This window comes from Periplaneta americana, chromosome 1, assembly GCF_040183065.1.
Source record: "Periplaneta americana isolate PAMFEO1 chromosome 1, P.americana_PAMFEO1_priV1, whole genome shotgun sequence".
NCBI lineage: Eukaryota > Metazoa > Arthropoda > Insecta > Blattodea > Blattidae > Periplaneta > Periplaneta americana.
This window is the reverse complement of record NC_091117.1, coordinates 162,189,163-162,261,251: the sequence shown is the minus strand read 5'-3', so window position 1 is coordinate 162,261,251 and position 72,089 is coordinate 162,189,163.

Genomic DNA, 72,089 nt, shown 5'->3' with positions numbered 1-72,089 from the left:
TTATTATTATTATTATTATTATTATTATTATTATTATTATTATAGATATTCTATATAAAATCAATACGACGATAAACGATAGATGGATAGACGGGCGGACGAACGGACGGTCAAGTAGAAAGATAGCTAAAGAGATGAACAAAATTTAATAAACAAAAGAGAAAATTAATAATGCATAACAGTACAACTACATCTAAAGTAAAACGACACAGTGTGATGACTAGAGACAGGATTTCCATGCAAATGCATGTTTTATATACTGTAAGCCTGCTAGAGTTCTCAAACTTTGTAACTACCGTTTCATGACTTAGTGATTCGAAAATTGTATACTTTTTCCGTGCACATTTGCATGTTTTGGACTTTTTAGTTTTAAATTCATGCATAATGCATGTTTTTTAAATTTTAAGTTTAATAATGCATATTTTGAGATTTATGTTGCATATTACGTCCATTTTTATAGCTTCATTGCATATTTTATATTAAATCGCATGATACTGCATTTTATAAATGTTACTCGTAGAGTTTGGTATTTCTAAACTTACAATATTTGAGTCTATGTACTGAAAAATGTAAGTGAAATGCTAACAGTTTGCAGGGTTTCTACCTGAGAACTTTGAACCTTACCAGCTAATCCTCTCATTGTATTGTCACATTGGAATTCCACACTCCTGTTCTATACCAGTCTTACCCTGAGGCTAAAATTATTATTAGAAGGATGCCTCTTCTGCTCCCTTCCATACTTTGTAGTTTGGCGACAATAGCACTAACATGCTTCCCCTAACATGCCTTTAATTTGGAAAGGTAGGTAGGTAGAAGGTCTGTAGTAGGCTACATGTACAGGTGTTTTGTGAATTAGCTACTGTATTTGTGTTCTGTGAAGTGTTGTAATGCCCCCGATTAAATGTTCGAGAAGAGATCTTGTGGCACAGTGGATCAAGGAAAAAAAAATAACTTAGAAATTTGGAAAGATTGTTAGTAGTACATTGTGGCATTCGAAAATAAAATGTAAGTTTCAGTTTTGATAGTACATATTTTCAATGTTTTTTTTTTTTTTTTTTTTTTTTTCCTTAATTGTGCATATTTGGCCATTTGATAGTGCATGGATGCATGCATATTTCACAGTTTGATAGTGCATGAAAATCCTGTCTCTAATATAACATACACATATCGACTTATATTGTATGTGCTAAGCAGACAAGAAGTCTAAAGTGTAAAGTGCATTTCACACCCCGTGTTTAACTCTTTAACTCCAAGTGCACTTAATCCCGACAAAATAAACGCAAGGTAATCGTTACAACACGGAAATCTGTGGACATTTTATAATCCCTGGAAATGTTTTCATTCCGGTAAGTAAAACAATATGTAAAGTTCGTACTGTTACAAGCTTTAATGAGCTCAGTCTGGTCCCCGGAACAAACTTGCAAACTGTGTCCCATTGTCCAATATTAGAATACCGGGGCCATTAGAAATGTTATGATATTTGAAGCTGCATACACATTCAAGCTTAGGAGCTATCCTACGTTTTCTCCCTGAAAGGGGAAGTTGGTCCTGTTCCTAGAAACTTTCGTCATTACTGAAACGTAAGGTAAAATATTATATTGAACAAAGCGGAGAGTCTTAAGCACTGTATTGCACATATAGAAAAAAATGTTAGGATAACAGTATGCTGCAAAAAAAAAAAAAAAAGTAATAGGTTTGCTGCAATCTGAAAAACGTATATCGATTTTTTAAGTGGCTGAGCGAAGGTGAAAAGGCAACTAAATGCAACAGCTGAGGTGTCTATGGCTCCATTACATAATCTCCTAACCACTAGAGTCCACTAATCTAATATTTTCTATGAGCAATTGTTTACATCACTAGCTTATTCATTCTTCAGTTACCAATAAGGAAACTAAAAGCCGTTTCACAAATAGCACATCTTCCTGCTTCAGTCTAGGAAGCGAGCACATTGCTAAAGCCTTGGTTTTTCTGAACCGACGCATGCGACGTGCGAGGTGCGAGGCCCGTCTCGCACAAATCCGGACTACACGAGAGATAGTGAGGTCTCGCAGTTATAGAAACCACTCACTATCTCTCTTGTAGATGAAATGGTGTGCGTGCCCTAAAGTCTCCCCACAACGAGAACATTGATGGCTATGTAATTTGTGTCTTGTATTAAAATTGTAAATGTATCTTGGTGTTTAACATATTATCAGGTAATGAATATAGGCCTACTCACAAAGTAAGATCAATATTTCTAAATTTTGGAAACTATTTTTGTACGATGCCTTTTCGTGCACACCTGTTATTACTCTTAGAGCGTTCTTTCATAATAAATCTGAGCTTTAGAACGAATAACTACGTGTAACAGAGTGCTGCATTGGAGTTAAATGGCGCGCTTGAACTCGGTCGAGTGTCGCACCCTCGAGTGAGATACGATCGGTCATGTTACGCTCGTAATAAATAGAAGCACAGTACAAGGCCATCTCACCGACATGTCTTATCTTACGATGAAAGAGTAATGGAACGGAGAAAAATTCCCTCCGGCGCCGGGATTTGAACCCGGGTTTTCAGCTCTACGTGCTGATGCTTTATCCACTAAGCCACACCGGATACAACCCCGACGTCGGATAGAATCGTCTCAGATTAAGCTCCAACTCTTGGGTTCCCTCTAGTGGCCGCCCTCTGCACTAAGTCATAGATGTCTATGAACGTAGGACCGAAGTCCACACATGTGCTGAGGTGCACTCGTTATGAGTGACTAGTTGGCCGGGATCCGACGGAATAAGCGCCGGTTCTACGTTCATAGACATCTATAACGTAGTGCAGAGGGCGGCCACTAGAGGGAACCCAAGAGTTGGAGCTTAATCTGAGACGATTCTATCCGACGTCGGGGTTGTATCCGGTGTGGCTTAGTGGATAAAGCATCAGCACGTAGAGCTGAAAACCCGGGTTCAAATCCCGGCGCCGGAGGGAATTTTTCTCCGTTCCATTACTCTTTCATCGTATGATGACGCAGAATATCTGCATGGAAATATCATATGTACTTCGGTACTTAAAATAATATATATGATATGCGTAAATCACTTCGTGGTTTAAGACGGCGCTTATTCCGTCGGATCCCGGCCAACTAGTCACTCATAACGAGTGCACCTCAGCACATGTGTGGACTTCGGTCCTACGTTCATAGACATCTATGACGTAGTGCAGAGGGAACCCAAGAGTTGGAGCTTAATCTGAGACGATTCTATCCGACGTCGGGGTTGTATCCGGTGTGGCTTAGTGGATAAAGCATCAGCACGTAGAGCTGAAAACCCGGGTTCAAGTCCCGGCGCCGGAGGGAATTTTTCTCCATTCCATTACTCTTTCATCGTATGATGACGCAGAATATCTGCATGGAAATATCATACGTACTTCGGTACTTAAAATAATAGACTATATGTCTTATCTTGTATGGAAGGCGACAGATAAGATACACATATGGTTTGCTCACACGGTAAAAATAAGGCTTTATTTTCTGCGTTTATGACAAACGTTTAATGGAACAGTCATTGGAACGTACCAAAACAGGAACATGAAGTTATGAATAAAATAGTATGAAAAACTTCGATATGCAGTTATTATTGCTAATTAATAATTATTCAATATTTGATTTACCATATATATATATATATATAATATGATAGGTTCATACATAGTGTTCCGCCTATATACTGGGACAATGTAGAAACGTTTTACAAAATATTATTGATACAGCAGTAGATTAATAACAATATTAGTACAGAGATAACGTCACAGAAAATATAATAAAACGAACAATCATGCTGGACAACTGTTACAGACGCAAAGATTTATACACTAATTATTAGAGATGATGATTATTATTATTATTATTATTATTACTAGAAAACTTGATACAGTTCTTGCATTATCGTGATTGTGTTCTCCGTTTATAATAATTACATTTACATCCAATAACATCTATCAGATGTGGCAAAAACAAAATCACTCCTCTGTGTGGGAAAAAAAAAATACCTACAACATTTATATTACATTTTAAAGCAAGTTTTGTAGTTGTACTATGGAGAGGTTAGTTAAACACTGCAAAGTTTTGAAATGATAAACATCTATGATGTTACTACACAGTTCATCACTGTAACAAGAACGAATGTCTAACGCTCGGCTTATACCATTCGAGGATTTATCGCTCGTGACAATTTTACCCATCATGCATGTGCGGTACCTATCGGATTATGCTATGAACTACTTGGCGCTCGAGCGAAAACGTCCGATGCAGACCTCTGACATGTAAAATATGTATTTTACTTCAAGAAAAATAAAAATTATCATTAGCCTATTTTTCCTACCTAAACATAGGCTTAGTGCATACTTGTGTAGGCCTATACAAGCAAATGCACTAAGATTATTTGTCAAAATATATTTGTGAGAGCGTGTAATTTTCATTTGTTCCAGGATGTTCTATATCACATAAATTTATATGCAAGTTCGGATCCTATTGATAAGAGCGTTTGCGTCTGGGTGTGTACGTAGGAGGGTAAAGAAGCTGTTGTAGCTAATTAGTGAAGATGTGTAGCAACGGAGTAGTTTTGTGTAAATTTAATTCTTTTGTTATCACTTAAGCGTCGCTATCCCTGACTTCGCTAAGGAGGAAACAATGGCTCCTTTTCTGCGGTTGTTGAATTTTTTAATGAAGTATTTCCTCTTTCAACCCGGAATATTGCCTCGTGGCATTATTCCGAAATACATAAATCGAAAGTTCTCTATTGTTATTGGCATGATTAGACGTTATTGTTCTCTGCGTTGTATTGTGTACAACGTCTGAATTGTATTGCATGAATAAATATTTACTGCGGAAAATTCAGAAGCGAAAACTCTGTTGTGTTGGCGGAGGTAAGTAAATTTATAACTCTGTTCAGACTGGAAGTTCCGATACAACTAGCTGGCCAAACGCCCGATGATCACTTTTGAAAATACGTATTCTGTATTTAAATTGGTACTTTTGCGTTGGATTTTTTTTTGTTTCAACTTCTGGTGAAATGAAAAATTCTCCACTTTTCATTACATTGCATTCTTAAATCACCGAACACGAGTAACCGTTTCGCATTTGTAGTCTTCATTAAGTTGTGATTTTTCATTTGTTTCTTCCTCTATGTTTTCTATCTTGTTTAATTTCATTTGATATTTCAGTTGTTCTTACTTCCTGCCTTCCTTTCATTTTCTTTCTTTCTTTCTTTCTTTCTTTCTTTCTTTCTTTCTTCCTTTCTCTTATTTTCATGCTTTATTGGAAATGATTCTTTGAACTTTTGTGACTCCATTTTTGCTAGTAATGCATAAAATATTCAGTGTAATTATTTTGTGTTGAACTTGTTAGTTTTAGATGCTACTGTGAAATAGAGAAGAATAATGCGATTTCATTTCCTGATTTTGCGTCGCTGTTTCTATCCCGTATTCTCTTCTGTTTATTCTTTACGTTTTTTAATTTATCAATTATTGGAGTGTCATCTAAATACTGTAACTAAGCAATGCGTCAAATATAAACTCATTATATTGCTACATAATTATTAGTAGACTTGTATTTCCAATAACCGAATAAATTGAATAGATCTTGTTGCGATAGTTACTTCACTATGCAAATTTTAATATAAAAAAACAGAGAATTCAATATTGAAACACACTTAGCATTCAATGATTTCGTTAAAGCATTTGACAAAGTAAACAGAAACATTCTTATCAAAATTCTATGCCACGATAATGTACCAAATCAAATTATCTCCAGTATCTACAACTTATATAACCAGAATGAAATTACCATACAAACTGAACATGAAACAACTAACTGGGTTTCAATAAATCAAGGTGTTGGACAAGGATGTAGACTCTCACCGCTTTTATTCATCATATATATGAATCACATCCTCAAAATTTGGAGGCAAGGCCATCATGCCGGAATGCAAATCAACCGGAACACTTGTCTCGACACTCTGCTGTTTGCTGACGATCAAGTTATCATTGCAACATCAGAAATGAACTGCAACGAGCCGTCCACAACTTACAAATAACTGCTTCAAAATTTAATATGGAAATATCAACCGAAAAAACCAAAAACATGGCCTTTGTAAGGAAAAGATCCAGTTCCATCCAAAATCATTATAAATGACACATTAATAGAACGTGTGAATTCACTCAACTATTTAGGTTATAATCTATCATACATCACCGATGATGATATAGACAACAAAATCTCAAAATTTCTAAAAATTTGCGGAACCATCAACAGTGTATTCACACCTTCCCAAGTACAAAGACATACAAGGCTGAAAATCTACAAAACTCTCGCACGACCAGTTTTGGTTTATGGCAGTGAAGCATGGACACTAAGAAAATGCGACGAAAGATGGCTAACAACTGCCGAAACGAGATTTATGCGAAAACTGCTGGATACTCTCTTCTCGGCCATCATCAAAACATAGACATTCTGAAGGAATTAAAAATTGATTCTATGTCCATTATCTGCAGCAATACAGGCTTCAGTGGCAGACACATGTCAAGAGGATGGATCGTTCTAGATGGCTCAGGCAGATTTTGTCGCATGTCCCAAGAGATCGAAGAAATTTAGGAAGACCTGGGAAACGCTGGCAAGAGACCGTAACAGATCCACTGGGGTCTAATATTTGAAGGCTGATGATGATGATGATGATGATGATGATGATGATGTTAATGATGATGATTTACTTATTTTATATTATGTAGGTACATTATAAAATACGTAATAACTTATTTAAGTCATATAACAAAGAGGGGGGATGGCCATTAAGACATCTATATACCCAATGCTATTTTATAAACTCCGAATGCACTATAGACTAATGCTCCGAAACTAAGTCGCTCTGCATTCTTCGATATTGTCCGTGGTGATTGTAAATGATAGGGAAAACTGAAATGTCCCCGAAAACCTACGCCAGCACCATCTTTATTCATGAAAAATTCCACTTGTACTCGCCTCAGTTTCAACCCGGGTTGCCAGCGTGGAAATGTGATGCTGTAGCCGTTCGAGTAACACTACGCCTTCAGTGCTGTGACAACATTAATGTAAAATTTTCGTGTCATTATTGAAGTTGAAACACGCTGAACTTCATTTAACTGCATTTCGTCCCTTCTATCTTCAGCAGCCTCAAGTTTTAATGCTTTCCTCATGATTTTCGTAATAAGTTAGAGATTTTAACCATAGTGAAGGAAGTGTAAGTATTCTGTCGCCTTGAATAGAAAGTGGGTGTCAAGCGATTTGAGGAACTTCGTTTGCATCAAGTGCCTGCATACAGACGTATACAGTTTCACAGATACCGGAGCTGTAGTGTCTACCGTCTCTCGTACACAATACGGGCTTTGTAATACGTTCCACAGAAAAGGGACAGAAGGTTCTCAATTACAATAGGCCTACATTTTGATTCGTCCGTTTGTTGCTCGTGATAAATACGGTGCGTTACTGAAAACGCAGGGCGAAGAAAGAAAACACGAAATCGTGAGACAGGAGAAAAAAGAAATACTGAAGCATCACGAAAATTAAATGATAGAGGGTTTGATTAAAGACATAAAGAGTGAAGAGATGGATAAAAAATAAGGTAACATTATGAATTAGTGACAAAAGGAAATAAAAATTAGGCTTGAACTTGAGAACAGGAAAGAAGAGAAATATTTAAATTTGTGTATATAAAATCATCTAATTAAACAATACCAGATGAAAATTTCTACTAATAAAACTAAAATTATGGCATTTAAAGGAAAAAGCCCAGTAAGATAAAAAATAGTGGTAGATGACATAAATATTGAACAAGTATCACAATTTAAATATTTGGGATGTACTGTCTCTCACCAATAAGAAATAGATTTAAATGAAAAAAATCAACAAGTTTAACTACATTACAGGAACATTAAGAAGAACACTCAAGCATAAAGCACGCAAAGATTCAATAACAAAATTATATAAATCAATGGCAATACCTACACTTACATACGGATCTGAAACATGGATAATAAATAAAAACATATTTCAAGAATACAAACAGGAGAAATGGCATTTCTTAGATCCATAACTGGATATACAAAACTAGATAAAAATGTAACACGGACATTCGACAAGAATTACAAACAGAAGAACTGAAAAGACTGGCGGCAACATGTAGGTAGAATGATAGAATGAAGACAGCAGATTTCCTAAGATGGCCTTGAAATATCAACCTAGAGGGAAAAGAGGCACGGGGAGACCTAGAAAAAGATGGTCTGAACAAATAGGAGCCGGAACGGATTGAAAGTCCAAACCATGAAGTAAAAGAAGAAAAAGTATATAAAAGGCAAACTTCAATTTGGATGGGTGGTGCAATTACGTCACGAATACGGATCCCGTGACTACAATAGTCAACAAAACCACATGATAGCTTCCCCCCCCCCTACAAAACCAATATTGGTTGAATAGCAATATTATACTTCTCTTCTCTGCCGTCAATGTTTACATCTCCTGTCAGACACTATGAAACTGAGTATAGCTACATGTGCTCTGAGGCATTCTAAGTACGACGAATCCACAAAGAAATCGTGAAGAAATGCATTCCTCCGTGGGTGATCAGCATTCAGTGTGATCAACATTATGCAACTTAACGTTTTCATGATTTGGAAAATCATATGACCTAAAATGGTTGACCATTATTAAATATTGATATTTGTAATAATATAATATGTTGTGATGTTAATACAAGTATATTTCATGTGCATTACGTTTACTTCTTCATTTTAGAGATTTAGTTGCATATTTTCTTACGTTTGTGACTATGACAATACAAAGATACAAGAACGCAACATAGTGCTGTGCGCGACAACTTAGGTCGGATGACTACTGCGTTCGACTCCCGCTCACACTTATCAGGATTTCTGACACCACCATTACACTTATAATGAAAAAGAAGCGATTTTACTGAAAGAACTGGGTCTCCGAGGATATTATAGGAAAACTACATGGTTACTGAACTTAGGTTCTAGAATCTAAACTGAATTAGTTGTAAATTGAACTATACTTCATTTATTAAATATATGCAAAATGTAGCTATACATAACGAGTTACTTACATGGTATATCTCTTGTCTCCTGCCTTACGATCCTGCCTTTGGCTTATTTCTTGCTTAGACTCTATCACTGACTGCCGCCAATCTCCTCACCATCACTTTTTATGTTCTCTTGCCGGTTTCCCGGCCGGGGTACCACCGACGCTAACCAACAGGTGAAATGGGCTTTAAACCCCTTTTTGATTATACATGTTGGAAGATATCGTCTTAATCAAACATCTGTTACAATTAATTCGATTCAGTGGTCGCTTTAATGAGACTACGCATAAGAAAAGACTTCGAACAATGCGTGATTTAATTTAACCAATTAAAATGCATGCTTTATTCCATTGGACCAATATGATTAGTCCAGCAGTGATTCGTGGCGTAAGAATACTTTTATCGTAGGCAGTGATTTACCGCACGCGCGATGTAACTTCTGTCAAGTAAGCAGTTCGCTGCCTATGCACGTATTTCACAAGCTGGAATTGCATTACATTTTCGCTTAAGGCCATGTATTCTGCTGACACTGTTCCTGGACTGTTTCAAATTTAACACCCCACAGGAAATCATGCTACAGGGCATTCTTAAGCCCTGGGGAATAACAATAGTAATGCCGAAAGATATGGTAGAAGATTCGTGTCCAGTTAAGTCTGTTAATGAAGAAATATCATTGATCCTAAAGATGAAGACAACTATCAAAATAACACGGCATATGAACATGTAGGTGTGTGTTTATTGACTTTACTGGCTTTGAGCCAGAGGCCGTTTTAGGATCTTATACGCGCAGGATGCCCTCTCCAGCCATTGTACATAAATAACAATAAATTTATATTTACATACTGTATATGACACTATTTCTGACATAAGTGCCAGTAGGTGTGTGAGTGCAGTGACTGGTTTTTATTTATTTATTTATTTTTATTATTATTATTTTTTTTTGTTTTGGTGTAGGCCTAATTTGTTAATTTGCGATGCTTAAGGAATGGTGAACGGGACAAGAGTTCGGGGTAAAAAGATATCAGTTGGTAGACAGCATTAAGGTATTATAGGTACTGTTACATTTTTAGATGCAGAACATGATAGTAAGTTCAATATATTATGGGTCTATGAAAATACCCTAGAAATCGACAAGGAATATACCAGAGACAAATTAAATGAGGTAGGCTATAATTGAAATTTAATGTAGACATGCAGTATTACCAGTCTGTGTTTCGCTGTTACTGATAATGTGACATGAAAGAGTGATTTGACCTGAAATATATTTCACATTTTGAAAATCTGTATACACGTGAGTTGGAATTGGTAAACAGATCTACCTGACAGTCTTCAATGATTGCGGGATCAGAGAGAGATGCGATGAGAGTCTCGAATGAGTTTCGACATACCATGTTTTGAAGTTAATGAAAACTGTGCAGCTATGAGTCCTTAATTGAAATTGCGTAAAATCCTAAAAGAGAAAAGAATGAAGTTTTGACTATATCAGATGTTGGTGATATTAATAGAAGTTACCGTAACCCTGTGTATGACAAATATTAAGAAGATTGTAATCTCTGTGTTAATAATTGTAACATTCTTATACAATTCTAAAAATAATTTCTACTCTTACTAGTCCCCTTAGAACTCGCCGCTCTTAAAATAACACACTTTTTTGCTTGATGTAGGCCTATGAAACTCGGTTTTATCTTTCAACTCGATTTTAACGTTCACATGGCCCTATTTCAGCTGCCATGTTCTTACCAGAGACACCAAGATTCGACCTCTTGCAGAAACCATTTGTTTTGTTGTAAAGAAGTGGCCTAACATAGGCTAAGCTTTTCTGGAAACATTGGCAATTTGTTGGTTTTTCTTTCACAATTTCTCCAATCATCCCATTCATTCAATCTAGTGTTCTAAACTGAATTGCAATTGTTTACGTATCGTTCCTTTTACAGAAATAATTTCTATTTCAAAATTACCTTTTAATAATTCCAAATAATAGATATAATTTCATCTTCCAAAAATAGATTCTCTTGCTATAATTATTAATACACAAATTCATAATCTTCATAAAATTAGACCAAAAGAAACTGTAGATTCAGTACAGAGAGCATGAAATGGTGATACGGATATAATCGCATAATTACAAACTGAAAATGACACTGAATCTAAGGTATTCAGAGAAGTCTCACATTACTTTTACTTTGCTACCGCAAATTTCAGAAGTTTTAACTCATATTGAAATTGAGCTCTTTGTTAAGAAACCTTCAGCTAGTTGAATGAAGGGCTAGTCAATTTCACTTAATATTTTAATCGGTTCTTCAGTCAATGATTGTTTGTTAGTTTACTTATTTCTCTTATTAATCATAATTTAACATTACAAGGTTTGTACGAGTCATATAATATTAAGTCTCTTGCTAATCTGTAATAACCTACAACTTAGGTTTTCTTGATTTTTTTAATTACTGAAGTTTCAGTAGTCTGTGACAAGCTAGGTAGGCCTGTTACTCTATATGACTTCATCTCAGTTTTCTTCCTAATCTTGCACTTAAATCATCTTATGAATTTTTCCCAGGAACATGCCACATATGACAGAAATTCGGATTTATGCTGTATGCATTATTATATTGTATAGTTGTAGAATTGCTTATCGGGTGAGACCTAGAGCATTCCCAAGCACTTCAGTGAAATAAGACTTTTTAAGTATACTCGTGATGGAATGATTTGCTTGCCGATTGTTCTGACCGGCTAAACCGATTCCGTCATCCTCCACACTAATTCTTTTCCAGCCATGAAACTCGTTAACCATATCCCTGGTGAGCTTATTTTCCGTATCTCACAGGTCTACAAAGTGTTCTAAAATAATACTGTAGGATAGTGACTGTACTGATAATTGAAGTATTAGAAACAACTTTCCGCGGTCCATACTGACAGAGATAGCGTGGGTAGAATCTGTCGATCAAATGAGGCACATTGTCAAAAGCAGTTAAACCAATGAAAGATGTGTAATAATTATTTTTATGTGACAAAGTACGATACACACAATAATACAGCATGGACAACATTAACAGCTGTTCAAAATGTTCATCATCCATCTCAAATTATGTTCCAGCTCAATGCACATCATACTGGGCTGCACCGTGTACCTGATCTCTGATGATAACAACGGTTGCTTGCAGGCGAGGGACGAATCTTCTTCATCCTCCTGGACCACTGCATACAGCAGTTCTTTGAGATTACCCCATAGGAAGGAGTCCAGTGAATTTATGTCTCGTGATCTCATGGCCAAGATACAAGTCTTCGCGAGCTATGTAGCGTCTTCTATAGTATCTTCATTAGAGTACGAAAAAGAAATTGAAAATCTCCGAGGAAAGCATTCCCAACCTGGTTTTTTTCCCATCACAAATACAACTTCGCCATCGCCAGATTTGAACTCGTGAGCCAGAGCTCTACGAACTGACCTACCAAGACAACACATGTGTTAGGCCTGTAAGTTATTTTGCGTTATATTATGTCACATCGCATACATTAGATAGCTGAAATTTGTTCTGTGATCTTCCACATTTCTTGTACGTTACTCCTGCCATGTTATTATTTCTTTCTGCCTTATAGTTCTGTCCTTACCTGATTAGCCTTCCTGTATTAGTTAACAGGACGTTGTTGAACAAGAAAGGAAAGGAACGAAACACTGAAGAACAAAGAATGATTGAAGATAAAGGAAGAAGAAAGATAAGTAAGGAAGGCAGTGTGGAAAGGGAAGCTTTCACTTGATTTAAATCTACTGTTCGTCCAAAATTATCATAATTTCGTCTCAGATAAACTTAAATAATATAACTACTTTGAATAAAATAATAAACAAACATTTTAATGAAATACAGAAATGTAGCTCGTTAATTTTGCTATATATTTCTTTCTCACAACAGAGATACAAAAGGAGCAGAATTGGACAATTGCCCAACTAGGAGCTCGGAGCCATAGTTTTGTTGTTTGTGTGTTATTGTGCTATTTAACTCATTAAGCAATATTTCATACTTTTTACATTACTGCGGGTTATATGAGGGCAATGTAAAACAACTGCAATAATGCCCGTTTAAAACACGGGGTACCATATTCACAGTGAAATTAATAAAATAAGCTGATTCAGTTCATTGAAGATAGCAGTGCCAACCAAGATTTCATACATCCATGGGTACTAATCAAGGTATATATTGTCGAACCTTGTTTCAGTTTTCTTTTATTGGAGAGAGAAGAAGTTTTAGCTTTGTTATTCGCTCCATCTAATAAATACAAGGTGGGCCAGTCAAACGGAAAAATTTCAAGGCGCAGAAAAAGAATGGAAAGTTACTATTATATCAATTTAATGAGTAGAAATGGCAAATACATGAATAACCATTAGGTATGCAACAAGAAAAAAAATAATTTCTTAAAAATTACGTCAACCAAGTGACCTCCATTGAAACGCAGACATTCTTCGAGTCTGAGCACTAACTGTTGCATAACCCCTCTCAGCATATTCAATTCAATTCAATTCAATTCAATTCAATTCAATTCAATTCAATTTATTAAGCCATTAAACATACAGTGATAGGCATCCATCTCAAATTAAAATTGACAGGTATCGCAGCGACCTCTTCTCGTATACGTTGTTTTAGGGCTGGAATTGTTCTGGGTGGATTGCCTCCAAACACCTTCATTTTGAGGTGTCCCCATAGGACGAAATCATATACAGTACCTTGTATATGCGCGTGGATACGTTTAAAGACTTTTTTCTTATATCACATGTCATAATCGAGGAGAGTATCACCTTAAGTTCGATCCCTTAGGTATAAAATCAGAACCATATAACTGAACCCTATTGTCTTTTAATGATAGCATTTTCGACCGTTTATTTCCTCAGTTCCTTTCATCAAAAAGTTTGTGCAATTTTGCATGCACTTCACGTCATAAAAGGAGATTTAATATACGGATAAAGTAATTGCATGCAATCACTTGTCAATGATAATGTGCTTTAATATAATCTTTATGCACATTTCATCTAATTTAACTATGATTTTTGCTGTAACCAAGCAAAACGAACAGAACTTCAACTCTTAAATCTTTGAGTCTTGAATGATGCTACTCTGATGATAACTGTACTGTATGTGGCAGTAGTTAGAAATCAATTGCGTTCAAAGACTTGTCAGTGCGAAATTTACTTTAATGTTATTTTTATTCACATGTTATTTATTCAGTTACGTCTTTTTGCTGTAGTCAAGCAATTGCAGAACTTCAAGTCTTGAGTGATGCAGCGTTGATGATCAATCTATAAGTGCAGTATGAGACCATAGTTAGAAAACTTGAAGGGTATTCATTCTCAATACATGGTTGATGATTCCAAATTACTCGTAGTCTTCATTTGAAAGCCCGAAGCCTAATCTTGTGTCCATTGAATATCTGTTGCTCTCTGCTTGGTTTGAACCCGCGAATTTCTGATTCATTCCTTCATAGGTTTCTCCAAAGGGCAGGTGTTTCACTGTCTCCGCGTATGCTCCATATACACTAAGTACTGTTTATGAAAATTGCAAAGCCCGGAGAGAATGATCCGAACGATTCCAAACTCGGGAAAGTGTAGAATAATTACCACCGATAATTGATTACGTTTCCAGAGAGATTTCTTACACATAGGCCCAACAGTGACGTCTCTTGTGTCACCAGCAAGTTCAGTGTTATGCCTTGCTCAGTCAGAGCAGAGCTTCCAAACGAAGTTGAAACGTGAAAGCTAGTGCAAGTATAGCTCGTCGACGTGGAAGGGCGCAATTTCAGCACGTGAGTGAGTTCGAACGGGGCAGAATAGTTGGTCTCCGGAAAGCAGGTTTGTAGTAGCTTTCTTTAGGTAACACACTAGACGAATACACAAAAATTTTAAATGTTATGTTAAATATTTAATGATGCTCGCAACCGCAGAGGTTATATCAGCGTCGCCGGATGTGCCGGAATTTTGTCCCGCAGGAGTTGTTTTACATGCCAGTAAATCTACTGACATGAGCCTGTCGGATTTAAGCACACTTAAATGCCATCGACCTGGCCCGGGATCGAACCCGCAACTTCGGGCATAGAAGTCCAGCGCTATACCAACTCGCCAAACAGGTCGACTCGAATACACATGGTGTGACTCCTTTGACTTGGGTTCAACACGACGCTGGCTTCCACAAAAGATGGCGAGTTAAGCGTGATAAATACCTGTGATAATATACATATAAGGAAAATGCGTGTAATTTGCATCGCATCTTTCATAAGTTGTAAACTTGTGGACTTTCGCTGATCCGTAAACCTCCACTACTAGCAGCACACTTAAACAACGGCAAGTCTATGTGACGCGCTGCCGAGATGCAGAAAACAGACGCGTCCACCGCCCCCCTTATGGACGTACGATGGATTCTTCATTATACGGCGTCTGATTTATGAAACGAGATTGACGTAGAAACAATGTGAGGGAGATGGGAATCAGATTACTCTGCGACCGGGCAATGAAACACAGATCCATCTCTTTCATTGCTTGTTGCCCACCATTACGTGAAAGGGGCCGAATTTTAAAGTGTCAAAGATAATGCCATGTTCCCCTTCACAATGATAAAATCTAACGGATGGGGAATAGCAGTCCATTCCGTGTTTGTGAAACGATCTGTGGATATTTCAATACAAATTGGCCGTGAAATTTAATTTAAAGAGAAAGCCAGTTAAAGAGTAACAAGGTAGATAAAACATTAGGAATGTATTTCAGTCAGTTCTCAATTGAGAATAATAATAATAATAATAATAATAATAATAATAATAATAATAATAATAATAATATTTGTTTTCAATTGTTGACGCCTACGTCCCATTTTGTTGTCACTTTCATAAAGATCAGACCTGCAATTGATCCCGACTCCGTTAGATCAGATCTTTAGCTAGAAATGTTATCACTTGAATCAAAGCGATAAATTATTGATGATGATGATGATGATGATGATAATAATAATAATAATAATAATAATAATACAAACATATATATGCATAAGTGTTCTGCCCAGGGGCAGGTCTTTCACTGCAAACTCAGTTTTCTCCAATTTTCCTATTTTCTGTCTTCCTCTTATTTATTTATTTATTTATTTATTTATTTATTTATTTATTTATTTATTTATTTATTATTTTTCTAATAATTGTAACATAAAATATAATATATACAGAAAAGCTTTAGCTCGCCCCTGAAAGAATAGAACTCGTGCACAGGGGTGGATTCCTGAATTGATATTAATAATTATACAATACAATTTGTCTTATGTCTACTGTGCAATTATAGTATATAAATTTAAATTTACAATTTTTCAATTTTTATAAAATCCATACATAACTTTTTAAATTTAATACTAGACCTATTAGAATTCACAAGATTAGGATATTTAAATATAAATTTGTTATATATTCTTGGGCCTAAATTACTACTATGATTAAATAGGCTACTGTAACAGTGTTACATTTTGATTCAAACAATCTTAAAGAATTCATACCTTTTGTTTCATAACTATGAGAATAGAATTCAAAATTATTTTGATGTTTATGTCTTAGTCTCCGCATATGATCCACATACCTTAATGTCGTCTATCATCTGATATCTTCTTCTGTCCCGAACTCTTAAGGGTACAGTACATCATAGATTTCAAAAACGCATATGCCTAGGTGAAGAGAGGAGTTTTATATAATATTCTTATTGAATTTGGTATGCCCAAGAAATTAGTTCGTTTAATTAAATTGTGTCTCAGTTAAACGTACAGCAGAGTCCGTATAGGCCAGTTTCTGTCAGATGCTTTTTCAGTTCACTGCGGGCTAAAGCAAGGATCTGCACTATCACCTTTACTTTTTAACTTTGCTCTAGAATATGTCTTCAGGAAAGTCCAGGATAACAGAGAGGGTTTAGAATTGAACGGGTTACATCAGCTCCTTGTTTATACGGATGACCTGACTATGTTAGGAGAAAAGCCACAAAATATTATGGAAAACACGGGTATATGATTATGTCTCGTGATGACAATATTGTACGAAATGGATGTATAAAAATTGGAAGTTTATCCTTTGAAGAAGTCGAAAAATTCAAATATCTTGGAGCAGCAGTAACAAATATAAATGATACTCGGGAGAAAATTAAACACAGAATAAATATGGGAAATGCGTCTTATTATTCAGTTGAGAAGCTTTTATGTTCCAGTTTGCTCTCAAAAAATCTGAAAGTTAGAATTTATAAAACAATTATATTACCGGTTCTTGTGTATGGTTGTGAAACTTGGACACTCACTTTGAGAGAGGAACAGAGGTTAAGGGTGTTTGAGAATAAGGTGCTTAGGAAAATATTTGGGGCTAAGGGGGATGAGGTTACAGGTGAATGGAGAAAGCTACACAACGCAGAACTGCATGCATTTTATTATTCACCTGGCATAATTAGGAACATTAAATACAGACGTTTGAGATGGGCAGGACATGTAGCATTTATGGGGGAATCCAGAAATGTATATAAAGTGTAAGTTGGGAGACCGGAGAGAATAAGCCCTTTGGAGACGCCGAGACGTAGATGGGAGGATAAGATAATAATTTGAGGGAGGCGGAATATGATGGTAGGGACTCGGTTAATATTGCTGAGGATAGGGACCGATGGCGAGCTTATATGAGAGTGGCAATGAACCTCCGATTCCTTAAAAGCCATAAGTAAGTAATAATAATAATGCGTAACATTACATCGGAGGAAATGGAGTACACACTTCAATGTTCTTAATATCATTGTGCTTAATTGAAAGGGAAATGTAGCAGATGCTTCTGTTCTACGTCCTTGAAACGTGTATTCTCTCGTAATACGAATGCTAATTCAAGAGCAGTTGTTTAAATGAGTGAATATGACACTTTAATGAACAAGCATTTAATATGACGGCACAGCGTGTGCTTGTCATGTTGTACTGTAAATGAAACGAGACAGTACAAGAATAATAATTATTAAAAACTCAACAATAGCAATTAGTGATCGCTACGTTGCCATCGTCGGCAAAATTAATTTTAATTATTAGCCAATTATGCAAATTTACAAATACGTCACAGACAGCGGCAAAAAGACAACTAAGAAGAACTGTGTAATTCAGAATAATGTGTTTTGTATGACGTTTTATTTAGACAGGTAATTTGTGAGATACGGCCAAATAATCTGAGACATTGAGCCCCGGCGTTCTTTCTTTCTTCCTATTCTTCTATATAGGCCTAACCTTCTCCTCTCATAAAGGTTTACAATCTAATGCAGTGTAGAGGAGGGTATATAGCTATGGATAAAAATTTGACAGGCACACATTGCGAGCCTCTGTGGTGAAGTGGTCAGCACGGGTTACGGTCACCGCTAACAAGCAAACATTCTGATGGTACAGATAAAAAAGAAATTTTTTCCTTCCACCATGTTAATGTCAAAAGTAGTGCTTATACAAATTTTGGTCACTCGACCGTAATTGTGGGGACCGTAAAAAAAAGTTCGCCAGGGGCCGTTAACAGAAAGAAAACACAATTTCATTGAAAAAAAAATTATTGGAACAGGCAAAGCAATTGTTTAGCTATTTTTCAACATATCGCTCGCCGAAATTGAGAAATTTGTCATATTATGGGATCGACAGAGAGGTGCAGACGGCTGTCGCACTTTGGTGATAACGAGATATATTTGGCTAAATTAGGCCGAGGATTCGCCAAGTGATTATCTGACGTTCACCTTATAACATAGGAAGACCTCAGGAAAAAAAAAGAACCAGGTATAGTCCGGGTCAGTTTACTTCATACCCTAAGGGTGAAACCTAACCCCCCCCCCCCATTACTACATATGCTAGTGGATTGTGGTGATTTTCTAGTTTGCAGGTTGAATTTTCTTTTGCCAATTTCGTTTCGAATTTCGATACCGACAAATACTACAAATAGTAGTGATTTTATAACTGGTGTGTTGGTAGCTGAGGCAAATATCGACAATATCTGTCGGTACTGGAGTTCCATGAAATTAAAATTGTACTAGATTTCTTAGCAGGTTACTGGAAGCTAGTGAAATTTGAACATACTAATAATTAATTAATATCAGTATTAATATTAATACATAATAGTTATTTTATGTGTTGCGTTGTGGTTATAATTCAAGACTATAGTCAGGTAAGTTTTCGGAGTTAGTAGGCCTACTATTAACTTCATGTGGTCAAACAAAATACATTATTAGGTTAGTTCTCGTGAGTCAGTTGTTTAGTCAAACCAAAGAATTTCGTATTACCAGTCAAAATACTTGATAGTTGACCCCTTTCCCGTATAGTTTGCTTATGAAAATATGATACAAATTATTGAATTATTTAGAATAACCTTCCAACATAAAGTACGGTAAGTAAATAAGTCATTTAGTACGTAGGATCGTGTGATATCTGGTAACAGTTGGCAGCACTGACAAGACGGCAATATTTGCTGTTTAGGAACTGTTCTTATGTGACCCTTACTATAATAATCCTAAGCGATAATCTAACCTACGTCCGAATGCAGCTCCGAATCAGCAGACAAACGCGCTGTCGCCTCAGCTAGGCTAATGGATACTAATAATAAATTATCATTGTTAAGTAAAAATGTTGGTTCTGATAGATTATTCTGTCTCCAAGGAGAACATCTGTTTAAATTGTTTGTTACAAGACTAATAAAATTGTCTCCTTAGTTTCAAGGTTTGGTATGTACACCCGTTTCATGCTAATGATTACCAACTTAAGTTAGTTGACTTCTTCGTCATGTGGTAGTATGTTCTATGGTTAGCGCGTTACACAACAGAACACAAACACTACACAGGGGACTCAAAACCAGTCCCTGTAGGAGGGAGAAAACCTCCATTTCCTTCACTTGCAAACCGGAAATTAATCCAGTAATCCGCTAGTTTTGTAGCTTGTAACGCACCACTTGAGCCGCAGTGGAGGACTTCCAGTTTATTATTATTATTATTATTATTATTATTATTATTATTATTATTACTATTACTATTATTATACATACGTTATGTCCTCAGCGGTCTTGTTACCATGTTGGCCTTTCGATCCAAGGTTCGCGTGTTCTAATCTGGTCAAACGGGATGGAATCTTCATCGAGAATTCCTCCGGGATTGAGATAAATCCATGTCTGGATCTGCGGCAAGTAAAAGATCCCAATGCCTGATAGAGAGTTCCAGACAAAAATTTGTTAGCCATTCTCGCCCACATTCAATTTCGATGCTCGATAACTCTGTAGTGGAAAGAGTCGTTAAATGAAACATCACTACCGATACGTCATAAATAGGTTTGGATTGGTTGATATAACCCAATTTTTTCCCTTACACTGATATTTTAACACAGTTTCTCGTTGTAATTGATCATATAGAAAAAAATGAACTGATCTGGTTTGGACACCTTATAAGGATTGAATAACAGCATTGACCTAAAAGATTGTTCCAGTAGATTCCAGGTGGCAGAGGGTTATGGTGCAGACCAAGGAGAATATCGTTTGAGGGCATGAGAAGGGCCAGTCTGTCAGGGATTTTCATGAAGATACTATACATAGAAAGAGATGGTGATTCATTCATTCATTCATAATGTTTTGTCCATGGACATGTCTTTCACTGCAAACCTAGCAATCTCCAGTCTTTCTTATTTTCTGCCTTACTCTTAGTCTCCGCATATGATCATATATCTTAATGTCTTCTATCATCTGATATGTTCTTCTGCTCCGAACTCTTCTCCCGTTCACCATTCCTTCCAGTGCATACTTCAGAAGGCAGTTTCTTCTCAATCGGTGACTCAGCCAATTCCTTTTCCTCTTCCTGATCAGTTTTCTCCATATCCACATTTCAAATGCTTCTTGTCCCTTCATGGTAATGTCATGTTTCTACCCCATAGAATGATACAATCCACACAAAGCACTTCACTAGTCTCTTCCTTAGTTCTTTCTCCAGAGGTCCGCAGAAGATGCTCATTTTTATGTTAAAAGTTTCCTTTGCCATTGCTATTCTCCTTTTGACTTCTTGGCAGCAATTAATATTAATATTAGAGGAGATAAATTCGCTCCGGCGCCGGGGATCGAACCCGGGTCCTTGATTTTACATACCAAGCGCTCTCTAACCATTGAGCTTCGCCGAAGTCCTATCCACAGCACCGGATAGGACCCTCTCCTCCATTGTTTTTCCCTTTGTGGCCTGACTCCAAGGTGGGCATGTATGTTGACATTTTATATTAAGCCAACTGCCATTATACAAGGAGCGCACTCAGTTGAGTGACTTGGTGGCCGGGATTTCACAGTAATATGCACAATTATCTGTACTGAAATATGCACTGTTGCTAGAAGAATCTACGGAAAGATTATTATTTTTTGGTCTTACAGAATATATCCGTTATGGTAGCAGTTAATATTAGAGGAGAAAAATTGTTACCAAAAAATAATAATTGTTCCTTAGATTCTTGACAGCAGCTCATGTCACTGCTTGTAGTACACCCCAAGTATTTGAAGCTGCCCACTTTCTATACTGCCTCATTTAGAATTAGAAAGTTTACCTTCTTTACTTTTCTTCCTATGACTATAGTCTTCGTCGTGTTGGCATTTATCTTCATTGCATAATGTTCACAGCTGTCATCATTATCATTATCATTATTATTATTATTATTATTATTATTATTATTATTATTATTATTATTATTACAACCGTTGTCGGGGAGGAGAACGAACAAATATTTCGTCCTATAGGAAGGGATTCCATACAACACGATAGGTCGTGTGAACAGGTGCATGACTAAATCCGTTGGTGATGCAGGGCGACCAATTCATTGCCGCCTCGAGCGTCCATCTGTTCGCAGCAAACACAAACATCGTGCTTCCACTCTACCACTTGCACACAAAGTTACCACAATGACGTCACACGGCGTAGACCATAGTAACCTGCTACTGTTAACATGTGTAACTGTGCTAAACTTGGACCAAATATTCGGTGAGCAAGACGTCTCTATCCCGGCAGTCAGGAAGGCTGTTTTGACGAGCTTGCAGATTATTACATGGAAGCTACTTTGGTTCATATTTGACCTGTAATCATAACTTTCTCAGCTGTTGGTTGTGACTCTACAAAGTGAGTGGTCAGCATAATTCCTCGACTGCTGGTTAATTGCACAGGCCTGAAAAATTAAGGATCATAAAAACTTTTCTAAAAATTTAAACTTAATTCATAGCTTCTTGGGGTGCTGAATTCAAAATTGAGCTCAGATTTTCTCTATCACGTACCATTTTTCCGCAACATGCATTGGCACTTTTAACAATGTCAATGTAGCATTATTGAATTTGATATGGAAATTGATAAAGTGAAACGTGCCCTGTTACAAATATTAAAGATATATTTTACAAAAACTATTAGATTGTCGTAATTAACAACTCACATTTATATATAAGTAAAAAAAAAAAAAACGCGCATTTAGTCAAATGCTTTACACCGCCTTTCTCTTGATGGGGAAGTTGTGTTTTGTTGCTTTAATACCTCTTGTGTGAGGTTCAACAGATATAACTTTGTGGCCAGTGTTTTCGTTCCCAATGACTACTTCTTGCTCTGCTGTCCCATTCACAGGGGAAACTTAGTATATTCAATCTGCTGACCAAGAAGCATACACAACTCTCTCAGATCTCTACAGATCATCCACTTATGATCTTAATATTTTGCATTTGTAAGAACCAGTTCTAGATTCTTATAAGTTTCTTTAAGGTGTACCTACCGAACGACCAACAGGTAACGAAATATAGCCTACTTGTTGCCATTGAGCAAAAGCACTATCACTGCCTTCAGACTTCGTTCTCCATTCATCCACTTCGTACTGAACATTAAACTTTTGTATCAAACCAAGAATATCACTGCAATATACTAAGGCACTCTCTTATGAAGAGCAGGACGTAATGCTTTATCGTACTGAAAACTCACATCGGCACCTAGCAAAAAAAGTTCGTAATTTTGTCAATTTCACAGTGCCAGTGGCAAAAGATTTAAATGATGGGAATAGCCCTGAACTCAAAGTTCGCTATTTTCCGTAGCACGATCGTAGCTGCTAATACTGCAGTATTACGCGTTAAATACAGACTTCAAACGTGACTATTTTTTTTATTGGATTACTTTACGACTCAGGTTATTTAGCGTCTGAATGAAATGAAGGTGATAATGCCGGTGAAATGAGTCCAAGGTTCAGCACCGTAAGTTACCCAGCTCTTGCTCGTAATGGATTGAGGGAAAACCTCGGAAATCCCTCAGCCAAGTAACTTGCCCCCATCGGAATTGGAACCCGCGCCACCTGTTTTCTCAGTCAGACGCGCTGACCGTTCCTCCACAGGTGTGGACATAATGTCACTATTATGCACGAAACTTCACTGTTTGTTCCAAGAAGTTTAATTTAATAATATTGTAAATGAAGTTAACATAGCTACTCTACATTGAATAAACCTCTGAAACGCTTTGCACATCATAAATCTCACAGGACCTTATCGGTATCTAATTCGAGTTCCCTTTGATGAGAAAGTCAGCATATTGTTCTTCGGATGGAAGATCACAGTCATTTGGATGAGACATTTGAGAATAGAATTGAAGGGCTCAGAGCCATAGTGGGCCAAGCGCCATTTATTAAAAACGGAGAACGCAATGGTTAAAGTTAAGTGAATACCATAGTTTAATGAAGATTGACATATCATTTAGTTTTAATATATATACTTTATAGGCCTATTACTTTCTATTGTTTCCATTGAATTATGGTGATAATTTCATTTTAACCCTTGTTTTCTACAGATTTAGTAAATGGTGCTTGGCCCACTGTGGTTCTGAACCCTTCAATTGCTGGAAAAAGTTGTTCTGCATAGGTTTGACCTTCTATTACATACATTGAATACCCAAATTAGTAAATTAGTGGTCATTACTGAACCAATGAGTCAACGCTCGTTTATTCTATGCGGCACAATTCTCTCTGAGGACTATTAGGTCCCGTAGTGTTAAAATATGTTGCACCGTTAGCCAAACGACTGAAATATCAACCTCGTATTAGAGGACGAAATGTGTCTATGTATTACACCAATACGTCCGTCATTCTGTCATTGAGTTAGTTCTACATTGTCATTGAATATTTTCATCTAATAATTAGTTTATCTAATCATTTAATTAATTAAATAATGCATTATTCATTTATTTATTCAGGATGATTCTAGTGAGTGAATCAGTAATTCTGTCAGCTATTCTGTTTGTGAATCAGTTTACTTGTCTGCCTGCCTATCAGTTATTCTCATTCATTCATTCATTTAGGCCCAGTTGTACGATCGCGGAATAAATCTTGGAATAGCTGTTCGAGGAATAGCCTAACTGTAAAACAAATGGAGCTCCGTGTTGTATGACGTTCGTTCATTACAAGGTTATCTATTCCATAGTTAACAGAATTGGAACAGAAGTTGGCAATACTTTAGATTGTGTTTTGTTTATAAAGTACATTCACAATATCAGTTTTTTTTTAATAATTCTGAACACATTAGGCCCTACTATTTTGTCTATGGAATTTATTGTAAAGCAATTAATATGAATCAAAAGAAATTAGAAATCAAAACTACAAGATTGAAGATACATTCAAGCTAGTTGAGATATTGAATGATCATAATAATGTGATATAAAAAACTGGTGTCGTAAGTCATAACGTCTATCAAAAGGCAAGAGCATGAGAGTCTGTGGCTAGGTTGTTTAAAGCTCAAACAAATACCTACAGGAATACAGAGCGTAATGCTGATATAATAATATTGTGTACAATATTGCTTTTTGAATTTGGTTAAACTTTGATTTTAATTATTTAATGAATTAGCATTTCTTTACATTGATGATAATGTGAAGTATTTCTACCTGTCTATGTGTTCCAAATCATCATTGATTAATTCCAGTACGCTTAAAAGTGTCCAATTTTAGTCTAAATATTGCCAGAAATTCTTCATCGTCATACTCATTTCATACTTCAGGTCTGTTATGTCTTATTTTCTTTTATTTCCGCATTCTCGAAAATATATTATAGTAATTCACAATCAGTATCAGAGATTCATGTCTAAAGCTGCTACCATTTTATAATCTATTCTCTAGACAACAATGTAACAGTGACTGAAAGCTTTGGATAGCTTATCCGGAAGATATCCTCCGGATAGCGCACTATTCCGTGTTCGTACAACACATTTCTCGCGTAACCATGGAGTTAATTTTATCAGGACTTATTCCGCGTTCGTACAACTGGGCCTATGAGAGTCACTCAGTCGATCATTCAGTGTAGTCAGTCAGAGTTCAATCATTCATTTAAAACGTTTACAATCATTTGAACCCGTAGTCAGTCTATTTGTCTGCTTCTTTTCCTGTTACTTGTCGGTCATCCATTGTATTCAGTGCGTTAGTCTGTCTGATTATTCGGTCAGTCGATCACCAAGTCACTTCATCAGCCGGTCATGCCACATTTTTATGGTGCTTTCAGTTATCCTTTGAGTTTATCACGCCTGTTTGATATACTCAACTGCAGTAATTGTTGGAGAAAGGTTGGGTCGTTGTCACACAAACCCCGAATCACGTGAATGGAAGTATCGGAGATTAATCGTTTGTGCGCTCGGCTATTGAGCTCTTCTGTATTGTGATCAATACCATTGGCTCTTTAAAATAGAGACCCGAGTTTGAGTCACTCTTTTAGCAACTTTGAGTCAAAAATAGATCTGATAGCTACTTCATTTCCCTTTAAATTCAAGAGAGGTTCATCAATAACAAGGGAATAATAATGTGGGGAAATTTCTGTGTTTGTGATCCATGTGCCTTCTGTTTAAGAGGGATGGTATAATAATTTATTTAATTTACGTTTTAAAGTGAAAGGGCTTAAGCTCATACATAGTCCAATAAATTAGCTGAACACCACACGTGCAAGAGGAGTAAGGTTCGATGGTATGATAATTATTATATACGATACGCGAAGGAAATGACAAAGAACTATTCAGATTGCATGACACCAAATGTATGGTTTAATAACACTGGTATACAAAACTAAACTTTTTTTAATCATCGGAGATGATTTTGAAAACGTTCTTAGTTTTTCTGTGTCAGGTATAGTTTTTTTAGTACAGTGTATAACAAAAGTTGAAAAATTTAGTAAATTGCTTTGACTGGAAATTTCTTGTAAGACATAAAAGAAGATTTTTATCAGCCTAATAATAAATGCTGAAATAATTAGAATTAATCACAGTATGTCACATTCACGTGTTAAAAATGATATGATTTTGCCTTTTTACAGTATGTCTGGCTTGGATCTTCTCGATACAGCATACATTAAAAGTCTCCCATCATGAAAACATTCCAAAATCCCTGACATCTTTGCTCCATTGTCTTGATATCTTGGTGAAACCTCTCACCTTGCTCATCACTGTTTTCACCTAGATTTTGTGGGAAAAAATCCAAGTGACAATGTAGGAAATGTAGCTTTAGTGAAATACGACATTCCATTCCTTTGTAACAGCTCAAAAGTTTTTCTACGCCTTCTTTGTAATCAGAAGATTACAAACCCAAACAAAACTTTCCCAAGCAGCCTTCTCTTCATCATTTATAGTTTCTACAAATGCATTGTCTTTCATGATCTCTCGAATTTGTGGCCCCACGAAAATGACTTCTTTTCATTTTGCTGATGAAATCTTGGAAAATGTTTCACACAAATACTTGAATCCCCTAGAATTTATCTTCACCTTAGCTTTAACAATACTTTTAATTAATCCCAATTTAATATGGAGGGAAGGGAGAAATAATATTCCCGGATTCACTAAAGGCACGTTTTGAACACTATGTCTTCCTGGTGCATACACGTTCCTCAGTTCCCAGTCTCGTTTCTCAAAATGTGCACCTATAGCACTGCTGTCCCATAGGCATAGGAAGCAACAGAACTTCGTGAAGCCACCTTGCATTCCCATGAGGATCCCGATGATTTTCAAATCTCCATAAATACTCCACTGGTGAATATTATATTGTATGGCGTCCAAGAATACTTTCATGTTGTCATAAGTCTCCTTCAAATAGACAGAGTGGCCCATCGGAATAGACGGTTTTGTATTCTTATTATGCAGCAGAACTGCTTTCTAACTTCGCGTGAGGAATCAGTGAAAAGTCTCCAATCAATGGCAGAATAGTCTTGTTCAGCTGCTTGAAGAGACCGTTAAAGTCATTGCAAAATACCATTGGACCATCAACTGTAAAAAAGTTTAGCGATCTACCACAAAAAAACTTGGGGGAGGAGTTAGTAGCAACCACCAGAAAAGTGCTTCGGCACTGTAGAAAATATTATGAGAATTTTAAACTCTGAAAAATAAAATCCATTATATTATGATTTTTAATAATTTTCCTGAAAATTATATATAAAAAGTTAGTCATCTTCAAAACTATACCTCATACAGCAAAACTAATTACATATTTGAAATCAGCATGTCGATTTTAGTAAAGTCTCCCTATTTTTATTTCTGATGATTTTTTTCTTGTATACCAGTGTAATTATTCTCTAATCTTCATTTCTTCCTTTCTTCGTTAATTTTAGTCATTGGAATTTTTTTGCCAACAATATACAAGAATACATTGCGGGCCTCCCTCTTCTTGTGGTCAGCACAACACAGCAGTACATGACTTGAGAATTGTACCCAGTTCCGTGGACGGAAATTAAATATTTTCCACTGCACAAACCGGGAATCGAACTTACATTATCAACAAGTCAACGCGGCGAACAGGTTCTCTTATATGAATTGAAAAGGGGTGTGCAATCATCGCACGTACAAAATGTGGCTCGGCTTTCACAAGAAGACAATTCTGAAAGTTATATTGACATATTGATTCCATTTTAGTGCGATTTCAGAGAATAAGTCAAAACTTTGGGCTATTTCACATGGGGAAATATATTCGCTTATGCTTAATATTTATCGTTGAACGAGATTAGAAAAACGAGCGATTTTATTAGTTGTAGTAGTACCATTAGCAGCAGCAGGAGCAATAGTAGTAATAATAAACGAACGTATTATAATACTTGAACACACATGTGTACATACACATGCACTATTGAAAATATGCAAGGGGTTTGACACAGAAGTCACAAAACTGGTGATGTCACATATTACGTGCGTCTGCAAGCGAAGAAAAGACTGGAAACGAGTATGAAAACAAGTAATTCGAAGTTTAGCGATTTTTTCGCATGCAAACAGGATGCTACGTAACAGCTATAGAAGGAAGAGCGTTTTATTACAAGCTTTACCTTTATATTGAAATATGTAAAAAGGCAGAAAATTGATTCAATGAACGAATATTGTAAGTAGAAATTCAATAAATGTGAAATATGAAGTGCTGTGTGATATTAATATTGATTCCAGGAATTGTATGTTATATTAAATTTGTAAGAAATATAAATGGGAATGGGATCTTTATATAAAAAGTTATGCTTGAAAAATACTATAAAGTTATTAAGGCGAACGCTATAGTCTATTACATTGAAGTCTTGAGTGCCTGCTTCAAGAAGCATCTTCCAGGAAAGATGCTGCTGAGGACATTAATAACAACAATAATGGTGGAGCTTGACTCTAACGCAGAGAGAGCTCATTTCAGTAATAATGTGCATTCGTACGTTTGTCAGCTTTAGCCGGGACCAAAGCGATTGTGGGCTTCTGAAAAGTGTCATTTTGGCACGGGTAATGCTTTCCGCGTGTGAGTTCCATCTCCGGTGTGATCGAACATGAAAGGATTGTTTTTGTGAGCACAATGGGGCAAAGAGCCCTCGGCTCCACTTTCAGGTGTGCGTAAATATCCAGCGGCACAAAAGAGCACGAAGGGAAGCTTTTCAGCAGAACAATGCTCGCTCCGTAACTGCGCCGCGAATTGGACGACACTCGCGATTTATCACCACGCCAGCCTTCAAGAAAATTCAAGTGTCTCGAGATCAGACCCTAATAACAGCGCTGCGGAGTTACTGCCTGCTAACTCCGCGTCGACGCAGGCGTAGTTTCGTACCTAGAGATTTCTGTTTCCTTGACTATAAACGAAGTCTTTTTTTTTGTGCGCTCATAGCATATGATTCTTTTATATTTTCCTACACTTCGGAATGCTGCCTATTGCTTGTGCTTATGTTCTGTAAGAAGAACGTAACTTCAAGTATAGAATATGAAGTACAGGTTCCGGCAGAAACAATAAAGGTATTTTAAAGTGATATATGTTTAAACCCTTATACATATGAAAACTATAATCGTACCTACTTAAACTACAAATCTTGGAATCTCATACGCACAATTCACTTTTTAAATGCGCACCATCACTTTCAACACACTGTTGTACGCGACTTCGAAAGTTATTCATTACGCATAGCGGTGTCTCTGGTTGAACCTGTCTTATTGCCTAGCGGATTCTCTCCTTTAATTATTCCAAGTTTTGAGGCCTGGTGTTGAAAACTATGTCCTTCAGGTAACCCCACAAGAAGTCAGGGCTGTTAGGTCTGGGGATCGAACTGGCCATGACACGTCTCCGAAGCGAGAAATTAGGCGCCCTAGGAACAAATTGCGCAGAACTGCCATGCTGATTCGTGGAGTATGAGCTGTTGCCCCATTCTGCTGAAACCATAGATTTTCATGCTCATGGAGCTCATAGAACTCTGGCACAAAAATAATTTGTAGCATATGCCTGTAACAGCTTCACCATCTTCATCCTCGAAGAAACACGGCCCGATTATTGTGGAAGAAGACACCACACTGTCACTTTGGGGTCGTGAAGAGGACGCTGACGCAAGACACATATGGGTTCTCAGCTGACCTCGTTGCGTCTCTATTATGGAACCTGTTCTAATGAACCACTCAACAGCACAAATGCGCTCCTCTGTTGTCCAACGGTCCATGGCTGACTAATCGGTCTGAGAGAGAGAAGCAGATTGCTAAACATATCTCCAAGGTCAACATTACAAGGCTGCCACACATACCGAACAATAGTCCCGCGTAATTCGAAAATATAATATATTTAATACCTTTATTATTTCTGCCGGACCCTGTATAAGAAACAAAATTATTTTCAGAAACATATACATGAAACGAAGGAAGCTAATAAGTGGAAAAGAAACGAATTGGAGTAGAAAATAAGGTGATTAAGAAAATCCCACTGTTAAATAATAATAATTACTAGGGCTAGGATTTTGATGAAATTGCATTTTTTTTCTAATAAGCCAGAAACATAGCTGCTTTAGTATTTATATGTTATATGATAAACTGAGTGTTTTAAGACATATTTGTTAGAGCATTTTCTTGCATTTTTTTGCCCGTTTCAACTCATATCAGAGCATTTTTTGTTTTATTCTGTCATTTTTTAGACATTTTCATTTAATTTTGGCCATAAATGTCCATTATTAATGTAAAATAATGTTTGTTTCGTTTGATAGTTTCTCTAGGCCTACATATTTTGTGCATTAATACCATCATTTTGAATAATATTTTAATCGTTTTTCTACACAAATATTGTCACCCCATGTAATGGATCAGTCCAACCACCCTTTTCAATACAGACTCCTCTATACCTGCTAGTTCCGGATAAGAGTGGCCTTGTGGTGGACTAAATGGAAACTACAGCAGATAAAATAATTACAGTAATTAGAGTGTCCTACTTAGAAAATTTAAAAAAAATTCAATAAACTTGAATGTTGGAACTAGAATTTATTTTAATTACTTACCGGCTTCTAAAGGTCTTTTTCCCTCCTGTCTCCCAACTAACACTCTATATGCATTTCTGGATTCGCCCATACGTGCTACATGCCCTGCTCATCTCAAAGTCTGGATTTAATGTTCCTAATTATGTCAGATGAAGAATACAATGCGTGGAGTTCTGTGTTGTGTGACTTTCTCCATTCTCCTGTAACTTCATCCCTTTTAGCCCCAAATATTTCCTAAGCACCTTATTCTCAAACACCCTTAACCTATGTTCCTCTCTCAAAGTGAGAGTCCAAGTTTCACAACCATAAAGAACAACCGGTAATATAACTGTTTTATAAATTCTAACTTTCAGATTTTTCGACAGCAGACTGGATGATAAAAGCTTCTCAACCGAATAATAACAGGCATTTCCCATATTTGTTCTATGTTTAATTTCCTGCCGAGTATAATTTATATTTGTTACTGTTGCTCCAAGATATTTGAACTTCTCCACCTCTTCAAAAGATAAATTTCCAATTTTTATATTTCCATTTCGTACAATATTCTCGTCACGAGAATAATCATATACTTTGTCTTTTCGGGATTTACTTCCAAACCTATCTCTTTACTTGCTTCCAGTAAAATTTCCGTGTTTTCCCTAATCGTTTGTAAATTTTCTACTAACATATTCACGTCATCCGCATAGACAAGAAGCTGATGTAACCCGTTCAATTCCAAACCCTCTCTGTTATCCTGAACTTTCCTAATGGCATACTCTAGAGCGAAGTTAAAAAGTAAAGGTGATAGTGCATCTCCTTGCTTTAGCCCACAGTGAATTGGAAACGCATCTGACAGAAACTGACCTGTACGAACTCTGCTGTACGTTTCACTGAGACACATTTTAATTAATGGAACTAGTTTCTTGGGAATACCAAATTCAATAAGAATATCATATAAAACTTTTCTCTTAACCGAGTCATATGAAATCTATCAATAACTGATGCACTGTACCCTTATACTCCCATTTTTTCTCCATTATCTGTCGAATACAAAATATCTGGTCAATAGTTGATCTATTACGCCTAAAACTACACTGATGATCCCCAATAATTTCATCTACATATGGAGTTAATCTTCTCAAAAGAATATTGGACAAAATTAATTGCTAGTCTAAATATTAGGGGAAAGTCGGGTAGTATCGGACAGTGCGTTTCTTTCATCTCCCACCATATGGTAGTACCTGAATGACATGGTTACGTTTCTCTATGCGACATCACAGAAACGTAACCGTGTCAATCAGGTACTATCATCGTGTGGTAGATGAAAGAAACTCACTGTCCGATATTACCCGATGTCCGATACTACCCGACTCTCCTCTATGTAGTACAAAACCTCTTTTCCTACTAAGCCAATTATGTAAGATCGATTTTTAGGGCGTTTTAAAAAGATTTTTAGTTCATAAATGCATTGTTTGTAGGACATTTTTCATGATTTATAGGTCTTCAAAATCCTAGCCCAAATAATTACAATTTTCGTTTTCTAGACTCCTAACTCCATATCCGGAGATTTTCGGCACATCGCTTTTTTTACATAGGCTGTAAAGGATTCCCTTCAGACAAAATGAGTATGACGTCTGTGTCCGACTTAAGACAACACAAGATGTCACAATCATCATGCATTCATTCACAGTATTCTGCCCAAGGCCAGGTCTTTTACTGCAGACCCAGCATTCTCCAGTATTTCCTATTTTCCGTCTTCTTCTTAGTCCTTGAATATGATTCATGTAGTCTCCCTTAATGTTGTCTATCATCTGATGTCTTCTTCTGCCCTGAACTTTCCTTCCTTTCACCATTCCTTCCATTGCATCTTTCAAAAAGGCAGTTCCTTCTTAGCCAGTAGTCAAACCATTTTTTTTTCTCTTCCCGGTCAGTTTCAACAATTTTTTTTCTTCACACTCTCTCTAGCACAGCTTCATTTCTTATTATGTCCATTTTACACGCTCCATTCCACATTTCAAATGCTTGTAACGGAGAAATACATATGTTTCAGGTAAAATTCAAATCCGCCGTGATCATTGGGCACAGCTCAGAGAGGACTTAATAATAATAATAATAATAATAATAATAATAATAATAATAATAATAATAATAATAATAATAATTATAATAATAATAATAATAATAATAATAATAATTATAATTATAATGTAACGGTTAGCATGTCTGACTGCGAAGCGAGCGGGCGCGGGTTCATATCTTGGTTGGGACAAGTTACCGGGTTGGGATTTTTCTGAAGTTTTCCCTCAATGCTAGGTAACTTTCGGCGCTCGACCCTGGACTCATTTCGTTGGCGATATTACCTTCATTTCACTCAGACGCTACGTAGATAACCATCGCAGTTGATAAAAATGTCGTAAATAACAGATTTAAAAAAACAGGCCTGCAACTCATTAGTATCCATTCATTCATTTGTGATCTACAAGAAAACTGTTAGATTCAGATTTATAGGTATTATACTGTGTTATCTTGTGATACACAATCTAGTCATTGAAACTTCACTACAATATAAACACGATAATAATAATAATAATAATAATAATAATAATAATAATTTGCAAGATCTGTGGTGAGATTTATTTATTTATTTATTTATTTCTAGTAAGTTTGAAATGAATACAAATTAATAAATACAATGAAAGATAAATTAGCCCACTTCTGAATGAGTAAGACTCGTGCTCAGGAGGGGATTCCAATACAGACAAAAATAAAATTAAAATTGAGAGTGAATATAGATTAAATAGTGTTTAATATGTTTAAATCCAAACTATAAATCCAATACAATTTTTTTATATATTTTTTTATTAATTTGGAGAGGATTCGTGGTTGAAATATTATTGGAATAACATTTGTTTAATAATCTGGGACCTTGAGTCCACACCTGTGGAGTAACGGTCAGCGCGTCTGGCTGCGAAACCAGGTGGCCCGGGTTCGAATCCCGATCGGGGCAAGTTACCTGGTTGAGGTTTTTTCCGGGGTTTTCCCCAACCCAATACGAGCAAATGCTGGGTAACTTTCGGTGCTGGACCCCGGACTCATTTCACCGGCATTATCACCTTCATATCATTCAGACGCTAAATAACCTAGATGTTGATACAGCGTCGTAAAATAACCCAATAAAATAAAATCTGAGACCTTGACTCATGCTATGATAAAAAGATGCATTGATTTTACATTTTTGGTTCAAATAAACATAGAGAATTCATATTTTTAGTTCTATATTTATGTATATACCTTTCAAAGTTATTAAAATTTCTATGAAAATATTTTAATAAAATAAAATAATACATTTGTTTAATGTTGAAAACTTTGAAATGTTTCAACAACAATTCAGTTGGGTAATCTTTCTGCTTTTTTAAACAAATTTTTAATACTTTTTTCTGTAGTAAAATTAACGGATAAAGGTTGGATTTATAAAAAAAATAGATTTATAGAGAAAAATGGAGATGGGCAATCGGAAGATGTCAAAGACGTTGAAACCCCGATATAATAATAATAATAATAATAATAATAATAATAATAATAATAATAATAAGTTAATAATGATAATAATGATAATAATAAGTTAATAATAATAATAATAATAATAATAATAATACGGACGTTTGGAAACAATTTATATTATTTATTAAAGAACTTCGATATAACATCCACCGAATTTGAATTGAAGGAAGCCAAAATCTTTGAGTTAGCATCGATAGCAGTACGAAAATCCTCTGTAATTAGTTTTCAAGAATCTAAGGAAGGTTGACAGAAGAGGTTTCTGAGACCTGGCAACTTTGGAAGTAGATTTATTGATTTATTCGTTACGAAATAGAATTAAAATTCCATGCCTAATAGAAAGTCGGTATTGGAGGCCGACGTTTTTTGAAATGTGTGTAGTGGAGTATATTCGTTCGTGGCTGCGGAGTTTTGTTTGATGAGCTCTCGTGGTGCCGACTGCAGCGATCCATCTCCTCGGTCATTACATCAACTGTGGCTGGCCACCATCCCGACTCGCAGCGACTTGTTCACACTTTGTTTACGTCTGAGAGCCCGGAAGGCCTTCTTTCCTACCTCTGCCATTACCGATTTGTCAGAGAATTGTCACTCGACAAACCTATATCTTTGCTTTAAGGAAGTGCATCTTCTTGAAATCCATGACAATAAATACCTAGTACAGAAGGGAGGCTGTTTTAAGTGAATCTGAATATGTTCTTAAAGGCAGGAGTTAAAACACTTGAAAATGCAACATATGCAGTGGAATCGCGATTGCACCCTCACCGTTCGTCCCCCTGTGTGTAAAGAGCTCCTAAATTTCTGGAATTTCTTAATTTAATTGATTTCTTTTATTTCCTTTTCTTGTATTTTAAATCTGATATTAATTTACATTATGTACAGTAGTGGCAAAAAAAAACCAGACCGACCCTTGTAGCTGATTTCAGAGCCTTGTTCACTCTAGAGCGTCGGTGCATATTCCTTGGACTCGAAACGACTTGTGCAGTTGAACAACAGCCACGCAGCTGGTTACTGTTTTCGTCTTCATTGAATGGCTCAGGTACTTAATTAACTTATTATTCCCAGAACATGAATTTTACCAGCTTATTTTCTAATGGCTTTCGAAATGGGCTACGTCAGCAGTCGAAATTACAACAATTTCAATAGATTACTCTCTATCTTGTGAATGCGGGCGTGGCATGCGCAGTGGCTCATTTCGGGAACTTTGATTATTCCGTCGGTCCGGTTTTTTTCCCCCCACTATTGTACTCGTACGTCTAATGATAGAAACGATCAAGAAGTGTTTAGTTGCGAATGAGTCATGAAACCCAAAATAACTGAGATTTTTCGCTACGCCATTGAACATAATGATCTGAATACGAACTTTCCATGAATTATTAAACAAAAGTGACATATCACTCATAGGCTCCCTGTAATTGCGTGAAACATTTATGCTCTCACTTGGGTGTTATTATGATGTTAAATTTTTGAGACCGTAAGAGGACACTAGGCCTAATACATGATAAGAAGAGCAAGATGACGAAGAAGAGGGGACTACTTATTTATAAAGACTGTAAATATGACTCAGAGTGAAATAAGTTTAATGCAATTTTTGTGTTGTGTTATTATTTTTTGCACAATCATGCTTTTTTTTTCCATACTTACCATAATTGTTGCATGCCATGTAACTTGAAGATACAATGCGTTCAATGGTTAGAAAGTGCAAAGTCACTGCTGCAGATTACATACAATTAGGCAAATTACACTCACTCAGATTTTGAAGGATTAAAATAATAATAATAATAATAATAATAATAATAATAATAATAATAATAATAATAATAATAATAATAATAATAATAATATGATTTTACTAATCACTAAAATCTCTCTTTTGTTTCAGGTGAGTGACGATGACCTTGAAATTGAGTTCCTGGAGGCAGTCCAGCATTGGGATCGAGGATATGGTTTGTCAAAATGTGTTAAGTAGACAGTGTATTACATAACATGTTTATTTATTCCATTATATCAGTTAGTGAAAAACCTTTTATTTCACTTCATATGACATATTTTCCAGAAATAGAATTTTGAGCGAGGCAATAAACGCATCAAAGGTCATAGTGCACCATTAGATATATTTATGTGTGTATGTACATATATCGTATATATATAGAGAGAGAGAAAGACAGAGTGAACGGTTATCGATTATTATTAATCTCCCTGGGTCCCAGTAGGCTTTCTCACTAATGGGCTTAATTAAATACGTACTTCACAATGGGAGTCGTATACGATCCGTGGTTACCTAGCAACGTTTTAACTGTTCTTCAATAAGTGTTTCGAAATGAACAGAATTTCATTTATTTTTGTCTGCTATTATTACTACCTACAGTCACGCATTATGGAAAAGTGAAATTGTAAAATGTGGACACCTCTAAGACGGCAGCCTTTATAACGCTATTTGTAGGCAAGGATGATAGAAAATAGATCTGAATTTTGACATGTACACCAGCGACGGAAGATCTTAGACCGCGGGTGACATCACTGTTGATGAGTGAGCGGGATGTAGCTGAAACTGGTTGAACTTCGAACTAAAAACATTGACCACTTACCGTACCTCTATACAGCTACTAGTCTATGCTCCCCAGCTGTTCTTCTCCCTCCATGCTTATAACACAGCTCGAATGATCACTTTCATCATTGTCATTAATGCCATCTGAGTTTATGATGATCGAATCAACGACATCGTCGAAAAGTACTTCTCGCTTAATAGACTTCTTTATTTTTACCTCTTCAGAAATGAGTTTACATAATATCGTCCGAAGCCCGGTAGCGTCGTGGTCTAAGACATCATGCCTGGAACTCGCGTTACGGAATGCGCGCTGATTCGAGTCCTCATGGAGAAGGAATTTTCTCATGTCGACCAGTATATGAGACCGGTGCCCACCCAACATTGTGTTGAATTTGGGGAGCTATGGTAGGTAGCGAAATCCGGTTACAAAAGCCAGCTATAGGCCTATTGGCAGGTTGGATGATATTTCACCTCTGCTGAAACATGTGAAGGTAAGGCCAGCGGCCGAGTAATCAGGCTTGACCCTTCGTGCCGTAGCGCCACAGGTTAATTTTTTTTAAATTACTGTTCCAGGCGGCAGACTTCTACGAAAGATGGATACAAAAGTTTATGCCACTGTATGAGAAATATATCTGTTCCGTTCGGGAATATGTTGAAAAATAGCGTAACAAATTGCTATATCTGTACAATAAATCTTTCCATTAAATTGTGTTTTCTTTCTCTAAATGACCAGAGAGAAACTTACTTTTTGGGCTCCTATGTTTCTTCTGCCTTGGAAATTAAGGAGTTAAGGTAGGAATACGATCGCGTTTCAAAGCTGATAAATGGTATTTTTTTAATTATTTTTGTATGTTTACGGGAACTATGTTTATAGTATGGGATAGTGTTGTCCATCGTTGTGGCTGAGGAGTCAGCGAGTCTAACTCCGAACCCAGCGGTCTTGGGTTCGATTCCCGGTGAGGACGAGTTGCCTGGGTGAGGTTTTTTCGGGGTTTTCCCTCACTCCTATGGATGAATATCAGGTAACTTTATCAGGCGATTGGAACTCCACCCATCTTCACCACTTCCTTTCCCATCATCCTTTCCTTATCATCCCGTTTCTGGTTTTTCAGATCACTCTACCGGCGGCCTCCCGAAGCTGCTGACTCTCTCTACCGGCCTCCGTGGAATGTAGTTCAGCGATGTTGGATGACATTCTGCAATGGCACCCGAGGCGGATCTACTCGGGGGAGGAGTTTCGCCTCGGACCGACAGAGGGACCTTGGGGGAATTTGCCGAAGCAGGAATGGTATATGGATTCTGTTGGCTGTAGGGACCGGCCGTTAAGGGAGTCATGTGGTTAGGGCGGTGCGCGTAGGGGATCTGTGGCACGTAACTCATTCCATATCGAGGGTTAGCGCAATAGATCTCAATAGGTCGCAGTGCTGGGCAATCCGTGCCCCCCTCAGTTAAATTCCATTCCAATTCCATAGGATATTGTTTAAATAGGTATAAAATAATCCAAGATTAGTAGCAACACAATAAATAATTATAACAAATTCGAAAAAGGCTATCCATTGGCACATCTAATGCGGGCTTTATTGGTGTTGGCACTAACATAATTATCACGGATGCGACAATGAACTGCGGATGTGATCACACTTATTTATTTTACTCCTTCTGCTATCTGTAACAAAATTTCTTACAGAAAAGCAGTAACCAGGTTTTTAGATACAATTTTTTTTTTCATATTTTTCTTCATGCCATAGTCATTGTGAGATCGTTTAAGTAAGTGTCTTCCAACGACTGCTTTTATATTATAAATTACCAGTTTAAAAAGACTGTCTGGCGTGCGGAAATTCCCACTGCTTGAGTTGTCGTTCCTTATCTCTTTCATTACCTTTTTACTGTTTTTAAAATATGAAATTATCTTTATTGCACATTTTAATGATGCAGTTTTACTACTGAACAAGCTGTGTTTCCGCTCCGTACTCAGTGTTTGTGTGACAATTATGTTTTCTACGTACATCCCCCTTCGTGGTCGTTTTACTGTACATACTTACGCATCATTTCAGATTTTTCCATCGATTTTTTGTTTTTCATTCCTTATTTAGCAACAATGTATTTTATGTACATGTTATTGTAAGAAAATAATAACGAAATAAATCCTGATTTAAAAATTTTCTTTAACTACCCGTTTAGCTTTTCTTTACGAGTGTTTCTAAATTGAGCTTTAATAATGATAGGTAAAGTTCCCTATTTCCGTGACACCCCTAATCCCGTGATACTTTTTTAAAATTGAATGTCGGTCAAAGCTTTGCCGTTCGACTAATAGCGCCAGACATCTTTCTCGAAAGATTGTATCTTTCGCCTACTTTTGACACATCGGTGAACTTCCAAGCAAGACACCCAACCCGTGACATTCTACGAAAAAAAAAAAACGTATCATGGAATTAGGCAACTTTACCCTAATATGTAAGGCTTAACATTGCATATGATTAACAACCATGTTCGAATTTAGAGTTAAGATACAAATTAAAATAATAATAATACTAAACTGCCCCCCCCCATTGAGGGTAGCCCTTACGGACTCAGTATATTCTCAAAAAAAAATATTATACATATGTAAACATAGATATTAAATTTTAAAGAAGGGGAACAAAGAAAAGTGCGTGAAAAATTACAATTGCTATTAATGTGGCACAATGTGATTAATTAGAATTTGGCAGGATTTTTTAACATAATTATCACAATGTCATCCCTCAGAGATTTGGCAGAGCAAACTGTCGTCGAAATTTTTCGAAAAAAGCTGGTATAGTCCCTCGAGCACCTATGAGCAAGCCGAATACCTCAACGTGAATTAAGGCATATTTCAGCTTGAAATAGTTGACTGTAGGCTCATATATCGACTTCTTTTCAAGGTGGACCTCGGCTGACTGATGACATTCTACTTCAAAACGTATCGTGGGGTCCACAATAATGCCCTGTTTAGTGTCAACATTATACGCTAAAATATCTACTCGTCTCGTTGACCCATTTCCAGCTAGACAGGAGATTTCTTCTTCTACTATCCAGCCCTTATTTCTTAATGCGGCAGCAATTTTGGGTCTTACAAGATGATGTCTAGAATTCCTTTTAGAATTTATCGTATTTCATTTAATTTAGGATGCTCATTACTAATTTTATTATACTATTGTTATTATTTATTATTATTATTAGCATTAATTATTATTAGTATTATTAATTTATTGTTAATTGTCATTATTGAGTGCAATAAGGTACTACTGCCACCGGATATTTACCCATTTGCCATGTGAATACATACATACATCATACATACATACATACATACATACATACATACATACATACATACATACATACATACATACATACATACATACATACATACATACATACATGCATGCATACATACATACATACATACATACATACATACATACATACATATCCCAAGCCGATATTTTTTAAATAGCTGTACTTTGGTTTACTTCTCATCGCATAAAGTACATAGAAAGTTTTTTATTGTGAGGAGAAACTATTGATAAATTCTGTTGGTAATATAATTATGTTTCAGACTCTAATAAAGAATAAATATTTGTCAGCGACCTTCCTTACATTGATGTGGGGGCACCGAACTGACAGCCCGGGGAAACAGCAATGCGAATGCTGTGAATTTGCGACCATTAAGAGATCATGATGAATAATTCGGTCGATGGCATTATGTACATTTTCATACAGACCGTTATCTTAATCCATGTGTATAGTGTACATTGAGTTTAGAAATGCCATTTCATGTACGTAGTTTACTTCATATAATTTTAAAAAATCATTCATATTAGGTACTTATGAGTCACGTTTTGGGGGAAATATACACATAAAATTACATTTCTTTCCCTATAAGAGAATAAAATAAAGATACAATTATCTCTATTTCAGGCCATGGAGGCCCACATGGTAACTGGAGATCGACTCCCATCTTTGGAAATAGTAGATAGTATTAGTAGCAGTAGTAGATATGTCAGTCGTATGTCCTTCTCGGCTTTATCCCAAGGAAATACTCTCAGGTATTCATTTATGTTGGAGGCTGAGTGACCCTCACGGTCATAGTGCGACCGAAAGGATTAGATCCATGGAAAAATCCATAAGCCAATAGGGACCTTTTCGGCTTGCAACCCAACGCCTTGATCGCGAGCGCGAATAAAAGAATGGCAGTTCATTAAAAGCTCTTAAATTAAACTATGTAGTTTTATCACTAGTCGACATTTCACTGGAAATCATTGTAACCATTTTGTTCTTGATGTTTTCTGTTACAATTAGATACTTCCGAATGTATTGACTACCTTTCCAATAATTGAAAGGGTCACCAGAAAAAGGTGCTATCTAACAAAATCTGAATTCGTGCCAAAGTGAATTGAGAACGTAGCTGCAATGAGGGCCCGTACTCCAAAATGCTGTTCTGAGATATATATAGAATTGAAATTTTTAAAGCAGTGCACTAAATGCACTAACAAATGAATATGAAACTACTGGATAAGAAGTATTGTGTTTTTTACATAGCAGAAATGCTAAAAGCATTTTAATCCAATGTCATATATTTTAAGAATAATGTATAAAAGTAATGCATCTTATGGGCCCTCTTTCTGGAGAACGTACTTTTACTTAAAAAATTAATATAAGCTGTGTGTAGTCTTTGTAAAAATGCATTATTTATATTTTTATATAAGATACAGCAATATTATTAGTAATATTCATTAACATTTTTAGAACTTGAGATGTTTTCCACATAACATACTAAATAACGAAAATTTCGAAAAGTTAGAAATGTTTTCGAAACAAAATAACGAATCATGAACATTTATAACTATGACATTTATTCCACACAAAATAACAAATCAACATTTTGAAAACTTGAAAATGTTCTCAAAGCAGAATAAGGAATAGAAATTTATCGAATAAGGTAACACATCATGAACATGTTGAGTAGTAAAAACTATTTTTCAAACGAGGTAGGACATTATTTTTGTTCATTCCACATCCATATTTTCCACACGATTTCCCTCCTCATCTCTGTCATCACTTTCACTCTCCTCTTATCTTCCATAGTCTCAGAAGATTGGAAAAGATACTCATAAAATGAGCGGCTTTCCTCTTTTACATATGGAAGTCTGACATCCTTAACTTTACTTTTCTTCAGTGTAATTCGAGACGCTGATTGAAGATTCAGTCTTGGAGGGCAGTTTTTCATGTATGAATATGTTCTATAGATAAAGGGTCTACAACATATGAAGAGTCCACTGCAAGAATGATGGATGTCACTTTCTTGTCGAAAATGAACCAAGACTGTCAATGCATAGCTTAAGACATAGAATGTACATAGAGAGTTACATGACATTAACACTGATAGTCATTGTCGAGTAATGATCGGAAAATCACAGTTAAGCTTCGAGCGCTAAGCATACAAACCCTAGTAATGCCGCACTTCGATTATTGTGACGTTTTGTTAAGTGACCTAAGTTCTGAACTGTCAGTCAAGTTCCAGCGAGCTCAGAATATGTGCGTCAGATAGGTGCGCAACATCCGACGATATGATCACATATTACCGTCCTTCGCAAGTCTTTCGTGGCTCCGACTTAAAGAACGCAGAACTTTACACTCTTTGTCTTTACTCTTTCGAATTCTGCACACCTCAACACCAAATTACCTTTCGTCTCGTTTCTCTTATCTATACTGTAACCACGACGTAAATACCAGATCACTTATCTGTGACACGCTAAGTATACCTCTTCATAGAACATCTTGTTATCATCTTTTACAGTATCCACCTCGCGTCAATGGAATTCCTTGTCACAAAGTATGGGGCTGCAAGACAATAAACACCTTTAAAAACAGCTTAAAAGATAACCTTATTAGCATTTCACTCCAGTCATACTGACTTAAACTATCACTGACTACATTGTTACTTCTTTCTTTAGACATCATCCTGATAGTACTGTATTTTCAAAATTGTCTCATAATAATCTCTTTCTATTATCTAATATTATTTGAAATATATTAACATTCTATGTATTTTAGCTTAATTGTGCTACACAGTTTATTTCAGTATTTAATTCTGTGGTGTTTGGGTAAAGGGAGATAAGTCATAAAAATGAGTTCGGAGATAAATGACAATTAAACTTGGAACCCTTATTACAAATAATTTTCTACACAAATAAAACACATCAACTGCTAGTATTCTTTGATTTTTGCACATCCACTTGTATAATTTAACTTGTGTGTTCATCTGGGGAACAAAATTCCACCTGGACAAAAGAATGACTTATACCCCTTTACCCGAACACCACAGAATTAATAGTTCATAGTATTTTGTTGTTTAATTCGTAATTAACTCTTGTATACATGTAACTCTCATCTAAATCAAATTGTTGAATTCTTTGTAAGTTCATGCATATGTATATATACTTTTTGCCTTACGGCCTTAACTCTGCCAGCTAAAATAAATTATTATTATTATTATTATTATTATTATTATTATTATTATTATTATTATTATTATTATTATTATTATTATTATTATTTCAAACTTCGAATCGCTTCTCCTGCAAAATGTATTCCAAATGACATCCATCATTCTTGCAGTGGAGTCTTCATATATTAAAATAAACAGGTTTTCCAGCATTACTGTTCAAAATTTCACAACGAAACTTTGTGCAAATAACAAAGAAACTGTGGACAATCGATTTATGCATTCTCCGGAAAAAGGGCCTATGCGGCTATGGGCCCTTATTGCAGCTATGTCCTCAATTTCCACTTCCGATTTCCTGCTATAAATATAATAATTCAATCTGAATAGCAGATTCGCATGTTGTTTCGCTTAATCCTTTGCGAAGAATTCTGCACACAAGGGAGAAAATCGAATGAAAATTATAGCTGATATGGAAGCAGAAGTGAACCTGTGCACCACATTTAGATTATGTTAGCACCTTTTGCTTATGACTTCTTCAATTATTATTCAACAAATTAATAATTAATACACGCCAGACTGTGCTGAGTACGCTTGAAATCTAGAAGTTGGTATGACTGACTTAGGGACCGAAAAGGCTCTGAAACAGATTTCCTGCAGGTATGTTATGTTTCTACGGTTAACTGAAATCCCAAGAGGAATATCTCCTAGGGAATGTATGCTTGTCAAAGTGTCGGCTTCCGTTGTCTTAGTTTGTCGTGCCAAATCCACTGTATATCAAGAATGATGTCGACGCAGAAGAACATCACTTGTTGCGGTTAAAGGTATACTAATAATTCAAGTATAACGACATGTAACAACCTGGTATTTAACTAGGTTTTAGTGAAGCACTTTCGGTCAATTTTATTGAAATAAAAATAGAAACGACATCTTTCTGTTTTCCATTAAACAAGAAAATTAATTTTGAATTCGCAGGGCATTTAGAGATGCTTCATAATTTGTTGATGGAATCTGTTTTTGTAAAGGGATTTTAATTCGTTTGGGCTTTTCGATATGTTCTGCTATTTACGACTAACGAACTAGAAATTTAAAATGGGGGAAAAATCGTTTGACATTTAATCAAGAGGTATTTAGGAAAGCAGATTTCGATTTTATGTTTTAGTATTTAATTGGCGCTGTCAGATTTTAGATTAGGAACACGCTTCGAGTATAAACTGTAGGGATATATTATGATGGAGAAAAAGAAGCAGTTATGAAAATGATAGTGAGGGAGATTATGACGATGATAATGCTGAATATAAGGAAGGTGATGTGCTAAGGTGATTATCGTTATTATTAGGCCCGAGAAATATATGCCGTTATACTACCAGTGCGTTTCGTGCGCCTCTGTCTTTGAGTACGTCTCAGAGTTGGGGTGAGTTAACGCAGTGTCTTTCGTTCGTTTGAACTCATGCTTATCATCACGGTAAGTCAGTCCTCAGCATTTGGGTGGTTGAAAGCCACTCCTTTGACTTCGAAACACAACTATCTGCTAAAGAAAAATTCAAAGACATTATTTTCTTCGTTAAAGAAAAATTGCACTATTTTAAAGACATTTTATTTTCTGTCTGAAGAAAATACACTTAATATAACATTGACAAGTATCAGCCTTTTTATTTCACTATGTTAATATGATGATGTATTACGTTTTTGTTTTACATAATTTTTCCATGTCATGTATTGTTTCAGTGAATATCAAACCACATTTTCAAATTTTCAAAGGAGAATGATTACATGTTGCTAGAAAACGCAGCCTTACTTCTAGAAAAACTTCGTTTCACTTCTGCAGAAAGAATGAGGACATATTTTAAATATTTTACATAAGCATTTCTATCTCAAAATTTGTATCATTATTAATAAATTTCCTCATTTGAAATTGTCACAAATTTTACATAGAGCTAAATATCCGTAATATTTATCCAGTACTTCTTTAATCTTGTTTGCTACATTTTTTCCTATTTTGTGTTCCTACTATTCAGTTTCTTCATAATATCATTGACTACATGTTATTTTCTGTCTGCTGAAAATGCACCTAATATGATATTGACAAGTATCAACCTTATTATTTCTCTATGTTAATATATGTATTACGCTTTTGTTTAACATGATTTTTCATTTCATATATCGTTGCAGTGAATAACAAACCACATGTTCAAATTTTCGAAGGAGAATGATTGCCTGTTGCTGGAAAACACAGTCTCATATCTAGAGAAACTTCGTTTCACTTCTGCAGAAACAATGGGGGCATATTTCAAATATTTTACACAAGCATTATTTATCTCAAAATCTGTATCATTATTACAAATTTCCTCATTTGAAATTAATTCACAAATTTCGTCCTCGGCATCTTGCTATTATTCTTCTTGCCTGTTACGAATAGCAGTATTCGATCGTAATGTAACCGATCAACTAAAGTTCACTGCTGAACGAAACACACTGAAATCCCCCAGCCCAACACAATTACGTACTGGCACCTGAAGTCAGGGGCGCATGAAGCGCAATGTAACTGCATACAATTCTTAGCCCTAGTTATTATTATGGTAAAGATGTTAAATGCCTTCAATATTTTTTGTATGTATGTATGTATGTATGTATGTATGTATGTATGTATGTATGTATGTATGTATGTATGTATGTATGCGTGCATGCATTTATTTATTTATTTATGTATTTATTTATTTATTTATTTATTCACACTGCGACTGGGAATATATCCGGTGGCAGTGGTAACTAATTACACTCAATAATGGCAATTAATAAGAAACACAACTAATAAAAACAATAATAATAATAATAATAATAATAATAATAATAATAATAATAAAATAATAACAAGGAGCATCCTAAATTAAATGAAGCATGGTCGTTTAAAATAACATTTAAAGTAAATCTAATTTGTATCTTAATCCTAAGTTCGAACTAAGACCCACAAGTGTGACAGGTTCATACCTGCACAAGTACTTTTCGGCACTATACTTATTTCGCTGTCAACTCACTCTTTGCACTGATTCTAGCTGATTTCACTAACACTTCTAACCATTTCACTGTTCATCTACTTTGCACAGCCACTTCACTGACACAAACACACTTCATTTACACAATAGACTTCACTGACACTACACACCTGAGTGACCCAACACACTTCCTCACTGATAGAACACTTCAAATAACAAGATATCAATTACACCCTTTAAATAGTTTGTATAATATACTACCGTCTATTAGTAAAGTCCTTAAGCCTATTTTTAAATACATTTTTGGTTATTGGTAAAGCCTTTAGTAAGTCTGCAGGTAAAGCATTCCAGTCCCTGATAGTACGATTGAGAAAAGAAAACTTTCCAGTATCCGTCCTCTGTCTTCTTTCCCTCGATTATATGCACAGGTAGTTGTAGCATTCGAAGAGGAAGGACAAGGAATAACGACTGAATACATAAGAGAGAATGAAACTTCTAAGACGCGAATTAAACTCAGTTGAGGTCTGTAGTAGTGTTAGAGAACTAATTAAGAGAATCTAGGTGAGAAGTTTCGCTTTGTTACCGAACGGCTTTACAGTTTAGTTTCTTCGGAATTCAGATTTTGGCGAGTACAAGAGAAATTTTTGACGATCACAGAATGTCTTACAGCATGTTTTCTCGGAGTGTTTACCCTGCCATCATTCTGTTTCTCCATGCTCAGTAATTACTTTTACTATAGTAGAAAACAATATGCAACAATTACATCACAATTCATTCTACTATAAAAATTTCCTGATCTGCGGACTCTCTACAAGGGAAGTCTCCATGGAAATCCCTGCAGTTCTTCTGATCCATGAGGTATGACAGATGATAATCAGTTTGGACAATATTAAGATTTGGGAACTAGACTCTGCTCAGTTCTTTGGAGTACAATTAAACGTCCCCACCCTAAAAAAAAAAAACTCTTAACTTTATGATGCTGTTAGCCAAAGTGAATAAGTAATTGCTTTTGGCAAATGTCCCTACCACAGATTTTTTTTTAACATTAGGGCTTAAGTTTTTCTTTCGCTTTTATATTTGATCAACAAATCTGGTAATCCAAGACGCAGTGGTCTTGAAAGTTGGCTAGGGGAGACGTGACTGCTTGCCGTCTTTCTTATTCTGCAAACTTTGCTTCGTTTCTGGAGTTTGGGAGGGTAAGAACGTTTTACAACCCCAAATAAACAAAATGGGAGTACGGATGGACTTTTCTCAACATTTTTGGACTCATGCCATTTTGGAAAGAATAAAATACTGTATTGAAATAACCATGTAAATATACGTCCTGCGGATATTTATCGCTGGAGATACACCGCAAAAAAGTTGGACTTCTGTTGGATACTTTCAGTTCATAGTCCACAGTCAGTTTAAACTGACAGTTACTAGATTTGTTCGTACAGTAAGTTTGTGATGGTTTGAGAATTGTTTGCAGACTGTCCCACGTTTACCTAATGCGCATGATCGGTTTGAAAACCAATTTCAAACCATCCGTGATTTCAGCTGTACGAACGCATTTTCAAACTGGTTGGAACCACTGCCGTCTAGATAAGTGTTTGAGTTTAACGACAGCAGAGTCAATTAATTAAAATATTGTTATACTTCAAATTATTGTTGAGAGAGAGATTCTCTGCTACATGTCGAGTTACACGGAAATAATAAATTCGTGTTATTGTACCTAGGGATAATATGTTGAAAATAAGTTTCAGTTTTAGGCCTGTCTCTTTCCTCAAATAATTCCAGTAAGCCTAACTCATCCCCACTGGATACTTATTCCATATCGTTATCACTAGAATTGTTTGAATCGGCATCTGAAAGACAATTACAGGCGTAAATTAGCCTAACTTCTATTAAAAAAAAACTTACGGAAAATAATTTTATTACAATTAATCTGGGAATGACTTCAGAATAATACCGCGTAAGTACATAAATATACCGTTATTTCATCATTTAATTATTTATTTTTGGTGCAAGAGACATCTCTTTTATGCACTTATTTATTTATCTACACTTGTATCATCAATAAAAAACATGTTTTTAAATTATTTTCCATTTTCATAGACTTGCTGCATAAGTAGGCCTACTTACGTGGTATTCTGAAGTACAGCGTTATCTTTATCAAGAGCATACTCATCATAATCACAAACTGTGAATTTTGTTTTAAAAGAGAACTAAAATAAAATCATTAACTTCGTTTAGGCTATATATTTTAAAAATTAAATAAAAACATCTTGACATGATGTATCCAGAGAATTAAATGTTAGAGCTAGTGAATAAAAAATAATAGTAGGTCTACGCTTATAACTTAGCCTATGCGGTAAAACTTTAGAATAGTGAGGACGCTTATATATAGTATTACCTTCCCGAAAAATGGCAATTATATGAAGACAGTATTAAAAATACAATTGTACAGTATATTTAGGCCATACTCGTATAGGTTATGTTGTAAATAACATGCAGAGAACAATGGCAAAACTATCTTAATACGCATGCGTCATCTAGATTAGAGATTGGTTTGCACTTGATTCGCAAATCAATTCCGACTGTCAGGAATCGATTTGTGATAGTTTGACATGCTGTACGAACCCGTGACTATTAGTCAGAAACAGTCAGAGTTTGAAATTTGCGCTGTGCGAACAGTAAAATCTATGTGCGCATGATCGGAACTGTTCAAACCAGTTTGGAACTGCTGTGCGAACAAACCTATTATTAACACCTTCCTCGCAACTACCTGTACTATTCTAAAGATCATAAGTTAAGCGTTTCTTAAAAGTCGCGGTCTCTACGTCCAGACTAGAGCATCATTGTTAACGTGATAACCTGCGTTGTTTTAGATACTGACTCTACGCCACTGGATTTCCTCAGTGTTCAGAGTCTCTCTTCTTCTTCTTCTTCTTCTTCTTCTTCTTGATGTAGGCCTAAAGACCTGTTAGTTCCAGGGAGTCGCTCCATCTTCTTTTAGGACGACCGGGACTCCTCTTGCCGACTGGTATGCTGTCTCTTACTATTCGAGTCGTACGATCTTCAGACATCCTTGATACGTGTGCTGCCCATTGCGATCTTCGTGTTTCTACCCATTCACCTATTCTTTGTATTTGGCATTGGTTCCTTATGTCCGCATTTTTTATTTTATCCAGTCTTGTTTTTTCCACAATTTTCCTTAATGTTTTCATTTCTAAAGTATTTATCAGTTGTTTTGATCTAGTGGTTTCAGCTCTTGTTTCAGCACCATATGTTAAAATTGGCCATACTATCAGAGTATAAAGTCAAAAAGTCCCCTAAAAATAGGCTAAAGGTAAAACCTCGACAGGATTATGTAAACCCACAATACATAGAATTAAAACTAAAACATTGCCATTAAGCTGGATTTCGTTTGGTTTATAATTTAAGCATATCTACTGCACATCTACGAGAAACAGTGCCTAAGAATGAACTTACCATAATTTTAACGAATTTATTTAATTTAAAGACGTCAGTTCCTTAACATTATCCTAATGATCTGCTGTTTTCCGTGTACACTAAATTAACTTTAGAAGCAGAGTTTGGGTATTCACTGTGTTCTGGAACACAACATTTACAACGTTACTGTCTTCAAGGCAAAATATAGGAAGACCTGAGCGATTAGTCACGTACACTCTTGAGCTCGTGCTCTAAACAACTGAGTGCAACAACGAAAAGTACCACGAAGATGGACCCTGTATGCGGTTCCCAAAAGTTGGAGTTCCAGCAGATACTAGAAAGTAATTGCTGTACCAATTCTGCTCTATGAAAGCGAAGTATGGGTATAGAAACTAGAGATGAACAAACCTAACTGCCGCTCTCGCTCGCTGTGTTCGTTGCATTTATCTTTCGAGTTTCGACTCGTCATTCTCGTGCGCTTCGAGTCTCGCTTATCATTCTCGAAATAGCATTTGGTCGGCGTGGAAAGATTTCGTAACTTTGAATAACATACATAATTGAACTAAATAACATTATGAATGTTTAAATCAGAGAAAAAGACAAAACAGAACAGTGTCTTAGTTATCAAAATGTTCTGGTTCTATTATATGGTTAAATAAATAGAAAAAAAAACAATTCTCAAATAAATTTGCATTTCTAAGAAACATAAAACATAACATTAATATCTTTTTACTTGAGATTGCACACTTGATAAAACATAACATTAATATCTTTTTACTTGAAATTGCACACTTGATCTTAAACATATGAAAAGAAAATTCCTAGCCTTTTAATAAGGGCCTAGTAATTAAATAAAGATTGGGGAACGGATTATTATATACTGAAAGGTAGAGATGTTTCAAATAGGCTACTTGATTGTTTATACATATATAACAGTTGCCAAAGTAGATTAAAGTTCATTTAGGTATAAACAACTGTGGCGATTCAAGGCTGATTGACTTCGGGACTTCGGGAGTCATCAATATCAAGTCTCGGAACACTCACAATCAGTCTTTACGTCAAGGACGCGACGTAATACAACATTGTCGTGCGGGTTTTCGGCTTTGCGGGCGTTGTTAGTCTTGCTTTCTCGATCGTTGTTCATTTCTAATAGAAACCAAGAGAAGAAAGTCGTATTCAAGCGACAGAAATGAAGTTTTTAATAGTTGCCAGACGAGATAGAATGCAAAATAACATATTTACAGTTAATGTTAAAATCATACAACATAATCCAAATTGAAAATACCATCTATCAAGAATGGTAGAAAATCAGGTTCCGAAAATGGTATTGAACTACCAACCTAGAGGCAGAAGAAGAACAGGAAGACCAGGAAAAGTGGCATTGAGGTCGAAAGCCGAAGCCATGACAGGAAGTAGAAGAAAAAGAAGCAGAGAACCTTCTTGGTATCGAATCCTATAATCTTTGTTTAGAAGCTCTCAATTCTGTATGCTACGGCTGATGTGGGTTGTGAAATAGTAGCTACCTCACCTAACCGAAATGCAGAACTCATCTTCTGAAACTGTTTGAAAAAAATTATTCCTCGTGTTTTAACTTGTTTAGGTAATTTACAGTACGTTGTTAAAATGTTGGACTTCATACATTATCACCATTCATTGCTAATCCTAGCGACTACCAACTTGAATATTTCTCTCTCTGTGATGCTTGTGTTCAACGAGTGCTCATATGTATTCTAGGTTGATGAATAGAAATTTGAGTGACGTGTGGAAAATTATTCAGTTGTGCATGGGCTTGCTTTTAAACGAGCTCACATGATGACGTCCATTTCCTTCCGTCTCGATATTATAGCTGTACAGACACTTGGTTTTGTAGTTGTGTGGAGAGTTTTTACGGGCCACTACATTTACTTCCCTATTAGATTAACTAGTGCTCAGTACTTTTTTTTTATACACAAGTGGCTTCATATGAGAAAATGACGAACAGTCAAGTATCCGCTATTATTTGAAACAATGCTAGAAAACATTTGTTCGTAATTTTCAGTACGTTGTATGGCAATGGACATCGTTACAACTCTATATTACATCTGTTCGTCTTTATGATATTTCCTCGCATACCCAGGACTAATTGGACGGAGTTACGCAATAATAGACCAATCGACAATTATTTGAAAAAGATGAGAGATTTGCACAGATCTGTTGATGGCAGGTTAAATTTAACTCGGAAAAAAAAATAAATAAAAAAATGCGGTATCTGAATTTTGCTGCTATTTATAAGCAAAAATTCATTTATTTATTTTGCTTTGAAATATGAATTCAACTGCTGGTCTCTTATTAAAAATCGGTTAGCTTTTTTTTTGGTATTATTTGTGCAATTTTTTGTAGTAGTATGAATGTTACAATAGTTCTTGCGTAAAATGGTTTATAAAAAACAGATTTATTTCAATGGTCAATATCTCGAAACAGGTTTTTAGCGCTTGGTCTCGTATTGCGTAATTCCGTTCAATTGTAGAAATTCGTAAAATATTTGTTTTTGATGCTAATATAGGTCTACATTCAATTTTTCCAGTAAATTGTAAAAAATTTAAAAGTACTGATGATAAAGCAAAATTTATCTTTGTACATTGCTAGTAATCATAGAACTGCTAGAATAACTCTTCGGAATTTGGAAATCTCCTTTGAAAGAGCCTCATAATCAGAAACTTGAAGAAAAAGGTGTGGGTTGGAATCTTGATTTTTTGGATTGAAAAAATTGAACAGTAAGAAATGTAAGCCTCTGGATCCGTATAACTTTACAAATTATGAATAATTTCGAGGGAAAAATTGTTCCGGGGCCGGGTATGGAACTCGGGACCTTTGGTTAAACGTACCAACGCTCTACCAACTGAGGTACCCGGGAACTCTACCAGACACTGAGGGTATCATCTCAACACAGAACTCAATTTCAGAACACACACACATTACTTGACTTCACATTACACTACACAAATACACCCCCACAGGAAGCACAATCAGAAGGCGCGAAAACCAGGAACACCCAGTTCTGAAGATAACCTACAACAGGTTGAAACTAGTCAACAACAAGGCACCTAATTTTAACACGTGAAAGAAATACAGAATATATTCCGAAGTGATACAGTGTTAAAAGTTGTGTAATCAAGATGTATAAATAAATTAAATTATTACGATGTAACATTGTATGTCACTGTAAAAAAATACATCTGGAATGAAACACTAACGACATTATTGAGTGAACGAGGTACCTAATTTGCAATATTGCAGGCACAGTGTAAAATTGTTGTAGTTTAAATAAATTAGGAAAATCGAGAGAAAAGGGGTGACATGATAAGGCCTAATACTGAATTTAAAAACAAAGATAGAAACAACAACCAAACAAGATAAACTATCCAGTTACCGATTGCCAGCATATCAAAACACATATCTATGCTTTCCCAATTAGACTCTCAGATCATAATCTCAATCACGCCTCAAAATGAATATTATTATTATTGTTGTTATTATTATTATTATTATTATTATTATTGTTATTATTATTATTATTTTTATTATTATTATTATTATTATTATTATTATTATTATGTCGGGTTAAGCAGACGGTGACAAAGCCCACTATTGCTGAGGGCAGACTAGAGCAGGGTTGCAGAACTGGGGAAGAGAGGTGTGGAAACATGGGGAAAGAGTTCGTTCCCTCATCCACAAGGCTGGAGCCTTCAATAACGTTTGTGTGACGTTTGGCATACACATTGTTCTCTCTTATCCTCTCCCCCTTCCGTACAATGTAGCGAGAATTGAAGGGAAGGGATGAGTTACGTGTTCCGAGCTATGACCCGTGCTTCAACTGGAGCACAGTTTTGCATCCCTTGAGTAGAGAGTATTCCGGATTAGTGTGGCGTAAATAGCCCAACAGAGTAAGCGACAGCTCTGGTCTTAACCTGATTATGGAACTTGTATGTAGTTCCGAAACGTCGTAAATGTCAAGTTCCAGGACACGGTAGATTGCCCAAAAACCTAATTCTGATGATAAAGACCTACTTAACGTTTCAGAACCGTTCCGATCCGCCAACAGGTGTACTGTAGTTCATGTCGAATATTTTTGTTTTCAAGTGTACTAATCTCTACTTCTTCAGTAACAGCATATTCTTACAGATCTCATTTAATGACATGAAAAAAGATCTGTAAGAATATAGACTACCGTTACTAGTAGATAAAAGTATTGTTTTAATATACTGGGTGAACAGTGTAGAGCAGAACAAGTTTCACGGCTCTTAGCCGGCCGGCCGGCCAACTATGCACGTGGAGGTGAGGCACTCTAGACCGCGCGAGGCCGGTTAAGAGCTGTTGAACCTGTTCTGCTCTTTATTGTTCACCCAATATTTCTATATCTGCCCTATAAACTATTCCAGAAAGTTTTCATACTTTTACACAAATCAGAAATATACCTCTAAGTCCCTTTTGGAGTTACAGAATTGGCTGAGGTTACAACGAAGGTTATTAAAATACAGAACTCACAGTCAGTATAAGTTATAATACAGAATGTAATAGGTTTTTTATTTTATAATGGAACCATGGAGACTAGCAAAAATTGAGTTGAAAGACTTGTTCTTTTAGTGTATTAGTTTATTGTTAATAGGTTAACTTTACTTCATAAACCACAGTGAAATCTGTACCATGGATTTATATTCTCATATTCAAGTAAATTAATTGAGAAAATTTGTGTATTTCAAATTAAGGTATTGGTTTGCCTAAGATCTTCGGTTTTGGCCTGGACTGGATGAAATTTCTGTGAATATCTAGGGCACTAGCGAATTTTTTTTTTACAATAATTCAAATGTGAAATTATTTTTTGAGAATTTCCTACCTTATTGAAAATTTGATTAAGATTCTTTTAAATTAGAGTAGTGGGTAATTTTTTATTTAAAATCCCTTTTAATTACATAGACGATTTCTGAGACGATAATGAAACTATGACGAGATTAAAATGGTATTATCGAAGAAATCCTGCATCACAGTGACTTTTTTGAAATGGAATTCCACTTTCCAGTGGTATATCTAGAGTTGCCAACCCACCCGTATTTGCCCCTAATTTTTAAAAGTCTCCCATTTCTCGTATTTTTCTTCTCCTCGAGCATTTTGCTCTTTTATTTTTTAATAATGTAAGCATTTTCGTTCTAAATATTTGATTTTGCCGTATATGATTATTGATGATTTATGTGACGAATTAATTTTGTTGTGAAGAGATGCAATAAAATTTGCAGCCTTGTAGAAGGTAATACTTGCCAGAAATGGGTTTTAGTGCTCATTCGTTTAAAATCAGACCATGTTAGTGTTATACATTTGGAAAAAATAACGAGGTTTGTCCTAAGCATACAAAGTAGCAATGCTCATACAAAGAGGGTGTTTCTTCTGATGAACAGTAATTGTACAGATGTTCGGTACAAGAACACGACGCATGTAATCAAATCAGAACTGCAAACTGCAGTCGACGTCAACTATTACGCGTGACAAAATCTGTCTCAAAATACTCTAATTTAAGCCTAGCTGTCAAAATATAAAGTTGTGTTTAGTAATGGAAGTGAATGATTTGTCAATTTTCTATGTGAAATTTTGTTGCCTCATTAGTCTCCCGTATTTCTTCAAAAAAAAAAAAAGTTGGCAAGCCTAAAGACAATTAATATTTGAGGAAAAAAATTCGCTCCGGTGCCGGGGATCGAACCCGGGTCCTTGGTTCTACGTACCAACCGCTCTGACCACTGAGCTGCGCCGAATTCAATCCACAGCACCGAATTGAATCTTCCACCTTCAGTGTTTCCCTTTGTGGCCTGACTCCAAATTAGGCATATATGTTGACGTATATGTCTAGTGTTAACTGCCATTATACTAGGAGCGCACTCAGTTGAGTGACTTATTTGGCCGGGATTCCGCAGTTATGATGCACTGCTAGCTATAATGGCAGTTGACACTAGACATATACGTCAACATATATGCCTAACTTGGAGTCAGGCCACAAAGGGAAACACTGAAGGAGGAAGATTCGATTCGGTGCTGTGGATTGAATTCGGCGTAGCTCAGTGGTCAGAGCGCTTGGTACGTAGAACCAAGGACTCGGGTTCGATCCCCTGCGCCAGAGCGAATTTTTCTCCTAAAATATTAATTGTCAACATTACGGAGATTATTCTGTAGGACAAATTAATAAATTCATAATAAGCCTAAAGACGTCAATAGCTGATTGAGTTACGACTGAACCATTTATGAATATGAGTCAGTAAAGTACGTTTACAGCAAGATGTAAACTCTATATAATCGAACTAGTGCAAATTTTTAATTTTTATTTTTGAGGGATTGGTTGATATTCCCACGATTATAATTTCGTAGGAAGCTATATTTTATGACTTCACGAGTTTTCCGACGCCATCGAAGGAATTTCTTTGCATTCCGTTATTAGAGAAGCCGGAGACTAACCGAGAAAACTCGAAGTTTTATTACATATACGTTTCTGATATCAAAGTGATGTGGGGAAGGGTGTATAATTTGAGAACTTGGGCATAATTTGAATACCATGAGGAAGTGTAACTAGTTTTGACGGCGTCGACACCGCTTATATTGCAAAGTTTTGCGCCGCGTTGTAAAGGTTGGACATATTGGTGGTCCAGCAGCTGTGGAATGTGGGTCATACATCTCTCCACCACACAGCAGCTCGTATCGATCTCTGCAACTTGTAATTCATTGCCCCCGCGGAAGAGCAGTTTAAGTCGCACCCGTCACTTTTGTTTCGTGCTCTGCGCCCGGCATCCATACTACCTGACTCACGCAATTGCCGGAGAGGTTGCAGCATATTCATGGCATGGAAACCTATGACCTTTAAAGACAATATGTACAGTTGAGTCGTAGAATTTTGTTAAGTATTTTATGAGTATGATTCTTTACTTGGTAATAGAAGGTAACGTTATTGTATTTTAATTCTTTCGTTGCAGAATGGCTGTGAGAACTATAGCACTCAATGTACACGTTCCTGGGGGGAAAAAATATCGGGTTTAGAGCGAAGTACCTAGTATAATTTTTATGGGCTATATTCATACAAAGCCCTGCGTTTTAAGATCTGAAGGCTATACATTTATTGATGATATGTAAAGATTAAACATATTTTAAATCGAAATCAATCTCTTATATCCTATTTTAGATACAAAGTTATTATAGGCACAACATTTTAAAAGATCGAAAACTCTCAAAGAGAATTATTTAAAATAGAAACTATATTAAAATTTGGAAAGCACCATAAAACGGTTAGTTTAACGGGAAAATGTAAAAAAAGCCCATACTAACATTGAATTTATGTAAGATCAGCAAGGGAGATAATAGGGTGGAGCTTGAGGGGAAAAAGCTTTAAAGTTATAATTATTACGAAGGACATTGACGAAAATTGAAATTGTTATAGATTTTCGCAGGTTTGTTTCTGTTCAAGAGTATGTATTACGTTTCATACCTAGCTATGTGTACTTTTAAGAAGAAAAAAATATATATATTTTTTTTATTTAGACCTTTGTTTATTTTCTGACAAAATGAACCATTTCGTATCCATTCATATGTGATATGTAGAGACTAAAATCACAATTATTTAATTTAAAATTAAAGAGAAGAAAATGCTCAGAACGACGATTTGCAAATGTTGGCCATAATAGGACTATGATGATGATGATGATAATGATGATGATGATGATGATTTTCTCAAAAAGCTGCATAGGAGAGGTAATAATTTTGTAAGAAGTTACAATTATAAACTGTTCTTCCCGTGTATTTGGTTTTTATTTACAAGATATGTGATTTTCCTTTTGGGAAAATTACAACAAAACTAACATTTTCACAGTTTATAATCTTAAGAGATTCTGTCATCGATTTAATTTTCCTAAATAATAAGTCTATATATTTGTTTATTTTAAATACGCCATAATCCGTTGAAGCCTCTAACTCCACTTCCATTTATACTATTTTACGGTTATTAAGAGCCGAAGTATGTTCGTTTTACTAATTTCTGCACATGGGATTCCTAGATCGATGAATTGGAACAACTTGGCTGTCAGAAAAATGTTTTTATTCCTCCTTTCGGAAGGAAGCAAGCTCAAATTTACTATCATGCTTCCGACAGACTTGAATGCCTGCTAAAATTGCCTTCCGCTTTTTTTCCCACAGAAATGGGGAATGTCGAGGTACTTGGTCGAGTGATTCTCTGCGTTGAATTTTTATCTTGAAAATGAAAATGTGAATTTACGGAGAAAAATACTTTTTTTTTTATACGATAGCAATTTAAAACCAAACAAACTCTCCGTAGACTAAAATAATAGATTCCTTTTGGATAAGGTACGGGTTCTGTGCCAAAAACATATTATCCTAATTTAAATTGTCTTAGGATTTCCTTACTTTCTCCATATCGATAGGGAGGAATTTATTTTCAAATAGACTGTGTTCTAAACACTTGAAATCATTTTGTCCTAAAAAAATTCGTAATATATATTAATTTTTAACAAAATAATCTACCCTTAATGAGGGTGACCATAAAGATCCAGAATAAAAGCACTACAGAATAATTTAAAAAGAAAAAAAGATTAAATACAGAAATTGTTTAGTAAAAAAAATCCAGAGAAATACAAACTCAATAGTATCATCAATGGCGAAAATATAAATGATAATGTAATATTTGGATTGAATCCTTAAGAATATTCAATAAAATTGTTTGAATTTTAAAAAATCGGAGACGGAGTGCTTTTGAAATATTACATGTGAATTTAGGAAGTGTGCCACGTGCACCAAACAAAAGACCAGAAACACTCCACTGACTGGTGGGAGTGTTATATTTCTCACTTAGTTATGGGTTGCAGGACTCATAAATGGATTTCTCCTCCTCGTCAACGTGTTGTGCCTGCAGGGCATCCCTCTCAAACCGGATTGTAGGATCAAGAATTATTCCCTTAGATTGAGTCCTGTGGATGGCTACAATATCTGCTCTTCTGTTCGAATCTAAGGATGAAACGCAGTAGACCTCCTCGTGTACCACCCATCCACGACGCTTGAGGACATCAGCAATACCGGTCCTGGTCTTATGGTGTCGATTGTTGCGCATCAGCTCCGTTTTTCGACAGAATCCCAACACGTGAGTAAGAGTTTCCGTCTCGTTGCTCTCTGGAGCAATGTTAAATAAATATGTAAATAAATAAAATATAATCCGAATTTTACTTTGAACTTTACTATGTCCGACATATTTCAAAGTATATTAACTATTTCATAAACGAAAATTTCCCTAATTATTATTGAATAAGTCGTAAATAAGTAAACACGCATATTTTGCTCTTTTTCAAATTCTCTAAGAAAATTCTGGAATTTTTTCATTGGTATATTCCAAATTCGATATATTCCAACCCTTGTGGTTATCAAAAAGTCCCCGAAGATCTTTGTACTGTATGAACAAAGAGGTAGATAAATAAATGCGATTTAAATGTTTTTGTCAGTTTTTTTTTTCAAGTAGATGCGCGAATAGTATTTTGAAATAGAATATTGTCGATACATTCGAAATTATTTGTCCCAAAATTCATTGTCATTCCATAACTCCTTGACACTTCATTAAATACTTGTGACGTAAATAAATAAATAAATAAATAAAGATTTCTCGGCGTTTTCAATATTTTGGAATCAAATTTATGATTTTTGGTTCCAAGTAGTCCACTTTCCGAACTTTTTGTTTTCTCCAATTCAAAATAAATTATTTTCTAATAGCATTAAAAATATTTGGATGTTTTTAATTATAGAACATGTTTTTAAAAATGATGCAGTATAATAATAGGCATGAAAGTGTGAGCGTTTGAAATGTTGTTGCAAGCTCCGCTTTTTGATTCAATTGATCGCGTTAGAACGAAACCACAGGTGGCCGTCATAGTGCGGCATGAGGCTGCGTGTTCACGCGGGGGGTCGCACCGAGCCCCAGGTCTTTGGCACCCGTTTCCATTTCATGTTCAACATACAACATCGTTGATTTCCTGTTGTAGATAGTAATGTGTTGCATTTCATATTATCTCCTTATGGTTTTATTTTAACTCATTCAAATTAATTTGCAGCTCCTCATCATTTTTAACAACATTGTTCTTAAAATGCATTGATGCTGTTTATCAATGTTTTCATGTTAAGTCTTAGTATTAGTCAGATACATTGAAGTACATTTATAGAACTGTTCTCCCTTTCGAGTTTCTTGGACTGATATCGACAAGACAAATGAGGAACAATCTTGAATTGATCCCTGACGGAAGAAGTCAGCGTTGTCAAATCTTGCATGTAAAGGCTGGTTCACAATAAACCAGGAACGGAAACGAGAACGAGAACGGAAATAATGTTAAAAATAAATGTATTTAAATGTGAGCATTGTGAATGCTCACATTTAAATACATTTATTTTAACAATATTTCCATTCTCGTTCTCGTTTCCGTTCCTGGTTTATTGTGAACCAGCCTTAACATTTGCGCCCGTTTGTGTAGGGGAGACTATTGTACCTTTAAACACTTTTCACATTTGATTTTTATTTTTTTAATTTTGGGAAATGGAATTTTTGAAATGAAAAAATGCTTGAAATAATTATAATTATTGAAGATTCCTTCACAACTTCCTGTATGTATTTTCTGTTTTACAGGTCTGTTAAGGATGGAAAAAATAAAATGAAGGGATATGTAATGTGTTCAAAGGTACAACAGGTTCATGTACCTTGGAACATACCCTCTTGTAAGTTGGAACACATGGAATATAGGTGGGAATATAGCTGTAAAAATTGACAATCATATTACAATTTATTTACAATCATAAACCAGAGCAGGCTTCTCTGACTGAGATTTTATTTCCTGGAGGAACAATAACAGCTTCAACAGCTTTCTTCAAGGCAACCGGATCAATTGGGGGCCTCTTAAATCCAGACTTATTTCGTGACATGATCTTAAAATAAAAGAAAAACAAATACCGATAGTATCGTGTACCTTGGAACATGTTCCATGATACAAGAGGTTTTGTGTTCAAAGGTACGAGAGGGTGCACTTTTAAACAAATATGGCTCCCAAAACTAGAGATTCCAATAAATCATGGAAATTAAAATATGTTATTACTCACCAGATGATAGGGAACACACCGTACTTGAAAGATATTAACAAATAAATCTGGTTTTGTGTTAGAAAACATATATCAATGAACGAAATGTTTACTTTTGGTACTAAAAATCTTCTTTTGTCCATGGAACTCACACTTTACAATAAATCAAACTGAAACTACGACCAGAGCTACTTAGCGGCTTTCTCTACAATCTACTTTAGTTTGAGTCCTTTAGGTAGCATAAAAAAAATATTCAAAGGTACACTGTGCTAAAGGTACAACAGTCTCCCCTACACATTAGAAGTTTGGAAACAGTTACTTGTAATTTGTTAACTTAAGTACCTAATATATGAACTCAGTAAATAATGTAACATGAACGACGAATTAAATTGTGTTTTTTTAATCAGTTTAACTGCAATTTTTTTTACCTCATCGCTAACTTATATAAGATATATGCGTGAAAAATTAGAATAGACTGTTAATTCAATTTGTTGACATGGTGGATTTGGTACGAAACTCCATACAAAGGATCAGAAACGGTTATGTGTTATGAAATCCACATACAGTATTTACAGCCACATGATCCCAAAAGTTTTTGAAACAACTTCTGTTGGTTCCAGTTACTGTTTTGGCTTCCATATTGTAAGTCCGGGTTCAGTTCCTTGAGTGACAAAAATAACTTTCTAATGAATATCATCATCATCATCATCATCATCATCATCATCATCATCATCATCATTATTTCACGGTTTAAGCTACCAAGGCTCGTTCCAGTCTCATATGTTTTAGTCAAAAAGTTGTATGCATTTTTTACTTGGTCTGCCAATATTTTTTGTACCTGATGGTGTATAATTTAAAACTAATTTTGGAATGTGGGAATCATTCATTCTGTCGACATGTTCCTTCCAGTTGTTTCTATATTGTTTTATTTTGTCTGTTAACTTAAAGATATTCAATTCATTTCGAATATCTTCACTTCTTTTTTTTATCTAGTAGGTTATATTCAGCAATATTTCTTAAAAATTTCATTTCAGCTGTTTCAATCATTTGTTCTGTTTTAGTTAAAGTCCAAAATTTACAGCCATACTATAGTAATATAGGAATTTATAAAACTTTAATTTAGTTTCAAAGAGTGAAGGTTATATATTTAGTTGTAGATGTATTTCAATAATGGGTTGGAATTTATTTTATTATTTAATTATTTTCTTGCTTATTTCATTTAGCCTATTTATTTTTAAGCTGGTATACCGTTAGCCATTTCATTAGTGCTCTGACTTTCCATATCGTATACTCGATTTATATTCCTGTGAGACTAGTGAACGCTATAGAGGATAAGAATTGTGTTATAACTGTTGTAACGCTGTCTTGGAATACACTCCTCACTGCAATGGATATACTGAACCATTTTGTTTTTACTCCCGTGGCTTTTATTATTTTTTCCTTTCTATCTAATATATTTTATGAATCAACACTAAAATAACACTGGTAACAGTATTCCATGGTTAAGTGATTACCACAGAGCAAGGCCACGGCTTGCACAACTTACGGTAAGCCAAACACGTGATAAAAGTTCGAATTCGAGGCGAGAAAACAGATCTTATGAAAGAGATATGTTTCCATTGTGTCTGCTGGCAGTCGAACCGGAGTCTGCTGTCATAAATTACCAAAAGCGAAAAATAAATATATACTCTTAGATTAAATTGTGTTGCAACAATCAGACCGTTGCGTTGTATTCACAGGGTCAACGAACTTTATAACCACGCCCTATTGTCATTTATCATGAAACTGGTGAGTTCGTTGGGCACAAACATAAGAGATATACACGTACATCAAATTGTGCCTATAAGACATTCTTCCATATCTGTGGACGGCTATATATAGCGTGTTGCCGTTGGCAACATCCTTCGTCCGTCCCACACAGCTTTACGAACGTACCGGAGAAATAACTGATACATTATTTTCACAATACACACGAAATGGATGAAAGTTGCAATTATTTCTGTTCCTAATTTGGTGAACGTTCATAGTTTACCTCCGTCTAATCAGTTACCACTCTAGTAACGTGAGTACAAACTCTCAGTATTCAGTAGAAACATTACATATTTAATTTCAAATTTCGTCATGTTCGAATAGGAAATAAAATTTGGAGCTCCCTTATTATGTTTTGCTTATAACGCACTGCGCATGTGCAGTAAACAACAGCCCCTGTATATATGCTGCTTGTGGACAGCTGTGTGAAATTGTTGCCTACATACAGGTGGACTTTCATCAAGACTCGCTCCAAATTGTAATTCCGTATCTGTACAGAGAAATCTTGTAACAAGATCATCTCATATGAGTGGTATGTGTGTGTATGGTATAGGTTCTTTCTCTTTAAATCTCAGTTGTATGAGCTAAAAGAAAAAGTGAATGATGAGAAAACCAAGAGTGGGCAAATATGACAAAAGCGGCGAGAAAAATGTGGACGAGTATGACAATGGAAAGATGCATGAAGACAAGAAAAACAGTAAAGACAAAGATTATGACGATAATATGGAAAAAGTGAACAAGCAGGCGAACGGAGACAAAGAGAAAACTGGAAGAAAATAAAGATGGATGGATTTATTTTAGAAGGTTATTTTACGACGTTTTTAGCGTCTGAATGAGATGAAGGTGATAATGTCGGTGAAATGAGTCCGGGATCCAACACCGAAAGTTACCCAGCATTTGCTCATATTGGGTTGAGGGAAAACCCCGGAAAAAACCTCAACCAGGTAACTTGCCCCGGCCGAGAATCGAACCCGGGCTACCTGGTTTCGCTGCTAGACGCGCTAACCGTTACTGCACAGGTGTGGACTAAGGTGGATGGATTGATGGGTAGGTGGGTACGTAGGGAGGTAGGTAGGTGGATGGATGGGTGGGTAGATAGACGAAATTAGTACGCAGAGGACAAATAACAGGGAGGAAGTAATATTGAGGAAATGAGAAGTTTGGGCTCGTATGACGAGAAAATATGAATAACAAGGCAAAGGACGACAATTGAACATGTGAAGCAGGATGAGATCTAGTTCAGACGAGAATGACGAAGATTATGCTGACAAAGTGGAAGAGGACAAGTGAGAGTGTGTGAATGAGGAGAAAAAGTACGAATTGAGGCAAGACAGCAAGGGAAAGGTAACAAAAAGACGATGAGAGTGAATAAATACAAATAAAACCTTGACTTGGAATGTGTGAGGGTGTAATAGGGATATGACAAGGGCAATTACAGTGAAAAGAGACGAAAGGTAAGGAACAATTTATTTATTTTATTGGCATTTAACTGCATTACTTACACACCAGAGATAAGTGATTTTGTTTGGATGAATATGAAAGAATTTCGATTAAAATGACTGTGACTTCCTTCGGTGCATAATGTCTTCCTTACTTGAAGTATTCTCCGCGTAACTCGAAGCGACAGGCCTAGTAGATTGTTTCCGGACATAAAAAACAACATATCCTAACCTAATTTGAGGTAGAATCTCAATCCGACGACTCTCTTGGATACATCTCTCACAATCATGTTGCATAAATTCTTCCAGTAAGAGCAACAAGATCAAGTTTGTTTCTTGTGACGTTTGAAAAATTCCATTACAGACATATAAACATATGGTATACAAGGTGGAACGTATTCAGTGACAAACGTCACAGAGTAAATCCTTACGATAAAAGGAACATAATTTTTTTTAGCCATTTTGCGTTATTTATTTTTTATTTAGTGTAGAATCGACTTTCTATCTACTCGTAAAAATAATTGCAACACCGCAGTAAAATCAGTAAGACTTGCTAACGCATGGAAACAGTTCTCCGCAGCAGTGAGGGGAAAAGTTGTAAACAAACACAACCTGCTGCTCGTTTTGCTCCACGCAAAACGCTCTATGCCCTGCGGTACTCTGGTCTTAGGATGAAGCACGCGTCTACATTTCGGTGACAGCATTGTCAATCATCCATTCTTAAAGTCTGAATAATTAAAATATTAAAATACTCTTAAATCAAAAGTGTGGCAGAAACGTTACGCATAACAATCTGTTGGAACTGAGACGCTTACATTTATAAACAGTTAAAAAGACAATTGCATGAAAAATGATCCTGTAAAATAATTATTTTTGGGAATCTGCAACATGGTAGACGATTTATCCATTCATACTATACTCATAATTTGTCCGTTGCAATTCTGCTTTCCATTCCCCATAAATATATATATTTTTGAATAGCCTGTAAATTGCAAGAATAGAAATCTAAAGTTGCAAACAGTCAAAATCCTCGACTTTTACACGGTCATCGAATCGTTGAGAGGATAGAAGTGCAAGCAGTTTTCTTGCCCTGAATGTAATACTTGTAAGTTCTCTTTCGCTCTCTCTCTCTGATTACTGAAGAAAAAATTCACTGCCTTCTTATGAACTGACGCAAATTTTCTTCGCTCGCTGATCACATACTAAAATCCATTTTTCGCGTAATACAAAGGAACATTCCACTGGTTTTTGTATATAACATATTTACTTTGTATTGTGTCATCTTGGTAGATATCTTTGGTGGATTCTCCACGAAGCATTCTATATAATATTCTTTTGTATCATGGCAGTCCTATACATGTTTACTCGGCTTCCACCCTACAACATATATACACCAGATAGGTCGGCCTTATAGGTTTTGAAGTTAACAACTTTCGTCAGGTTTACTACGCTACCATCTAGTTGTTACATAAGGAGTCACGTCATAATTCCCATTTGAATTGCATTAGCGACTGTACTGCCATCTCGTGTTCGTTTACGGCGGACGGGTGGCAATCCTGGCGGTTGTTCTCTTCAAAGTGCAAAACAATTTTAACATAGCGATGACCTATAGGCTTCCACAATGTTGCTCGCTTGCCGTTGGCAGTTCAGACAACACGAGATGTAGGATAGCCTATATAGAATTTATGCAAGTCTGATTCCAGATAATAAATACCGTACATCGTGTACTTGCATAACGTGCTTGTATCTGAGCTATGTCATATAACTTCAGATATCCAAAGTCTAAGCATATAGAATAAATATATGTGAAAACAGTGAAAATGATACTTGATTTTGGTAATTATAACGATATGGTGTTAGTATTGGGCTATTGAATCTTGTCGTTTTTCCTGAGATATTAACAGCTATTAGATCCTCCTGTGATTAGCAGAGGCGAAATGATAGGATCTAAATAGGAAGGAAGCGGTGTTAATCTATTTTGCAGGACAGGCTTACCCCACTAATCAGCAATAATTGCCTCCATCAAACGTCGTCAATTCGCCAGCTTCTCGCTCCTCGTCCCTGTTATCTGTTGCACTTAATTTGAAACAAATTGAATGCCGATAAGTAATCTAAAACGGAACATTCTATAGCATGTGCCCATCAAAACTTGTACCCACTGATTACACAGTGTCAAGTGCAACGCCTTCTCTAAACTACAGAGGCTCTTCATGCCAATACCGTGTTCAAATGGATGTAAAAATGTAGTGTAGAAATAAGAATTGTGACATAAATACTTACAAAAACACGGCCTGCATTACAAATGTAGTATGATCTGTTGGAAGAGTAACCCCGATTTCTTTGTTATGCTGGCAAAGAAATACACCTCAACTGAAGTTATCAAACAATGGTTATGGTGTTGTTGGTGATGATAATGATGACGATTATTATTATTATTATTATTATTATTATTATTATTATTATTATTAGAGAAAAATGAAATATTCAAATAATGTGCGACTGGGTCTTAAAACGAAGAATATGGATAATAATAATCCGTGACGCTACAGCCCGTAAAGGGCCTAGACCGACCAGCCGGCTGCTGGCCTCACGCCCACATGCCGAAGCAGAGGTGGACGATCATCCAACCAGAATGTAGGTATCGTGTGGTTAGCACGATGATCCCCCCAGCCGTTGTAGCTGGCATTCGCAACCTGATTTCGCTACCAATCATAGCTCCCCAAGTGCATCACGATGCTGGGTGGGCACCGGTCCCATACACTGGCCGAAATTTCATGAGAAAATTTCTCCCCCCATGAGGATTCGAACGAGCGCGCATTCCGTAACGCGAATCCTAGGCAGATGCCTTAGACCACGACGCCACGGCGCGGGACAAGCATATAGATAATGGAACAATTTTATTATATATCTAGAATATCAGATGGCAAAATAATAATAGTAGCGAGGGATGCATTACCCGAGGAAAGAGAAGTCCTGGTTGCCCTGAGAAAATATGAAAGAATTCTATATGAAACAGGATATAAGCCTATAATAAGTCACAAAATCTGTATTCCTTGCCTGCCCCTGCAACATCACTTAGTAACAGGCATCGCGATGACATTTCTGCCGACGGCTGGGCTAAGCAATAGACTTCGACTCAAATCCTAAAGTGAAAGACAGATACTGTACAGGACTCGGCTCTCCGGCCCTGTGAAGAATGCAAGGTGTCTGTATAAACGCATACCCATTTAAAAGCTATTGAAATACGCCCCTATTCCCCAGCTTCAGGATTAATATAATATAAACTACATAAAAATCATTGATTCACCACTATATTACAGAGATCGTGGAAGATCGAGTTAGATTTACCGAATGATCAGATAAGGAGGAATCATTGCTACCACTGTCATTGTCATTTTCTCACTGCTTAGATCAGGAACAACCTTACGTGAGATGAGGTATAGAAATTCAGACAGTTTGTCCGCTTGGAACAAGAATCGGCAAGAAAGTATCGAATTGTAGCGTAATTAACTCGCTGACTGCCTTAATGACACACTATTACTCATTCAGGAGGAGTGTAATTAGTAAAGTTTAGTGGCGGATGCAATAGGAGCCTCTTCGAAAAGCAGACGCGAAACGAAGCGTTATTTGCTGCTATTCCGGACGCCCCGGCTTCTGCTCAATATTTAACAAAATAGGCACAATTAAACAAATGTAACAGCGTTGCAGCGCCAGAGAACTTTCATTTACTGTCCTGTTTCGCTACACTTCCATCCACTCCACCGTATGTAAATTAATACTGTTAAGTTCACTTGGGTGAAAAAAAAAGGGAGAGAAACTTCTTTCAAAGAAATCTCTTTATTGCCAACATAGTAAAATGTCCCTAGAATCGAAGTATTAGTATTAAACTTGGCATAATAGGCTAACACAAAGTCAGTAGAACAGTACAAGTTTTTTCAGTTACAACACATCGATTTCGCCTAGCAGTTCTACCATTTATCGATCCTATTTACTTACTTACTTACAAAGGCTTTTAAGGAACCCGCAGGTTCATTGCTGCCTTCACATAAGGCCGCCATCGGTCCCTATCCTGTGCAAGATTAATCCAGTCTCTATCATCTTATCCCACCTCCCTCAAATCAATTTTAATATTGTCTTCCCATCTACGTCTCGGTCTCCCCAAAGGTCTTTTTCCCTCCGGTCTCCTAACTAACACACTATATCAGTCGTGGCGAGAACGTGACTCGCGAGACATTATGGCTCGCAGTGATAGCTGTGCATTTCGCTTGCTTCTGACCTCCGCCAACCGCCAACCTTCTCACTCACTGGTGTCAAACTCCGTTCCATTTGTATTTGTCTCTGACCTGCGAGTGGCACATGTCTCTCTCGAAACCATGTACGAAAATTCCAAGTAGAATGTGAGCACGTATTTTATCTGTCAATGTGATTAGAATATTTAAATGTATGATTTGTTCACAAGTATTACGAGGAAAACGGTTGTATAACATAAAACGGCATTATACTACATGTTACTGATAAAACATTAAAAGGTTAAATGTTATTGTTGTTTTATCATCATCATCATCATCATCATCATCATCATCATCATCATCATTTCTGTACGTCGACCGTTTTTCAGCAGATGTACGAATAATGCAATTAGCTCTTCATTTTGAACTCACTGATTTACTATGTGATGTCAAATGAAAATAGATGTAAGGACTTGACAAATGTTGAACTTTCAAACCTTTGCCAAAAAATAAATATCCGAAGCTTCGTTCTTTCGCTTGCTCTGTTGAAGCCATGTTCGCTACAACTTACGTTTGTGAAAAATTATTTTCAACAATTAAAATAGTAAAAACCAAATTTAGATCACGACTGACAGACAAATACCTTCGTGATCAACTACGACTGGCAGTAAGCGACATAATTCCTTATTTTGAAACTCTGTCGCAGAGACATTCTGAAGACAGTTAATTTTAGGTTGTGATAATGTGTCCTATGTTTTCTTGTTCATTTCTTTCTTCGTTACACGTACTAAACATTAGTTTGTAGCCTTGTACTGTATAAAATTATATTTAAGTGCTTGACGTAAGGAAAATGAAAATCCGTTAATAAGTCAGACAGTTGCTTCACTTCCCCTTCGGGTGTCCGCCTCCCTCTATAGGTGCTATGTACGTTGCAGGTTATACAGTGGCTCGGCGCACGATTACATTTTCGCCACCGCTGCTCTATATGATTTTGGATTCGCCCATGCGTGCTACATGCCCTGACCATCTCAAACGTCTGGATTTAATGTTCCTAATTATGTTAGGTGAAGAATGCAAAGCGTGCAGTTCTGCATTGTGTAACTTTCTCCATTCTCCTGTAACTTCATCCCTCTTAGCCCCAAATATTTTTCTAAGAATCTTATTCTCATATACCCTTTATCTCGGTTCCATTATTATTATTATTATTATTATTATTATTATTATTATTATTATTATTACATTTTTTATAAATAGACATTATGGAATCTCAACATATCTGATCCAGTATTTCTGTTTTCATAATATTTTTTTACATTTTTGTAATTCAGCAGTAATACATATTTATATTATGTAATATATTATACAGGGACATCATTTTATTTTTACTTCACCTTTTATTGTACCTGAGTTTTTGAATGTACTTCACTCCCATTCCTTCTACTAACGAAGTTCCAACTGTTCTCCACACAGAACCAAGACCGCATATAGTAAGCAGTACTGATTTAGTGAGTATAGTACGTTTCAGAAATATGTTCGCGTTTTCCAGTGACGAAAACTTCCAATACTGAATCATATTTTCGCACAGGTATTGTTGTCCGTATGCCTACGTCGCATCCCGATTTCCCCCACCTCCTTCTGCTCGCTCCACTGTAAAGACTAGTGGCTGGGCTTTCTTAGCTCTTTTCTGAAAACATTAATTTCTGTTAGGAATTAATTGGACGTCTACGTCATATTATGCAACTGTTCAAAATAACTTAAATAAAAAGGCCTCGTTAAGTAATTAACTATCACGTGATTCCCCCCCCCCTCTCTCTATGATCCTGCGACATCATCACTTGGACGGACAGTAGATAGCATGTCTGAGTAATTTTATCTGTGCGGGTCGGGCAGAAGTGGAGACTGAATTTACAGTACGTCAGGTAATCTTTTATAGAGTAGGTACAGAATTATTTCAACATTAGTTACTAAGTATGAAGGACGAAACTGGTAATTAGAATTAGATGCAATAGTCTATAATGCGATATTATGCACAAAAGAACTGAAGCCTGTATCGAAATGAACGGCCACCATTTTCAAAAATGTGTTTAAATAACCATATTATGATTATTTTTCATTTAAATTTCAGTCTCTGTATTGTACGCTGATGTGCTGTAGACAGTATAATATACACTGCATAATGAATACGTTCGTATGGATAACTCAGTTCGTGAGTAAAAACACTTATTGTTAACACTGTACTGTAATTTGATTAAACAAAACCTAATGAAAATTATCAAACTCAACATTGCGATATTTCCTAGTTTACGTAAATGGATGAACTAATTTTCTTCCCTCCTATACCTAGTAAAGTGACTTGTTTGTATTTTACGCCAGTATCTTCGAACTCCAGTCGTGGAAGGGTGAGCAAACTGTGTTTCTGGGTCTCAACTATTAATCCAAAGGTATAGCCAGGTTAATATTAAAATGTTAGTAAAAATAAAATGATGTCCCTGTACAAAGAAAATCATGCCTTAATTATAGAATGAATAACAAGCCTTGTTCATCAACATCTTGAGTGGTTTCCCAGCAGAGAGAGGAAAGATGTCAAATAGACTTTATTAGCGGCACTTGAAAGCTATTTTAAAGGATAATGATGTGTTGTATTTCAGTTCGCTAATTTGTCATTAATAATGATAAGCAATTGAACAGAGTCGGGTCCATTTACATAGCGCATTAACCGCAAGCGACATCGATTGTGGGAGGCGAGGCGCGGTTGTTGACATTCCTTAGCCATAACGCCCGCACACTGTTATTAACGGCCGTGTATAGCCCTGCTGACACGGCCTGTCCATCAGACTCACTGTGTTTGATACATTGTCAGCACAGTCCTGGTCCAATTTTCCAGAACATTAACCAGTGGCCTTGATGTACAAAGTGGTTAAGGTGCAGTTCTGGCTCCTCCTGGGATCTATTGCCATCAATTCCAACGCAGTATAGTGCTGGCCTGTTTGTTCGCTCCTGGTGTAATGCTCTGTGTTGTCCTAGGTAAAGCTCTTCTTCATGGAGACCTTAACACCTGTCGCCCTTGTTGCGGATAGTAGATAGACCATATACATGTAGGCCCTATGTACTATGGGTAATACCGGAGACGATAAATAATTAATTAATTTGTCAAGAATGGATATATTCTTTGAATGTGTAATGTTGAAAAGGAATGAAGTTCTCTCTGTCAAAAATCATCTTTTGACCACTCAATTAGCAAGCAGAAAGCAGTCTGACTGAATTTTCTTAGAAAATTAAACTCTGTACTTTGGATTATGAATTATCATTCGGAAGTCTTATGTGATGGGCAGGGATAGATGAACAATAACGCTTTAGTAAACTGAGTATTTTAAAATTCTCTCAGATATACAGAGTGATTCAAAATCTCTGCGACAAACTCTGAGGGATGATAGATCTAACAATAAGGAACCCTTTTTATTAAACAACCTATGTCTTTTGACGCGTCGTTTCGAAGTTACCGTTTAAAATGTTTTTACGCTGGTTTACGTCAATGTATGCGAATGTGTGTACCCCTGTTTGTTGAAATGTTTGTAAGAGACGAGAAGAGTTGTTGTTTGTTTACGTTGAATGTTCAATACCTGTTCCTTTCAGTACATTGTAATCATTAATTGAGAATGGATGTCTACGCGGTCTTCGACCAATGCGCCGGGGCTAAGAGA